This window comes from Centruroides vittatus, unplaced genomic scaffold, assembly GCF_030686945.1.
Source record: "Centruroides vittatus isolate TY-2023 unplaced genomic scaffold, ASM3068694v2 contig_1317, whole genome shotgun sequence".
Taxonomy (NCBI): domain Eukaryota; kingdom Metazoa; phylum Arthropoda; class Arachnida; order Scorpiones; family Buthidae; genus Centruroides; species Centruroides vittatus.
Genome location: NW_027120840.1, coordinates 1 through 63,709, shown reverse-complemented (window position 1 = coordinate 63,709; position 63,709 = coordinate 1). Strand labels below are relative to the sequence as shown.

Below are 63,709 nucleotides of genomic sequence, written 5' to 3'. Positions count from 1 at the left end.
TTCGCGCCTGGTTAAAGGCCTGACCACGAGTTTTTCGGCATCAAACTAATGTTATAGAATTATAAATTATGATAATTTTACCGTCGCAATTGTGTATATATATGTTTTTTTTCAATTCCGGTGGCTTCGAGACTCACGTGTCTAATCTGGTATGGGGTCCCGTTTCGCCCTCTTTCAGGCCTGGCTATAATTAATTACCGTATAGACGCTTTAAATACTTTAAGAAATTACACATTTGATTGTTGGTATATGGCAACGCAAAAGGAACGTTTCGCTGGAAACTGTCCCTTATTTAGATGTTACAAACGTGAAGTAAACCCGGAAAAATCCACGTGCCAAGCCCGTTGGCGAGATACGAACCCACGACCAGTGTGCAGTAGTTAAAGTATTATACACACTACATAGCTTAAAAGTTTAATAAACCGTAAGTGCGACACACGAAGTAAGTCGTTAATTAAATTAAATTTTTAAGAATAAATATTTGCATATCTTATTAAGGAAATAAACCTATTGAAATTATATAAGGACGAAAATAAATTGCTTAGAATTTTAATTATTTTTTTTTCTATTCTTTTATTGTAAAAAGTGTTTGTCTTCGCAATTAACAATGGCATGTCCTCGCTAGAATTTTAGCTTCTAGCATACGAATGTGCAAAGGGAGTAGCTTTTCTTCTACTAAGAACTGGATTACAGCCAAGGACCTTCCGTAAACAACGCACATATATATACATTTTAAAATGATTATTATCGAGATCACATGGCATTTTTATTTATTTTCTCTGTATTGAATTACCAAGGTCGAAACACGACAGATTAGATGACATTCGATATAACGAATATTCGTCACGCAACTGTAGTAACTGTTACTGTTTTTTCTGTCGATTCATTGTAAGCGTGCATTTTTACTTTTGTACAACCGTATAAAAGGTAAAATGGTTTTTTTTTTTCAATAATAGAAACACCCAACGGATGTTCATTTATTTCTTTAAATGTTCTACAGTTTGGTTCAAATGGCTTATGAATTTTTTTAAAATACAATGTATTTTATTCGTGATAACGCGTGTCTAAAATAAATATATTCTATATTACGCATCCATTGGGATTCGGTTTTGGAACTTAATTGTATTTGAGACACTAGAATACTGTAGACTACGTAATGGTTATATTTAAGGACGGGTCTGACACGCAATAGGATCTACTTATACGAGCGAAGAATAGGGAAAAATACCCCAACTCATATTGCCTATAGTATGAGAGCTGACACCATGCAGCCATCTGGCGACGTTGATTTAAATTAAAATGAATTGCTTAGTTTAGGTTTTCAGCCAAATACGTCAACTCTATTTAATTTTTAAAACTATAAGGCTTTTATAACAGAGTTCTTACAAGTAAAAAGGGAATGGTTGTGTTATGAGACACCCACGAAAATTTTTGAGTATCCGATCCAATCTCGAACACGTGTTCTTCAAAAGAAGGCAAACTTTTTTTATAGCAACTCGAACTGGATTAAGAATAGAAGATATACAGCTTGTATATCATAAAAATTATTTATCATTCTAACCTGCTTAATGAGTTGTGAACTGTGAATGATTGGTTATTTAGCCAGAAACATTTAATAGGAATGTTGGCTACCGGTGGCCATGGATGAACCACCGAACACTGGTGATTGGTGGCGGATTCTTCCCTGGCCGCGTGGCTTTTTTCGGGTTCTTTTTACGCTTGTAACACCTAAATAGGTGCCAATTTCCATTAAAAAGTCTTCGCGGGAAGTGTCGCCCTGTGGGCACAAAGTATCTGTTTTTAGTAAGCCAGTTATTGGTTTGATCGAGCCCATAATGGGGCTGCTGAATTTGAGGGACGGTGCCGGAATATCCGGACGGATTACCCAAAAGTCTTGGGGTTTTTTTCGACCCGTCCGAATTCGATTCCGGGTCTCCGGAACGGTAGGCTGCCACTTTGATAGCGCGGCCGTCACATCTGTAGTTAATCCACAATTTCTCAGAACGCGTTTTGAATTCTGCTACACGAGGACGTATGTCTTGGCATCCATTAAGATACTTCTAATTGTAAGCTTTTCATTGGTGACGTACTTCATAAAACCAGTTCACAAACAGCGAACTCGAAAGGCGAGCAGAAATACGTCATACTCACTTGGTTACGTATGCCCTTAAATTAAGCATGATTGGATTAGTTATGAATCATTATAGTTTGCCACTATAATGATTCGACCAATCAACTTAACTGTAACAAGTTGTAAACAAATCAACGTGAATTGAGCGGCTCACTCGACATATTGATTAACTCAACAAAACAAAAAGAATAAAAATTGATAATATAAATTATTTTTTAAAATTCCCTTTAATCTTTAAATTTAAATAAACATTGTAGAATGTATTTTTATATATCGCTATATTAAAGCTATGCTTTAATATAACAGTATATAAAAAATTAGTTACTCGAAAAATTTGAAAATAATGACGATTATATTAAGGATTTACAAATGGAGTTAGTCGATTTGGCCTGTAAACGGCTCAATTATTACAAATAATTGGTTTTAGCCCTTGGTTTAATTAAATTAATTAAATATCTACTAAAGTGGGGGTAGATAATAAGGACTTACCACACCAATGATAATAAGCACAAACACCCAGGTATCAATGTAGTACATTGAATAAAACAAAGGGGGTGTACTGTACATTAAAACTCGATTAGATGAGTAATTAACATGAAATAACCAAAATGCATTTCGGACTATCGGAATAGTCCCTCTTCAGTTGGTATTAATTAATATAAAAAGGTTATAATACTTAAAATTATACAAGACAAACAAACTGCTATAATGGTATGATCAGTGAACATTAAATGAGTGTAGAGGAGACAGGCATAAGGCGGCTTCGTAATGCTATAAGGTAGCTTGACGTAAGGGTTACAGTAGGAAGATGGAGTCTGAAAGTAGTATTAATACATTGTGCAGCGTTATGAAGGAAGTGTGGTACAGGCAACATCTGGTGACTAACTTTTAAGTTGTTCAATGAACTTAACACATCTGATAGACACTATAATAAGATTATTTATTAATGTTCTTAATAATTTATATTATTATTGTTATTATAAATTATATTATATAATTGGTCGAAAAATTCGTTGCCTTTTAAACAGTGTCTTTCGGCTCTTTCTAATGCTTCGATTGCGATCAGAATAACATATCCATCATCCATATTCACTTTCGTGTAGAGATCTCACGTGCTCAACTGAAAGTGAATAGGAACCAAGGTCCTAGAATATAGGTTGGCTCATCCAGTCGGTTTAGCCACCACCTGCTAGATTCCGGATATACGTCATCCGTAGTCGAGCGACTGCTTCACAACAGTTAGCGAGGGAAGAAAGCTCTCTTTATTGAATTCATTGATCGGAGTTTCTTCGAGTTCAGGGTAAGCTAAATTGAGTCTTCTAGCAATATAATGCTCGTGATCAATAGTATCGATGAGAGAAACGAAACTTTCATCAATTTCATTCGAATCGGAATTTATCTCTGAATCAATCTCAAGAGAGGGAAGAAGTTGACCGATATCGCCATCGGAGGGTATAGCTCTGAGATTTCTCTCACTAATTTTTATGTTTCTACAATATATATTATGAGCTTTGAACCACTTAAGTGCGGCTCGCAGCTTATCAGCACAAGCACGAAACTCTGCCATGCCAGCATGCGTTTCTTTCTGAAAAACTATTGTTGTTACTGAAGATTGATGATCAACGTTACCACTGTAGGAATATTGAGCACCTCTGATTCTATATAAAGTAATTACTGGATGAATTTGAGCAATAAGCATCTGTTCAATATAAGTTAGACCCTGTAATTCGGGTGGTACTTCTCGAGGATTTATATTATTTCTAGCAGAGAACTTGAAGGGATCTTTTTCACAGTGATTACATCTTCCTGATCTGTTGACTTTCATATCTGAAGAAGCTCTGTTGCAATTTGAGCACGAGTTAATAGTAATAACTGACAGAATTGCATCAAACTGGGTTTATCATTTCTTTACTGTATTCTGTGAGATAGTTGAAGTCAATGTGATTTCTAAGGTCCTGAACATGCACTGCAATAGGATTGCTCACATTGCGGGGAAGGGCACTTGAAAGTCTCTTGAGCTCCCTTTGACGCTCACGCCTAACCCGATCACTCTGTTTTGACTAGGGTTTCTCATTTCCCGGTCTTTTGCTTGTCTTTTGTTTTTCACCTGTATCCTGAAAGATTTCTAGTTCGTTTTCGAGATTGTAGTACTTCTTTTGTTCTCTAGTATTCTTGATTTGTCTACCTCGACTGCTTTAATTGAAACATCATAGCCCAATAATTCGGCAGTTCGTTTGTCTTTAATAATCAAGTTATGAAGAAAAACTTCATACTTGCAGACTTTGTTAGTATCCTTGCCCAATTTGTACAACTTGGCGTTACGCAGTCATTGAAGCTACTGGGCATGGTTAAAAATTAAGACAACATAAGCACAATTATTACAGATATAACAGGTAAAGAATTTCGAGAGTCCTGCCACAAATAAGCTACGTATTGATTATTGACTATTTGTGACGTGCCATAACGAGCAAAAATTAAAAAAAAACTAATAAGTAGGTTTAAAATTAATAAATACAAATGTATTCTGACAGTTTATGAGTTAATTATACTTTCTATTTGCAAAATTTCCCCAATCTTAACACAAAATAAGAAAAAAGTGAATTTTTAAGAAATTTTCGGGATTTCCCGGGATATCTCCCGGGTTAAAACAACAACCGGGATCCCGTTTGAGAAACCCTAGTTTTGACATACGAGGCATAGCAAAAATGTAAATGGCTTACATTTGCAATACGACAGAACTCCAAAATTTGGCAGTTGGCAATAGAAAACAATCTCAATTGAAAGTCCAGGCACTGAAGAGCACAATCACTGATTCCAGGAAATGTGCGCGTCCGGAGTAACCGCGTTTAGCGTGCAGCGACCACTAGATGACGCTTCTACACACGTGCAGGAATCAGCTGCCAAGCAAGCCGCTTCGAAAGAAAAAAAAAATTGCTTTTGTAGATAAATAAAAAATAGAATGACAAATAAGTTGTGTTATATATGTTGTATATACTTTAATTAATAATCTTTTACGTAATTGAATAATTTCTGATTTTGTATAAATGTAACGTTTTAAAAATAAAACTTTTTTTAACTTATGAAGAATCTTTATAGAATAATATTTGTTCTGTATCTAGTTAGCGATAACATTTACCTTTCAAATTTGCCGTTTTAATACTTGTCATATTTTCCATAGTAGCATTCGACCGAGTCTTCTCGCCGCCATCTTGTAAACAACACACGTCCACTCTGGACAGAAGTCGCTCGCGAGTTAGAAACGCGTACAAAGATTCTTTCTGCCCGCTGTCGCTGGATGCTGCCACGTAGGACGTAGCCTTAGTCAGCTCCTTTTGACCTTTAATGCTGAAGAAAAACGCGACCTTTGTTTTGACTCCTATCTCCAGTTCTACAAAAATGGATCATTTTTGAGAGTTGAAATTTTAATCAGTTCATCCTTGAATGATGAGAGTCGGCCTAGAAAGTTTCGTCAAGATCGGACAACTCATTCTAGAGTTATAATGTTGACAAGGGATGCATCATCTGTTAGTTGTCGCTCGGCTTCACCTCACTTCGACAATTACGAATAACTATATAAATGTGCACTGCAAATGATAGAAAATGAGATTCCGCTTAATTTTTTTAATCAGATTTCAAGGAAGCCATTGCATCTGACCAGTGCAGTAACTAGGGCGATGCCAGCGGTGCCCAGGCACAGGGCGTAGACACTGGGGGGGAGGGCAGAAATGACCTGGACCAAGTTTTCGGGCGTAGTTACAGAAGCTCACACCGGGCGCATAAATGATTAGTTACGGCGCTGCATCTGACAACAATCAGATAAATTTAAAAAATTACTGCAATATTGACTATCTATGAAACACATTTTTCTATGGATTATCAAACTGATAATTTCTATAACTTTGTATATATGATATTTTTCAATTAAAAACCTTTTCTAAAAATTAATATTTTTATTATAATTTCTTAATCTGAAATTACATGACTGAATTACATAAAATTGCCAACACATATATAGTATACAATGGTACCAAATTGCATATAGTATCCTAAACTCCAATTATTTATTATTAGTCACTTGTGATAATTCACTATCCCTCAGCTAGTCAACTACTACAGCCATATGGTCATTCACCGGTAATTTTTAAATTTTAAAAACATCACTTCATTAATATAATCACTTTCAGAAAATGAATTTTTAATTTTCTGTAATGAGTAGTGCCAGTTCTTGGTAACCAGCAATGACCATTACTTATGTTAAATGTGTGTTAAGTAACTATATTCAAATCTCATCAAGGTGCTTAATTGGTCATTTCATGGTGCAACTACTCTATAATTAATACAGACAAGTATCTATGGAACGACTTTTTATTCGAGAAAGTTTTACATAAAGACAATAAAATATTCAATAAATAATTAAAATGTTTTATAGTTGGAACTTATCAAAAATTGGAAAAACGTCATTTTAATTTATAACCACTTTCGCTTATGTCTTTCGAACATTATACATCAATAAAAAAATAAACAATAATATTTCTTCGAAATTTCTAATTGTGAATATTCTAATGTACTTTTAGATCATGGTTTCGAATGAATTTAACTTGACATAATTAACATTCATATTACTTTCGTCTGTTGTGGATCCGAAGGTGTCTAATTAAGTGTGACTTTTGTGCAAATTTCTTTTTACACTCGTCACAACTGTAAGGTTTTTCTCCAGTGTGGATCCTAAGGTGTTTATTTAAGTTTGCCTTATGTGTAAACTTCTGTTTACACTCGTCACAACTGTAAGGCTTTTTTCCAGTGTGGATCTGAAGGTGTGCAATTAAGTTTCCCTTTTGTGTAAATTTCTGTTTACACTCGTCACAACTGTAAGGTTTGTCTCCAGTGTGGATCCTAAGGTGTTTATTTAAGTTTGCCTTATGTGTAAACTTCTGTTTACACTCGTCACAACTGTAAGGCTTTTTTCCAGTGTGGATCTGAAGGTGTTTATTTAAGTTTGACTTTTGTGTAAACTTCTTTTTACACTCGTCACAAGTGTAAGGCTTTTCTCCTGTATGGATTCTTTTATGAGTTTGCAATCTTTGTTTAGTTGTAAAGCTCTGTTCACACTTGTCACAACTGTAAGGCTTTTTTCCAGTGTGGATCCGAAGGTGTGCAATTAAGTTTCCCTTTTGTGTAAATTTCTGTTTACACTCGTCACAAATGTAAGGTTTTTCTCCAGTGTGTATTCGGAGGTGTGTTATTAAGTTTGACTTTTGTGTAAACTTCTGTTTACACTCATCACAAGTGTAAGGCTTTTCTCCTGTATGGATTCTTTCATGAAGTTGCAAACTTTGTTTAGTTTTGAAATTCTTCTTACAGTGTTTACACGAATATTTCCTTTTGTTCCATTTCTCTGCAATTAAAAAAATTGTTTTAAATAATATTTTATCCATGTATAACAAAATGTTTCTTGAATAAAAACAATAATTAAATTAATAATAATATTTAATTAAATAATAATTTTTATATCTAAAAGCAAATTTCTGCATCAAAACACAGTAAATTAATTTTATTGTGATAATGTTCGCGTATAAATATATTATGTTACTAATATGTTCAACAACAGATAATTAGGGACGACATATTAAAATAAACAGTTTCTGTAAAACAAACAATCTTTAGGTGTATTTATAACATCATAATTTTTCTTTTGGTATTCTTGCAGTAGACCTTTTGTTTCTTTTATATTTTTAAACAAAGTGCAGTGATGTAAATAAAGCAGTGAATCTAACATTCAGTTTTATTATAATCTTGGATAATATTTTCTTTAAAACTTTCTGTTTCATCCAAAGAACGTCTGAAAATAATAATAACATACATTATATAAATTGCATAAAATTCAATTTTACATGAGTTTAACATTAGAATGTATTATTCATATTGTTATTTATTCCTATTGTTAAATGTAAACTTGTATAATATATTAGATTCAGATAAAAAGAATATTGTATGTTTAAAACAGTTGTGTTAAGTATACTTCCCTCATAACTCGTTCTGGATAAGAGGGACTCACAACGTAGGCAACGGTAAAATACAAATTTTTAAGAGTGAATCATGGATTTCATTCTTGGAAAATTGAATTTCATTTTTCTCCGTTTTAGTTTCTCTTTTCTGTATTTTCAGGATGAAGATTAGCTAAATAGAAAAATAAAACTAATTATTATGCCTTTGTCCTTTTTAACTCTATTTAAAATTTGTTTTGTATACTAGTACTTTCTATATATTAACAGGACTTATTATACTAGAAATTATGGATGCAGATATTTAGTCTTACAGATAAAAAATAATGTTCTTTATTTAGTTCACCCGAACACATACACTTTAAACATGTGTTTCGGACTTGTTCGTCCCTCCTCAGAAAGCCTTTAAACGACACTTTCTACAATTAACAATAAAAAACATTGCTTGGTACAATTATAACTAAAATTAGTTAGAAACACAAAACATTTCCCGACAATAAATTAAAAATTCTTACAATTTCTGTATTTCCGAACTTCTTTACATTTCCAATTAAATTCACGATCCACAGCAACCATACAATTTGACACATTCCTAATTTTTATACATTAAAATCAGTTTAAAACGATGAATTTAATTTTATCTAAAATATTATTATTTCAATTAACTTACTTCTGTTTGTTTATTCGTTTCTACTTAATTTCTATTCTAATTTGTTTTTATCTCTTCTTTTATACCTCTTCCTCTCCCCTTTTTATAATGCTTAACCATGATTGGTGGATCTCTCTACCATTGTTGTTATTCATTTTATTAGTTTGCCTAATTATATTTAAATGCTCGTACAGTTGTCTTATATAATTGTTCTTTTTTTCCTTTTTTCTGATTTTTTCTGAAATTTTAAAAATATTGACAAAAACAATAGCAACAAAATATCACAAAACTTTACAAATAGAAACCCCCAAGAGTATATTTGAACTGTTCCACAACTGGGGAGAAACTAGATCATATGCGCCCACTAAAGTATATCCTTAGAGTACTATTCAGTCTACAAACACGTAGTATAAACAATATTTTAGTGTTTAATTAAAGAGTTAAAAAGATCGATTGCAAATAAAATAACTTATAAATTATAACTTACATTCAAATACTAACAACTACCGAATCATATCGGACTATTTACGGCTATTACATAAATTATAAACTAATTTGGCACTAGGGTAGAGATTAGGCTCCATCTCATGTTAACTTTAATAATTATAATTTAATTAATTAATTTAAATAATTTAGACATACTGGAAGAAAAAATCGTAGTGACAGCGGGCCAATAGAGAGCAGGGTGCGCGATCCTTGCCATAATGCGGTTTGCGCGCCAGTTTTCGTACGTGCGTTTATTAAGCCGAATAGTTTTGCCGAATATTCGGCCATTCGGCCACGCTCCTGGCCGAATATTCCGTATTCGGCCTGATGCCGAATATACTATTCGTTACATCACTAGTTCCAATAGCATTCAAAGTAGATACGAAAACTCGAAACGACACTTACCACTTAAATCACCGTATGAATGTATAAAGCGATGTACGCTTTCTCAACTTGTAAATCTTCATGCATAAAACTACATAATGAACACTAAAACGGAATTATCCGAGCCATGGAACAGGCCACGTTGCCTTCTACCGTAAACTACTACAAAGATTCGTTGCTACCTCCGACAGCGTCAGAATATAAGAACAGGTCAGAATTCACCCTTAATGCTAACACGTGACTACTTCTTGTGACAACCCACGTGGACGGCCCGCGGACCACAGTTTGACGAACTTTTCTGGAGTTACGCTTCGGTAACACCGCAACGTTCTATAACGGAATTTACCAGTTAAGATTTGACATGGACGTTTTATTTTTCGAGATTAACTTCTTAAAAAGAGATCATAATCAAATGACTTTAAAATTCAGATGAAATGATTATAAATTTACAAACATATGTTTTATATAACTGGTCTCTTTAATTTAAAATTGTAAAGTTATATAATATGTAAGATGTGGAATCAATAGACTACCACATACTTTTCCGTTTGGAAATGTTTTACTTAAAAAAAATAGATGCAACAGGTGTTAGAACAGCGATTATGAAACCTTCCTTACAAATCGTGTCACGTGACCGACGACGTCAAAGCGTGGTACGTCACACGATTTGTAAGCGTCCGCCCTCCGATGTGCTACTCCACGACGTGAACGAGGTTAGGCAATGGTGGCTTCTACCGTGCAGAGTCGGTAAGTAATCCGATGAGTTTTCGCTTATAGATCTTATTATACGCATCGTCCCTATAAATTTCTATCTGTTTAAGACACCTCTGACTCTACTAGTGAGGTGTCTTAAGAAAGCAAAATTAGGAAAAAGCGCGCTATGTACGAAGGATAAACCTTTATCTTCCATTTTTCTTTATTCTCGAGTCTTCCTCAACCAAAAAAAAAAAAAAAAAAAAACAATATTCGATTCGTTCACAGAAGGTGACCTATGACACCTTGACCTATACACTATTTTCTTCGTTTACTTGCGGTTTCTTTTGTTTTCTTCCCACAGGTGATCTAAATCTTTTCCAGAAATAAATTTCTGAACAAGAAAGGAATCCCTCAGCGACGGGAACCCTAATTAAGGAAGTTTCCCTAAATTTAGGGAATAGGGTCCGCTTCTAGGGGATAGGAAAGTATTTTTAAAATTCTATAGTTGAAAGGAAATTTTAAAAAATTGCGTAAATTTAGGAAATTTACGCAAACATTTTCAACTACGGTAAAAGGTGTGATATGTTAATCTACATACAGAGAAGAGCGACTGATTTCGGTTCTGATCAGTGTTGCCACCAGGCTGATTCTCACTCGGGCAAGCCGGTTTCTGTCTAGGGATAAGTTTGGGTGGGGGTGTAAAGTTAAAATCTTTAAGGCCAGGAACACACATGCGTAAAATTGTGCGGCAGAAAACTGAATCAGAAATCAGCTTTCAGTTCGGTTTCTGTTTTACGCTTTTATGCCAGAACACACATACGTAAAAATTCTGGCCGAATAGGAAACACCACAGCCACCAACAGTGCTAATTTTATTAACTATTTCCTCTCATATAGTCTATCTATCCCTTTGTTCCTTCCATTTTTTCTCCACTTCCTCTGCTATAATATAGAAAATTTAAATTAATAGACTTATATTCCGAATTCAAATAAAGAACGTGTGATCTAAATATTAGGCCTATATATCGATTTTACAAGACCTACCTGTTGTTTGAAATTTTGCACTTACAGCCATCCATAAACGTTGTTTAAATACAGTGTCTTTATGCATGACACTGATGTGGTCGAACGGATTCGATAAATCCCTGTATTTCATTTATTTTTTGTTTTTTCGAGACCGTCACAATTGTAGGGTTAACTCTCGTTGCCGCCATTGTTAGAATAAAAAGCACGTGTCTACTTTGACGTCACGGAAAAGACTTCTCTTTATTGGAGGAATTTTGGCGTAAAAAGTAGAGACACGCTCTACTCTATTTTCAGTTCTGTTCAGTTCAGTTCTGTTTCAGCCAAAATTTCAGAAAAATTTTTACGTTTTCTGTTTTATGCTATATTTTATGCTGAATTTTACGCATGTGTGTTCCTGGCCTAACGGTTAAAGTAAAATACTGGCAAATATTTTATAAATTTATTTTGTTTCATCATAATTTCACAATTTCTACGAAAACCGGACAAATTAATAATTAATTTGGGCCACGAATTTAAAATTCTAACTTACAAATATCTCTAGCAAATATTAGGAGCCTGATTCCAGTCATCGTCACTTGTCCCCGAGAGACACTGTCTACGTCACAAGCCGGTCGCCGATTGGTTAGCCCTTTCCATGCTGGCGATCTACAGCAAATAATTGAGTGGAATTCGTCACGCGGCGCATTTTTGCAGTTTTTGGATAATTTTTAAATCGCGATATTTCGCTTCAAAATCGCGCTATGTTTAATCTGTTTTTTGTGTTTGATTAAGAACATATCACAGTTTACGATTGTTTAATTTTTAGTTTAATAGAAATTTAAAATAATATTAAAATTTGAAGTTTACGAACAAAAGAAAAAAATAATTAATTTACAGAGAATCGCTAAACTTTGTACATTTGTTAGTTAGATACATCTGTCTTCTTTTAAATAAGAGAAACCGCAGCTCTCTAGCTAGAGCGGGGGAGAAGTTATTGCCATTATTTACACTATGTCTCTAATTACTTAGCAGGGAGAGGAGCCGATTGCTATCGTAAAGCGACACGTTAAAGTTTATCATCATATATTTCTGCTTAAAATAGTGAATATATGACACTTTTTTATATTTTTTCAATGCTTTATACAATAATACACTAAAATAAGCGATTAGTTAATTTTTTTTGCAATTACGCAATATCCGGAAGTAATGAGTTTTTCGGTAAATTTTTCAGATAAAAGCTTTTGATAAGAAATCTTCTTGACTAAATAAAGTCAAATAACATGAAAACTAGTAGAATTACGGCTCTAAAATGATGAATATAGCTATCTTTTAACGTTTGTTTACATTCTGACTTTAATCACGTGGATTGGTTCTTCGCGGGAAAATCCCGACCAAATGGTTTTAGAAAAAACTCTCATTCGTTGAAGTTGATTCAGTCATAATATAAATTACCAATTATAGCGTAACAGGCGTAGAAACAAAATTTTTAAAGCCAATTAACAGCAAGATCTTCCATAGATTTACTATAGGGAGGTGGAGTTTCCAGGAAATATTTATTGCTAGATAGTTTTAAAAACATATTTACTAGCCGAAATATTGTAGAATTAGCTAATTTAATGTCTAAGTACATTAAATTAGTTAATTAATGCTAAAAAAACGATTTAAAAAGTGGATTTATTGCGATTGTTTACAGTTTACTTGGAAGGTTGGAGACGGGACTTTTCGCGGCAAATTTTCCTTTCACAAGACTGTGATTAGTTAAAGTAATGTCAACAAAGACAGAAGATACCCAATAAAACTGTAGAAGGAGTTTCTTTTTGATTGTTTTCAGTTAACTGTGTAGTTAACTGGGAAGATTTGCTGTAGAATGGTAGGGGGTCCATTTTAGCAAAATATTTATGGCCGAGGGGTGGTCACAAAACACTTTTTGGCTTAAACAAAGTCAATCGACCTACAGAAGAGCGAATAAAAGCTAAAATCGCTGGAAAATCGAATATAACGCAAAATAATCGAATTTTTTGATTAATTACGGCTAAAGGCATATACCGAATCACGAATTAACGGCAAGTCACGTGACATATAACCGCATGGAAAGGGTTAATTAATATTGGATATATTCAGGATTCTAGAGAACTCTCTGAACCAAGAAGAAAAGGGAAGGATGAGAATTATATATATTAAATTATGGAAATACTAGCAGACAAGCCCGGCGTTGCTCGAGAAAAGAGTAACGATAGCGGAAATTAAGATTACTGTATATCTCATGTAATTAGTATATTAGTATATTGCTATTAACATACAGTACTTCGCGTTGAATTTTCATCGATGTTAAGCCTAACAAATTGTTTTTTTTAAAATAATAATAGTCGTTATTGTATCGTTAAAAATAATTTTTTTTATTTTGCACAAAATAAATTCAAAAATAAAGAAAAATAGAAAATTAAGCCTCGTTTAAATACTGGCTTCCCTTTCATTGTCAAGCCAGCTAAAACACGCAAAAATTTAACAAAAATAATATTAAAGTAGCCAAGACATATTGTAGCGCCACATCACTAGCGGACATTTAACCGACACTAACCGACTAGAACGCGGTCGGTTAACCGATGTGACGGTTGATTGGGGTCGGATAATCGATGCTCTACTGTATTACATTATAGCCAATCTTATCTATTTTCACAGAATGCAAGAATTAGGTCCCCCTGTTTCCTGACTAATTAGAGAATTTTTAGATGGTTCTAAAAATATGTTCGATTTCCTGAAAAAAACGTAAAATACCGCATCTGCGCCTGTAAATCTTGCACGTTGCTTTCTCTTAACACTTTCATTGTTAGCACTTCCGTTATTAGCACTTTCATTGTTGGCAGTTTCATTGTTAACACTTCTCCCGCAGGGAAGTGTTAACAATCTCTCCCCCGCGGGGGGAATTTCGAAAAATCCCTTCTTAGTGTACATTCTCGTGATGTACCTTATTAAAACACAATCGAAAACGCAAAAAACCGCATCTAAAATAGTAGAGTAGAAGCTCAGTTCTTTAGGATAAGCCTTAATCTTCTCCCTCACTCCTGTGGGGGAGAATTTAGAAAAATCCCTTCTTAGCGTACGTTCTCGTGACGTACCCTAACTGTGTACCAAATTTCAACTTTTGACCCCTAACCTTTCGACCCCTAACCAGCGCTGATTATTATTATTATTATTATTATCAACCCATCTTGATTATATAGAGAGGTTTCAAGGTCGCATGTCACGCGATAAAACACACGTTTGCTCTGCCCATTCGCCATTTTTGTGGTAGTTTTCGCTCGTTTAGCTTGCACTTGGTCTGTTGGTCGACGTCTTTTTTTAGTTTAAACGTACAGAAATACTGCAGTTCTATTATCATGAATTAAGTTAAAAAAGATTCTTTTCTTGCGGGCTATTCTAGCAGTCTAACAGGAAGAAATGCAGCTCTATACGAAGAGAAAATTTCGTTATGTCAAGGCGATCCATACGAAGCCAGTTGATCAGACTTTGTCGTAGATCAAGAGTTGTGGCCGAAAGTAGAATTTGATGACATTATAAACTATTTGGTTTTTATAACAAATTTCTACACCCTGTCACAAATGAAAGCTTATAAATCTTTAGAGGCCCATAACTATTTAACAAGTGGCTGAGTTTCTCCTGATATAAAAGTAAAAGTAATGAATAACAGCGAAGTAATATTACTTGGAAAGATATGTCTTATTTTGTTTGTTTAAACTCGTGTTTTTACGTATTTCCTAACTAAGAATTTTTGTCTGAAAGTAAAAAAGTCTAATTAAAAACAGCTGTGGCAATTTTTTTAATTCAAATTGTTCAGTACCTTTATTTTCTAGTTGAAATTAGCATATAATAAGCCTACTAAACTAAAGCCTTGCTTTTAGTTTTAACGTGTAACGTTTATAAGTTTGCACTAGCTAAAGCTTGAAATTACATTAGTTATTCATTTATAAATGCACTATACCGAAATAAATTAATATAAGCAAATCAGTAAACTCTTTTAGGTTTTAAAATATAACTTTGTGTTTATTAATGTATATTGAAATGTTTCTGACAAACTCTTGTATTGATATTTACTTTATTCGTATCGAAATTTTTCGGTTAATTCTCGAGAGCCATGCAGTTTGCCTTCCTCGTAAAAGCTCCTCAGTTTCGGATCCTTGATGACAAATAATGCCGGGAATTTTAGAAAAATGATGTTCCTTTGTTCTTGAGTGAACTAGCATTGCACCCAATTACACAGCAAATCACCATAGTGATATTCGCGACGAAAAAAAAACAAAAACTCCAGTTAAAGAGCACGTGAACACACAAAACGTAAACAAGTCACAAAGATGGCGCTAGACAATTTCGCATGCTCATGACGTCACTCGTGATGTCGACATGAAACCTCTCTCTCTATATATATATATATATATATATATATATATAAACAAAGGACAGGTGTAGTAGGCTATCAATCAATCTTCATTCGTATTCTACTTTTGATAGTGTAGAATATTATATGAATTACCAAACTTTGTAGAGCTAATGTGAGTGTCATAAGAAATGTAATTTCTCATGTCAAAAATACAAAACTATTTATCCCAAATACTATTTCTCACTATACTAAATCAAGTAAAATTGTATAGCACACTTTATGTAGTGTTACAGTTAATAAATTATTTAAAAAATAGTTTGTCTTTATCTGAATTAAATTTCTATGGCTATTTAAATGTATCGGAGAATAAGCTATGATTTTCCTAATTATATTGTCATACGTATCTAATAAACCAAAACACTAAAATGCAATTTGCTTATTTTTACCATTACCTATTTATGGAACAGATACATTATGCAAGAACATTATGTACAAAACTTTCATTTACAATATATAGAAATATAAGTTTTAAATATTATAAAAGAGCTTCTTGTCTTGAAAATTGTTGAAATTAATATTTCAAATATTACAGTAGAAATAACAGAAACTTATCACAATGCTAATGTGTTACCATTGTGATTGTAACATTAAAATGATAGAAGATTGCATTCCGATGTTGAAAGTGTCACTTTTACGTTACCAGTAGCACTGTGATAAATCTTGTTATCTCTACTATAGTATTTGAGATATTAGTTTTAGTAGTATTTAACAGACCTCTATTTAAAACCTGGATAAAATAAATCAAAAATAATTTTATTTTCGATTTAACTATCTGTAATTGAATCATCATCTGCAATTTAAATACATCATGTCTTGCTTACTTGTCCTATTATAATTACGTAGCTTAACAGTAGTGTGTGTCCATGAAAGGTTGAGAAATTCTTGAAGGGCTCGACCGTCGAAAAAGCTTGCTGACGACTGAAACCCCAAAATTTTCAAAGAAGTTTTTTTAGCCACAATCGTGATTTTTATCAGGTAAAACATACGTGACTCAGTGAGTTTGCCTACACCGTTTAATAAACAGAACAATGGCACCTATTTTTGTAAGCGTCAGGCTTTTCTGGTGCGTTCATTTGTCCTTTCATTTCTATTTTCTATGTGAACGTCTCTCTATTTTATTGTAGCTTAGTACAGTAAAACCGAAAATGGATAACTCATACAAAGAGTCGCACAACAATAATGAGTAGCTTAGGTATACCAGTGTTCCCACCAAAGAGGAAATTGCTTAGAGCGCCCTCCAGCAGCTTAACTAAATTGCAAAAGTAGATAAAATTGGGGTTTCTATACTTGAAGTTTATTCTTACCCAGATTGTAAGGGTCATGAGGAAATCGAAATGTTTATCTTTATACGAGAATATTAGGTTTTTGCGTGTGTTGACGTTAACATTAATGTACAGTACAGTACAGTACGCGTGCTTACGCGACATGCAAAGGTAAAGCTGGGTGTTGGCCTGACGTAACTCATCTCTCTCCCGGGAAAGGTTTTGAGAGTTTTATTAATAGTCTTTTTGTATTTTTATTTAACGTCCCGTCTTTATACCGCAAAAACTATCCATTTTTTCATTAAATAAAGTTACAGTAGTTCTTACACTCGCTGAAGTAAAGATGTGTTTCTTTTGTGTTATTTTGTTATTTCATATGTAAAACTTTTAACATCAAGGCTATTATATTGAAGTACTTTAATATAATAATAAACCAAATAAAAATTATCATATTTGTATCTGTATTGCATTATTGTATGATAAAAAGTAATTTAATAAAATTTTTTACAATTTTAAAGCTTTTTATATATGAATAATAATTACAGAAGTTCATAGTAATAATGCCTATGAAGATCAAAAGGCTATGCAGATAAACTATAAAAATTTATTACATGAACACAATGGAACTGTTAGAAATAAAAATGTATTTTATTACATCAATAATCAAACTTGTGTTGATGAATATGGCTAATTTTGTAGCTCATTTTGTGTCATTTTAAATACATTTGTTAAGTTTTTTCAAATAAAATTTTCTTATATCAATGTTTTGATTTTCCACATTATAATATTGGTGGAAAATATCTTCCATATCTAAAAACATATCAAAAGGTTTATTACAAAAAACATGGAAGTTTAAAAAAAAATTCAATTAATTTTGAATATTCTAATAGCGGACTTTCTTTGGAACCTACTGATGTAATACATTTGTTACAGGTGTGTAAAATTTTTTTTCTATACTTGTTATTAAATAACCAGATATATTATATAATAAATTAATTTCTGCATTGTTTAGAGGCATATTTTCAGCTTCAAAGTTTTCTGGTATAACAATTTTTATCATATTAATAAATATAAATATATCTTTTGTATGTTCTTTAGATAATGTATCATGATTTATAGAAATGTTTTCGGCTAATTTGGTTTCATCTATAAATATTGAAGATGTTTCAAAATTTGTTGATGGTGTAACAGTAGTATGAGTAGTATGTACTGGAAAAGTAACTTTTGCAGTTTTTACTTGTTTTATAACAGTCCAGGATTTTCCTTTTGGTGGTTTTCTGTGAATAATTTGTTTTGTGAATGAAAGCAAAGTTGGAATGGCATTATGCTTTAATTTCTTCTTCCCATCAACTCTCACTTTTCTCCACATTTGTGGTTCAAAATGAACTTCACACAAACAAGAATTATTTGCAGGTTTCCAATTTTCTCTGCATACTTTTTTAGCCCAATTTTTTCTCCAAACAGGATCCTTTGGAAAACATTTCATGGTATATTCTTTCACAGAAGAATTAGAACAATTAAAAGCTGAACATCCAGGCATTATTTCAGTGATATCTGCAAATAAAATTAAAGGTTATATTCTAAAATTGGATTCAAAATGACTTTTAAGATACGTTTAATGCATTCGGCAGAATAACAATACAAAAGTACTAGTATGTAAAAGAATCATTTGCATAATGAATTTTCATATGCCTTCTAAATTGTATTAGCTTTACAAATTATATTTTAAATAATCACATATTACCAAATAAATGTTGCAAATGCTGCCTTTCAATAAGGTAGTGTGTCTTTGTATTGTTATTGTACAGGATGCATTAAAGAAGTGTTACAAGTAATAGAATTAAATTTGTTTTGAGCAGGATAACAAACTAATTTTTTAGATACTACAGTACATGTAAATGTTTAGTTATATTATAAATAATACCTTTCTATAGCAATATTTTTATATGTTTAAAGTTAATAACTATTTCTCTTTCATCTATATAATTTATTATGTTAGAACCAAACTACAGTACAGCATAATTATTACAGTACTCCAACCAGATAAGCTTCATTTGCTGGAACACTAATTTTTAATTTATTCTAGCAAAAGAAACATGCAAAATATAACAATTTATGCTTAAATAATTAATAATTAATTAATAATTGATTTTAAATTTATGCTTAGTTAAACACAAAAAGTTCTTTAAACATACATATTCTTCGTGGATTTCTAAGAAGCAATAATTTCGGAAAATTAGTAGAAAATAAAATTTTGGTTATATTTTGCTATCTTACACTAATTTTTGTACTTTTTTTGTACAATACAAACAGTTTATACATATTTTTTCGTTCTAATAACATTGCTTAAGCGGACGTTGGGTCTAATGTAAACAGATACCGTAACTATCAATTTTTTTCATTTGTTACCTTAGATTAAAGCTTAAATATAAATGTAAACATAAAAATATAGTGAATTCATGTCTATCCATTGTCAAATGTGTTGAAAAACTTGTAGATTTCTTTATAAATGACTTTAAAGAACACTTACCATTCAAAATACACAGAGCCACGCGAAATTTTCGACAGAACTTGGCGGATTTTCACCACGTGATACAACTAACCAATAGAAAATTTGATAACCCATTGTCGCCACTCTGATAATATAGGTACTCTAGTTTCATCAATATGAATATAGTATATACAGTATTTACCTTCATCTCATCAAACTGAAGAACTGTAAGTTTTTCCTCTTCTGAAAGATCAAAGCCTTTAATTTTCATGATGTTTATAACATCATTTAATATGCCTCGATTAAGATTTATTTTTGAAGCCCGTGGTCGAAGTGTCGAAACTGCAGGTAACAGGATATTCATTTGATTTCTTAAGTATAAATATGATCTTATGCTAAAGTAAATGCCAAATTCATATCTTCTGTCTTCAATTTAATTTTCTTTTTTTTTCTCCAGCAGATTATATATTTGTGTTTCTGTAAAGGTACTGTACCTTTCAATATTGATATAACAAAATCTTTTTTATTTTTTTCATTTATTTTTTTCAATTTTTCATGTTCTTTTTGAATGATGACAGTTTTACTTTTCCAAAATTTCAGATTACTTTGCATCACTTCCATTCTTATCTCAATATGTTTAATCTTCATTTTTAAAATAGAATTTTCATGTTTTAATTTAAAATTAAGATCTTCTAAAGTTTTACAAGAGATTCTTCTGGACTGTCCTGTTTATTTATATCTAAAAGTTTTCCTATCCCTTTTTTTTTCCTATTTCTTTTTAATAAACGATTCTTTCTTTGATTAGACTGCTTAATATTTTCATTTTCTACATTTCCTAAATTCACTGTCGGCAGTGAAGTTTTCTTTTGTTTAGGTCTTACCAATAAACCTAATAATTCGGCTTTTAAATTTCTCTCAAAATCATTTTCTGTGAAATGATCGGAGCAAACGTGACAAGAATCGGGATTAAATTTGTCTTTTCTTTTACAATTATGGATCCATTTTCTTCTTATTATTTTATCTTTAGGAAATCTAAAATAACTAACTTTTCTGTTTAATAACTTTGTTTTACCATAGCTGTTATTACAAATTGAAACAGCGCATGTTGCTCCTGGCATCTAAAAATAATAATAATAAAATTTAGGTATTTTTTTTTTATTTTCCCAAATAAATTAATCAAGATATAATATTCTGAAGTAGAAAAGAGTAGGTTCATTTCTTACATAAAAATTATTATACAAATAAATAACACTACAATCAATTTATACTAAATATATAAAACATTTTTATATTTTGCATTTCTATGCATTTTATGTAAATATGCATATTTTAAAAAGTTATATTAATTAATAATAAAGAATATTTTTTTGGAATCTGTTATACCGACGTGTGATAATTTTATATATCGAAGTCATTTTAGAATAAGTTAATTATTTAGAAGGAGAGAATAACTTTGTGATTGTGATAATAAAATACGTTTAGTCCAACACCATAGGCGCATATACTTTTGGAATCAAACTGATCCAAGATCACTTCGATCGTTCAAATCGTGTATACAAAGGAACTACTGCGATCCGATCAATCTCTATTTACGTATACAAACGCCATCTAGGATCAACTGGATCGCGATCAAACTAATCCGAGCGGAGGGTAGGATCGTTTGGATCGGATAAAAGAGATTAAAGATGGCGGCTTCCATGGTTGAAGTTAAGCAGTAAATAACGAAGAAACACGTTTGATTGTTGACAAAGAAACTTATTTAAAACTTATAAATGGCAAGTAAAAACATCATTATTAAAATATCCGATAAACTGAGATGAAAAAATAAGTATTTAGAGACAATTTTGCTATATTGTACAACAAGAATCTATGACGTGCACTTTCATCTTTTCTGCAGTTTTATTTTTTAATTTTGTGAATTTTTTTTTAAATTTTATTTTGTGGAAAACAATTTTATTCACAGAGTAATACGATTTAAAAATTCGTATGAATGAGCACAAACAATTTTGTCAAATAAACGATAATTCATAACAGCGTATGTCGTTTAGTTCTAACTACAGTTTTAATATCGAGAGATAAAATGAATTATTTTAATTTAATTAATTGATCCTTGTTAGTTAACATATACAGAATTTCAAAGATATTATACGTATAATATTTTTAAAATTCAGTATATGTTAACTAACAAGCAGAGACTATTATTAACTAACAAACGTTTGCGCCATCTTCGATTCTACTCGTATACTTTCCGCCATGACAGAATCTATCTGTATCACGTGACAAGGACTGATCTGATTTTACAGATCGATCCATACAAAACGAAAAGTATATGCACCCCAGCAGTCATCTTGCAAATCGTACGACGGGACAAAAACAATGACGTCACTAGAAGTTAGCACTCGGGACATTCCAATTTTCAACACCAGTGTTGAGTGTTGAAGTCAACAGTTTGACGTCATCAACGACGTTCCAAATTGTAAAGCGCGAGTAGCATCCAGTCGTCCATATTGGATATAAAGAAATCGAGGCAATTCTTTTCTAATAAATAAAAGTAAAGAAAAAAGAAAGACCTTCGGAATGATGGGAGCTAAAATTACACTGAAGGTAAAAGTTTATGTCCTTCGTACGTAGCGCGATTTTTCTAATTTTGCTTTCTTAAGACACTTCACTAATAGACGTGTCCTAAACAGATGCGTGTAATAAGAACTATAAGCGAAAAGTCATCGGATTTCTTACCCACTCTGCACAGTGGAAGACGCCATTGCCTAACCTTGTTTACATCGCGGAGTAGCACATCGGTGTGACGTGACGTACTTCGACCTCGATCGGTCACGTGACACGATTTGAAATTAGCGGTGTTCTAACACCTGTTGCATCTATTGTTTTTTATGCAAAACATTTCCCAACAGAAAAGCCTTTATGTGGGAGCCTAATGATCCCACATCTTACATATTATATAACTGTACATCTTTAAATTGAACGGATTAGTTATACAAAACATATGTTTTTAAATTTATAATCGTTTAATCTGAATTTTGAAGTTATTTAATTAATTACGTTCTCTTTCAAGAAGTTAATCTCGAAAAATAAATCGTCGTTGTCAAATCTTAACTGGTGAATTTCGTTATAGAATGTTACCGTGTTACCGAACCGAAGCGCAACTCGAGCAATGTGCGTCAAACTGTAGTCCGCGGTTCTGTCCACGCGGGTTGCCACAAGAAATAGTCACGTGTTAGCAATAAAGCCCGTTCCTACATTTTGGCGGGAGGAGTGCTTCAGAGATGATAACGGCTCTCTTGGTTAGACTGAAGCAAAAGGTATCCAGGTAAAAAAAGGTCTTAAACTTAATATTAACGAATAGACATAGATATATCTAGATGTAATTTGACATGCTGAATCGATTGGTAGTAAAAAAAATTACTTACGATCAACCGTTGAAAAGTTACGAACGATTTTTTATTTCCGGCTATTTGTTTTTTCCGACTATTTGTATTAAGAAACACGCAGGCACTCATCGATGTTAAAAAAAAACGAATTACTTTAATTTACCATAATACATTCCATCTAAGAGAAAAAGCGTCATTAAAAATGCTAAAATGGTGTCGTTAGCCAGCGAGCACGCGTACCCACGACAAGAGTGTAGAGACAACTGAGGCAGGGAAATTTTCCCCGACCGGTGGGGAACATGTGCGTGACGTTACTTCTATAATTCCCTACACACGAGTGTGCAGTAACAGAAATACTTGACACGAAAATATAATTATTCTATATTATTTAAAACAAAAGTAAAAATTTACTAACAAATTTAGTTTTCCACCTGTTACTTTGTAACCACATTAGCTGTTTGCCTTAACTGTTTATCCCCAGATATCGGTCTAACCCAGTGTTTCTCAAACTTTTTGGACCGCGACCCCCCTTCTGCACTTAAAAATTTCAAAGGACCCCCGAAGAATGAGTATGTGTCGAAAAACATCCCGGAGGGAGAGGGTTAGGCTCGTATTTAAATATTTATATTTTTTTTTATTATTTATATGTGCAATTTATTTAAGTAAAAATTATTTTATTTCTATTATTTCTAAACATGAATCCATAGTAAATTTATAAAATATTTGAAAAAAATTGATCTAGAATCAATTTTTCAGCGACCCCCCAAATATTTTTCACGACCCCCACTTTGAGAATCACTGGTCTAACCGACTCTTTGTAGTAGTAGTTTACGTAGAAGGCAACATGGCAATATTTCCATTTTAGTGTCCATTATGTGGTTTCTTGAATGACAATTTACAAGTTGTGACGATATATATACAGGTACTCCTCACTTTACGACCGAGTTCCGTTCCGACGACTACGTCGTTAAGCGAATTGGTCGATAAGCGAGGAACTTGCGCCGAGAATATAGGATCGTTGTAAAATTATACAAATTATGCAACAAACTTCAAATTTATTCATAAAAAGACTATTATAGTATGTTATTAGCTTATAGTACGCGCAAGCCTAATATACTACGCTTAGTGCGCATGACACCATTCGCCACTGACCGGCACTCATGCTGAGAAAGGGGACTCCCCGAATTGCAGGTCGAAACTCGATTGGTCGTTAAGCAGATAGGTCGTAAAGTGTGGAGTACCTGTATATATGTGGTGATGTAAGTGGTAAGTGTCGTCTCGAGTTATTTTCGTAGCTACTTCGAATGCTATTAAAATCATCCTTTTAAATTTTGTTTCTAAAACGCATATTTTAAAATTATAGATCCCGCCATCGTTTTCTTTCTTAACAGCAGGCAGCGGAGCGACCGCTATTAACGAACCCACCGTAAAGGGTCTTTGTTCTATCCGGTGAGGCAAGGTATGGCTGTCCGGAAATGTGAGCTGAAGTCACGTGACCGATCGACGTCGAAGGGACGTCACGTGACACGATTTGTAGGTGTCCGCTAGTTTATCCTTCATACACCAACGTTTTTCCTCTTAATTATATTTATAATAGAGACAGACATGTCCAAAACACATCGAATATATGAAGGGTAACTCATTTAAAAATGCTATAAACAAAAAATCATAGGACTACTTACCGACTGTGCACTGCCATCGCTTAAGCTCGTTTTGGTCGCGGAGCTGCACATTGGAGGGCAGACGCGCACACAGCGTGTCGCGTGACCTGGATTCGACGTCAGTCGCTCACGTGGCTACAGCTCTGATGCGTTTCCGGACAACTTTTTCTTGTGGCGGAAGAATTCGTTCTGTTTGCACTATACCTCGCAGGCGTCACGTGATAGAGTAAAGACACCCTACGGTGCCCACATTAATAGCGGTGGCTCCGCCGGGCTGCTGTTTGTAGACATTTGCGAACGATGGTAGAAAAAAAGAGACGTCCATAATATCGTGATCTATGATTTTAAAATATGCGTTTTTAGAGAGAAAATTTAAAAGATGGGTTCCGATAGCATCCAAAGTAGCTGCGAAAAAAACTCGAGACGACGCTTATATATATTGACGTGCGTTTTCACAACTTGTAAATTTTCATTCATAAAACTACATAATGGACACAAAAACCCGCGCACCAGTCTGACGAACTTTGCTTAGTTATTGTCGGCATATTTTTATCTACGTTCTAAACTAGACTTATTATGTCAGTCGAATAGGAATTACACGATATTCAGGAAGTCGTCATTTTTATTTCATTTATTTGTATTTTTTTCTTAAACGTTTAACCGTTAACAGTAATATTAAAAATATACACTACTTTTTCTAGAAAAGATTTAAGGGTGCTACAACCACAAGTAAATTATAAGATTTTACTGTTTTTTTAGGATTGATTGTCGCTTAAGTAAAACATTACCAAACAGAAAAGTCTTTATGTAGTAGCCTGTTGATCCACATCTTACATATAAATTATATTATATTAAATTATTGTTATATAACTTAACATTTTTAAATTTAAAGGATTAATTAGGCTATGTAAAACATATATGTTTATAAATTTATAGTTATAAACATTTAATCTGAATTTTAAAGTAATTTGATTGTTCTCTTTTTAACGAGTTAATCTCGAGAAATAAATCGTCGTTGTCAAATCTCAGCTTGTGAATTTCGTTATAGAATGTTACGGTGTTGCAGAAGCGTAACTAAGCAAAGTTCGTCAGACTGGTCTACGCGGGTTTTTGTGTCCATTATATAGTTTTATGAATGAAAATTTACAAGTTGTGAAAATGCACGTCAATATATATAAGGCCTGGTACTAACATGCGGCAACGGACGACGGAAACGGTTGCCGTTCTGTTGTCTTTGCCTGTCGCGTGTACTCACATGCAGAAAATGGTCTACAATTGAAACGCGCGCCATCTGCCAGTTGTAATTATAAACAGCTATCGAGAGTAGACGAAAATGGCGCCGACGAAGACTGTTTCGTTATATCAGTTAAACTTTTTAAGTTTACTGACAATGTTATCTCAGATAAAAAAGCCACAGAAACGAAGATTTTGGGCACGGAAAATATTTCGATGCCGTTCCAAATTTGGAATTTCGAATACTTCATACAGTAAGCACAGTACGTCTATTTGACATTAATATTTAATTCGGATAGTAATACAGTATAGCGAATAAATGAAATATATTTTATCTAAATATAGGTTTCTCCGAATGCCCATCGAGACATTCGCGAAGTTATTGCGATTAATTGAGCCCGACATTACGAAACATTAAGGCAAAATTAATTATTTCATACTATAAGTATGATAGTAATCAATCTCGTTATAATCATCTCGATGTTGTCATCTTCATATTTTAAAGCTGGATTTTAGTTTTGGAAGCGTATTTAAAAACGTATCTTTATTGAGAAAATGCATTATTATTGACATTTAGAAAATGTATAGCGTATTAGAACTTTTTATATATTGGCAAGCGCCAAAACAGACAGAGAGCGCTCAAGATGGCTGCCGAAACAGGTAAGGAACCGACCATGTGTTCGTTCAATGCCTGAGCCGATTCAGTTTCCATCGGTGACGACTACTGCGATGACCAAATGGAGAACAAATCATTGAATTTATAAAGTAAATAATTAATAAAAAGTACGTGGCCGGCGTTATTTACATTTAATAAATATATAAAAATATAAATACGACTATACAAAGATAAAATTTGCTTCTGAAAGACAGAAGCAAAGTTTTATCTTTGTATAGTCGTATTTATATTTTTATATATTTATTAAATACATTGAATTTATGTCAAATTCTAGACTGTATCGGCGACAGGAAACGTTGTCTTGTAGAAGGTGAAGCTGTTTTGGATGCTGGACACATCGTATTTTGTGGATTAAACTCTAACAACAACACTGAAAGTTTATGTTGTTGCTTTAGTGTTGCAATCTCAGATATTGTCGTTTTAATACGTCTCGATTACGGGGAGAATGCACGTGCAAAGCGGGGCTGTCTGGTTTTCGTAAACATGTGATAGCCAAGCATAATACTAAAATGAAAACAAAAAACGTAAATTAACTTATATTTTCAATTAAGAATATTTTTAAAAATTTGACTGGAAAGTTATCTCGACATATGTGTATGAAGATAGAAAATTTACCTGTTTTCTTTCCGATCTGCATACAAAAACAATTTTTCGACAGGCATGTCCATTTACAAAAAAAAAATTAGACATTTTTTTTTTATGTGGACGGCTTCAGATTTTCAAAAGAATAATTTTCAAACTTGAATAGGAATATTACCGCTACGTCATGACTACATAAGAATTATTATTTAAAAATAAAATAAAAGACTATCGTGTGTAGAATTAAAACACTTCTCACCTGTTACACGTTAACAGGTGAGAAGTGTTTAAATATTTTAAGCAGTATACACCATGTTCTAATATAAAAACATAACTATTATGATAAATAAAACTATGTTTAGGGTTGTTGTTAGAGTTTAATCCACAAAATACGATGTGTCCAGCATCCAAAACGGTTTCACCTTTTACAAGACGTTTCCTGTCGGCTCCTTACCTGTTTCAGCAGCCATTTTGAGCGCTATCTGTCGGATTCGGCGCTTGCCAGTTGTAATATTTCATAGGCTATTTAAAAAATCAAAATACGAATTATAATTTATAATAAAATAATAACGTTAACCTATTACCTATAATACAGAACCAAACATTTATTATTTGTTTATATAATTTCTATAACAATAAAAACAGTTGACCAATACTATAACAAAGTAATAATTATTGTTAGTTTGTTATTAACTTGTGTGATTCTCATTTAAATTTTATCGTGTACAACAATATAAATGGTTATTTATTTCTAAATACAACAAGTTAATTGAATGTGACAAAATGGAAATGATAAAATGATGCATTTTAGTGTATACGTTTCATCATATTTAAACTTCACTTAAAATTTTAGGTTTCTTGCTACTGGAGAGACTTTTTGAAGTCTGAGCTATACTTTTTGAGTGGGAAGAACAATGGTAACTTCAGTAGTGAGAGACCTGTGTTGCCACTTGGAAGAAACTGAAAGCAACATGTATGAAAGTACCTCAGACAGAAGAGGAATGGCAAAACATTGCTATGAATTTTTGGAACGTTGGCAACTGCCCAATTGTTGTGGCAGTATTGATGGCAAGCATATTGTTTTGCAGTGTCCTGCAAATACCGGATCGCTAAATTATAATTACAAAGGGAGATTTAGCAAAATATTAATGGCTGTAGCAGATGCCCATTACAATTTCATTTTTGTTGATTTTGGACATTATGGAAGTGAGTGATGGAGGAGTTTTTCAAAACTGTACATTTGGAAAAAAAATAATAAGTCAGACACTTAATCTTCCAAAAGATGCTAATTTGCCAAATTCTAATGTAACTTTCCCTTATTACTTTGTGGCTGATAAAGTATTCCCCTTAAGGAGAAAGTAATGAGACCGTACCCTCGCAAATCTCATTTTTCATCACGCAGAGCATATTTTTAATTATCGTTTGAGTAGAGCTCGGCGTGTTGTCAAAAATGCTTTTGGAATTTTGGCATCACGTTTTAGAATATTTTTACGGGCATTGAATTTTGACGAGAATATAACATTGCCAAAGATTGTTGCTGCTTCCCTTGTGTTGCATAATTTTTTATTAACCGAAAGCAGCACTACATACTGTCCGACAGGTTTTGTCGATACAGAAGATTCGGCTCATTTAGTCAATCTGGGACAATGGTGGGACGAACAAAAAAATTTACATAAATGTGGTAGGCAAGGATCCGACACATATAGCAATGATGCAAAAGTGTTACATGACAAACTTGCCCACTATTTATGTAGCGAAGGTGCTGTCGAGTGGCAAGATAGCTGTGTATATCGAGGCCTTCGTTAAATTTTTATAATGTAAAAATATCTGTAAATATCGTTTTGTATATGTAAAAGTAATGATTTATTTTAAAAGTATATGCTAAATGATTTACTTATCGTGCTGTTTATGTATTTCTTGTTTCAAACAAATAATTCAGTGTTTTTCAATACCTCGTGTCTATATTTGATAATTCTTGTAATCTTATATGAAGGTTATCACAAAATCTGTTCTTTTTCACATGAACTATTATCAGTTCCTTTGATATATTGCCAAATTTTTCTGTATAGTTGAAATTAATTAATATGGTCTGTGTCCAATAATAATGAAATTTTATCAAATCAGAAGTTTAATAAAGCCTATAATTCAGTTATTCTAATTTACAAACTTACTAAATATCAAGCAGATCAGCTACTCAATTCTTATAAAATGCACATGATCTAAATCTAATTAGATTTAGATAATGTGCATTTTATAAGAATGTTTAACTTTTTTGAAAAAGACTGATTTGTTTAAAATGTTACATTAAAAAATGCAAATTCATTCTAGTAAGCATAATTGGGTTGACCAAGTTTCTTATATTTTGGATATGATTTTCTAGAAATGTTCGAGTTTGATGAAAATATGAGCTCTTAATCCAGATCTCATGGATGTAATTGAGTAGTTTATGGCAACTTTGGGTGTGCTTTCTTTTCAGGATAGTTATCCTTTGAAGAAACAAGTGTTTCCTCATGATCATTCTATGATTTAGTTATAATTATACTTTTGTTATTTAATTTGTTTCAAGAATTTTAACTAATACTAATAAGTGTCACATATTTCCCCCATGTAATATGATATTAATCCTTATGCAATACAGTTTATTGACTGATTATTATTATTTTTGCAAGTAAGTTTTAAACAGGAAAATTTTAAAGAAATTTGTAACATATTGTATAGCATTTTAATTTATGTTAAATGTAATATTTAAATGTAAAGCATTCATACTTTATAATTTCACAAAAAGGTTCTTTTATCTGAGATAATTTTTTTATATTTTTCTCACCATATCTGAATTTTTCCTCCTTGTCTATTACATTTGTAAAAATGAAGTAGACACAATACAAATATGTACTAAAATATTGAAAAAGCATCTAACAAATTTCCTGAATGTATTCTGAAGATGCCGTGGAGTGGCTGTTTATATCAAGGGTTATATTCTAAATAGCCTGTTAAGGAAATTTATAGTGTAAAAAATGAAAAATACATGATAACTTTTGTATATATAAAATTTTTTATTCTTTCAAATATTCATCTTTTTCTTCTAATTCCAACATCATAAATTCAATATTCTTCATGGCATAATGCCTGTCTTTTTTATTCAAATCGCAGTCTAACATTTAGACTTTTACAAAAGCAGTCTATTCTCTCTTCTTGTGTTTCAGTTAAAAGTTTAGATGTTTCACTGAACGTTTTTAGAGCAACATTCAACACGTCTTGACTTTTTTTTGTCGTCGTCTGTTTTTTCTTATAGGGGCTTTCGGGTTGAATATTCTCTTCAGATGTCTCATCTCTGTAATAATAACAGCAGTTGTTATTATCTATTACAATTATTTATTATAAATTTAAAATATTGTACAATTTCACTTATGTTTCACAAAAAGGTTCTGTTGTATCAGAAATGTTGATACAATCACTACTCTCAATGTGTGCTGTGATTGCTTCATCATTTCCTACAGTGCTGTTAAAATAAATTGCCATCATTATTTCTTGATAAATGATTAGTACACTAAAATTTTATTTAATGGTTTTTTTTAAGTAATGCATTATTTTAATATTCTAAAGAAATCACTGGTTATTCAATTCTATGTTTGAACTAAGAAATTAAAATACTAATATAGAATCATTGCAAACTACTACTATAATCAGTTTTATTGATATCTTAAGTACATTATATATTAATTGTAACTTATAATCATCATACTGTCTGCCTGTAGTAAAACTGATACGAGAAATTCATCAATATATTTAAATAAACTCCAATTTGTGGAGTGTATTTCTGAAGTACTTGTGCCACTCACATGGCTCTGGCACATTTTTCTCCTCTCCTTTGTGTACCTATCTCAGTGGTTTTTCCACCTTTTCTTGGCATCATCCCCTAATAACATTCAGTAAATTTCATAAAATTAGTAATTACATTAGTAAAATTAAAATATAACAATTAAAAAAAGTTATAGTTTCGAACTAATGTTAAATCACTGTACACCAATTGCAGTCTATATTGTTTTTTTTCAGCGTCGTATCTTTAAAATCTGTACATTTTTTATCATACAGACACAGATATTTTCTTATTGTTTCAATAAAATATTCATTATTGAACATCACACGCTTTCTGTTCATGTTGACTGCCATTATAGTTTGAATGCCCACGTGATCTTTATGACGACATTGCTAAACGGCCTTCCTATTGGTCTAATTTTTGCCGTTCTGCTTTCCGCGACGGCAAAAGTTGACAATTTTCAACTTCGTATTCCGTCGACATTGACGGCAAAAGTGACGTCATTTTGCCGTTTCATCGACCGTTTCCGTCGTCTGTTGCCGCATGTGAGTACCAGGCTTGAGTGTCGTCTCGAGTTTTCTTTGCAGCTACTTTGGATGCTATTGGAACCCATCTTTTAAATTTTCTCTCTAAAAACGCATATTTTAAAATTATAGATCACGATATTACGGACGTCTCTTTTTTTCACCGTCGTTTGCAAATGTCTACAAACAGCAGCCCAGCGGAGCCACCGCTATTAATGTGGGCACCGTAGGGTGTCTTTACTCTATCACGTGACGCCTGCGAGGTATAGTGCAAACAGAACGAATTCTTCTGCCACAAGAAAAAGTTGTCCGGAAACGCATCAGAGCTGTAGCCACGTGAGCGACTGACGTCGAATCCAGGTCACGCGACACGCTGTGTGCGCGTCTGCCCTCGAATGTGCAGCTCCGCGACCAAAACGAGCTTAAGCGATGGCAGTGCACAGTCGGTAAGTAGTCCTATGATTTTTTGTTTATAGCGTTTTTTAAATGAGTTACCCTTCATATATTCAATGTGTTTTGGACATGTCTAGCATGTATGTCTCTATTATAAATATAATTAAGAGGAAAAACATTGGTGTATGAAGGATAAACTAATACCAAATTTTGGCCCATAATTTTATTTGATATTTATATTTTATTCTTACTTAATTGAATTCATTTATTCTTTCATAGTTTGATTAATCAATTTATATTTAACTTTTTTAAGAGCTTTGACAATAAGAAAACACAATTAAATGTTATATTGTTTATTTAAAATTATTGACAACGTTGAAATTAAATGAATTTATTACATAAAAATAAGCTTAAATTCTATAAATAATAGAAGTATGACTGATCGCTTGTTATGAGGAAGTAGACATTGAAGCTAACAGCTTCGTTAGATCGTTACTTCCTATTGGATAATACAACGTCACGTGGTTACGACGGAAACATTTTTTTAAAATATGGTATAGAAGTGACACGATGCGGCTACATTTTTTTAAACTGTTTTTTTTTAATTCAAAATTTAGTTACACCAAAAGATTGAATATTTCAATATGTTGTTGGATTGAACACTGTGCTGGAAAGAAAAGACAATCTGTTTGGCAATGATTGTCCATTGATGGTTTTTCTGTAGTGTTCACCAATTTTCTGATTATTCTTGTGCCAATGCGCTTTTCAGTTTATTTTTGTTAGCCGTGACCTTCAATCTCAACTTCTAATTTTGGATCTTCGATTTTTTTATTTAATTTCTTTTAAAAATATTCGATTACTTTTAGGTTTAAAGTCTGTCTGTGACTGAATCGTTTTTTGGCAAGTGTGCAGCAACCACTTTATAAGATTTGTGTTTTGGATAATTATCATAATGAAAATGGAAGATATTTGAGATATGTAGTTTTTTGGCAGAAGTTTTTACATTTTGCTTTGAAATATATCGACATTCTCCATACATATTTCCATTATTGAACACATGCCTTTCATCTCCATTGGCTGCCCAAACCATAACACTTCCATCTTTAACTACACCCGATGCATTACAATAACACACCTTCCATTGCCATATATCATCAGCCTGGTGATATAAGGCAGCAGTGTCGTAACTAGTCTTTTATGTGCTCGGTGCAAGCTTCTGTAACTACGCCCCAAAACTACAATATAAAACTTGGTCCAAGGCATTTCTATGCTTTCCCAGGGTCTGCGTTCTGTGCCTGGGCACTGCTGGCACCGCCCTAGTTACGGCACTGTAAGGCAGGGGTGGCCAACAAGTCGATCGCGATTGACCGGTCGATTGCAAAGCCAATTTTGGTCGATCGCTTGCGATGTCTTTACTTTATGTGTTACACTTGTAACCGAACTCGACACCGGTACGTAACACGCAAACGCGACAGTATGCATGCAGTTATGAGTCAACTCATAGAAAAACACAACCATTTAGCTTGAATATTTGGTACTGTCATATGGTAGCTTCTTTTCTTTAGTACATGTATTAACAATATTATTACTATTTCTCCCATTATTATTAAGGTAATAAAATAAATTCCAAATCTGTCTTTATCTGTAGCTAATTCAAATTAATAAATATTATTAATAATTACTCATGCTGTTTTAATTCCCCTGGATGTGAGGTTTTTGGCCTGTTAAATAATTATGTTTTTTACGTAGGTAGATATACAGAGTGTTTCGGTACAACGTGCACTCCCGCGATAGATAGATTAACAAAGAATAAATCTAAAAATCTTATATCATTCTTCCATGATGATCTTCAATCAAATTATCAGCCATACTGCACTTTTTCATATTTATGAACAAATAGTACCACAACTTATACATTGCAATTGATAAAAAATTAAATTATATTTTAAGTTACTAAAAACCTATCTTGAAAGATTTCTTTAGATACCGCCTGTACGGAATGAATTGGTAGCTGCAAATATCAAAAGTTGGGTCTGGAAATCTATTTTTTTATGAGCCTTATATCTTGAAAACTCAATAAGTGATTTAAAAAAATATAAAAATAGTTTTGAATATATTTTGCTTATCTACTCATAGCTCGCGTGAGTGCACCTTGTACTGAAATACAGTGTATAAACATAGTATGTATTATGTATTACACACCTCCCCCTCTCCACTTAGAATATGCCTATGATAAGAAGTCGATCGCTACAGACACATTTTTAAGATAAAAAGTAGATCTTGTGTACACAAAAGTTGGCCACTCCTGATGTAAGGCAATGGAAGGTGTGTCTTTCATTCTAACACTTCTTTCTCCATGTTGAAGGAAAAGCTTGTGCCATACTTATTTTGTTTACAGTTTGAGCAACAAAATAGATTTGTGAAAAATTTATTGGTATTTTAGTAAATGTGTACGCTGTTCATCTATAAATATCAAATATTTTAAAAATAGATTGTTTAAAATATATAAATTCTATCGTAAAGAGTGGAAAATTTAATCACTGTATACCTTGAATATGAATTTGTCTGATATTTAAGATCTGATATATAACATTTAATATTTAATTTTTTCCATTTAGCTAATTTTTACCCTGAAAATACAGAAAATATCAACAAAAGGGAGAAGAACGAAATTCAATCTTGCGAGAATGAAATCCATGATTCACTCTTAAGAATTGTTGAAACGTTGTGAGTTGCTTTTATCAACAAGTTATGAGGAAAGTATACTTAACACAAGTCTTTTAAAAATACAATATTCTTTTTATCTTAATCTAACATATTATACAACTTTACATTTAACAATAGAAATGAATAAGAATATGAATAACACATTCTAATATTAAAAAGACATAATAAATTAAATTTTATACCATTTATTTCATGTATGTTGTTATTACTTTCAGTTGTTCTTTGGATGAAACAAAGTGTTGAAGAAAATATTATCCAAGATTATAGAAAAAATTGGATATTAGATACACAGCTTTACTTACTTTTAAAAATATAAAAGAAGCAACAAGTCTACTGCAAGGATATAAAAAGAAACTTCATGAAGATATAAATGCCATTTTAAAATGTTTTACAGAAATTGATTAGTTTAATATGTCGTCCCTGATTAGCTATTGTTAAAAACATTAGTAACATAATATATTTATACTCTAGCATTATCATTTCTAAAATTACTTTTTTGTGTTTTGATACAGAAATTAGCCTTCAGATATAAAAATTATTATTTAATTAAATATTATTATTGATTTAATTATTGTTCTTATTTAGGAAACTTTTTATTATACATCGATCAAATATTATTTAAAACAATTTTTTTAATTGCAGGAAAACGTAACCAAAAGATATATCTTTGTAAATACTGTATGAAAAATTTCAAAAGTAAACAAAGTTTGCAACTTCATGAAAGAATCCATACAGGAGAAAAGCCTTTCAGCTGTGTCCAGTGTAAAAAGAAGTTTTCACAAAAAGGAAACTTAATGACACACCTTCGGATTCACAGTGGAGAAAAGCCTTACAGTTGTGGCAAGTGTAGAAGGAAGTTTACACAAAAGGCGCACTTAATTGCACATGTTCAGATTCACAGTGGAGAAAAGCCTTACAGTTGTGTCCAGTGTAAAAAGAGGTTTAGACAAAAGTGTTACTTAACTAATCATTTTCGGGTCCACACTGGAGATAAGCGTTACAGTTGTGGCAAGTGTAGAAGGAAGTTTATACGAATTGAAAGCTTAATGAAACACCTTCTGCTCCATAGCAAACGAAAGCCGTATTAATGTTAATTATGTCCAGCGAAATTCATTTGAAACCGTGATGTAAAAGAACATTAGTATATTCACACTTAGAAATAATTTTCCTTCAAATCTTACAATTTCTATTTATGTATAACTAGCAAATGAGCGTGGCGTCGCTTGGGCATACGAATTGGATGATTTGGTAAATATTGTACGTTTGGAAATTAAGTTATTACTATCAACGGTAATCTTCGACAACCATAGTGATTGTTACATAACACATATCTCTTATTGCTGAGAATCATTTTACTGCTTCAAACGAACGTTTCCAACCTGATCAATTTTATGGAACGTTTATAGTCATTCTATAATCGAATCAATATGTAATAACAATTTGAATTTAAAACGGTTCGACATTTGGTTAAAAAATCAAAATATATAAAAATATTTATAACAGTGTCTGAAATGTTATCAATTTAATACACGTAAGTACACAATGAACATGAAACGTAGTTGAAAACAAGAAATCGCATCTAAAATAGTACAGTAGAAGCTATTCTTCAGGTTAAGCCTTAATGCTCTCCCTCTCCCCCATGGGGGAATTTCGAAAAATCCCTTCTTAGTGCGCGTTTCCATGACATAACCTAACTGTGTACCAAATTTCATGTCATGGAAATGCACACTAAGAAGGGATTTTTTGAAATTCCTCCACAGGGGGAGAGGGAGAGCATTAAGGCTTAACCTGAAGAATAGCTTCTACTGTACTATTTTAGATGCGATTTTTTTTGTTTTCAACTACGTTTCATGTTCATTGTGTACATACGTGTATTAAAATGATAACATTTCAGACATTGTTATAAATATTTTTATATATTTCGATTTTTTAACCAAATGTTTGCACCGTTTCAAATTTGAATTTGTTATTGCATATTGGTTCGATTATAGAACGATTGTAGACGTTCCATAAAATTGATCAAATTGAAAACAGTTCGTTTGATTCTCATCATTCTCAGCGGTGTGTGTTATATAACAATTACTATGGTTGTTGAAATACCGAATATAAATGGTGTTTTCTTGCAAAATCCGCGTGGGCAAAGTCACAGCTAGTTTTATATATATAGATGAAAGTTTTAGAATTTGCTGAATTTTCTAATTACAGTTATCTGTTTGGATATACAGACAAAGTTTGTTAAAAAAAAAGCCTTTTTGTTTCTTGATGAATTTCATTATCATAACTTATATGAATATCTGAATTATATGAATTTAATTAAACCATGTGATTTAAATATTGTGTAAGCTTTTTAAATTTGAATTTAAAATATTTTTAATGTTAATTTTAGATTATATTAGTATAAAATGAAATTATATTTTAAGGTTATTGAATTAAATGAACGACGTCATTACTTTAATTTCGTTTGTAACATGACATTTGTAGTGCATTCGCTTTTAATAAAAAATAATTGGATTTAGAAAATTTAGTTTGGTCTTTTATTTTATATTTATTTAATTATTTCAGAAGATGATGATAATCGAAGATAAACATTACTCATGAAGTTTGACAGTACGCAGATTTTGTGTCATTAATTTTCATACATTGTATCTGATACAACATATAATATAAATATATCTTTTGTTACTTAATATCATTAATGTTGGTATGTGTTATTATTTACTTTTCTTACTTTTATGTATTATTTTTGCGATTAATATCGACATCGAACTGTTGTTAATTATTTTTGAATATGCCACATGTGATTATTGTGTTACTCTAATAATATATCCTGTGCCGGTACATGTTTATCTTCTAATAAAAAATATATATATATATTTATTTTCTACTTACAATAAAAAATCCTAATTTTTTCTGTTTCTAAGTATACCATCGTAATTTTAAAATGTCCGGGTCAGCAATTTTGAAAGGGTGGCAACACTGTGTAAGTATTCTCGTAACTCCTACGATATCCGAGACTGGCGGCTAATTACAAAACGATTCCGTAGCCGTAGTTCCGGTTTTTACCACGCGTTACCGCTAATCGCGACGTTGAGGCAAGGTCTGTATAAGAAGGTCAGAACACGTGTGACCTACTTCTTGAGCCGCCATTTTGGGGTATTCTGAGTCGCATGTTTTAAGCAAACTTGTACGAGCTGTCAGTTTTATGCGACATTAATTAAACTAAAATTGCATAAAACCAGTGATTTCCAGTCAAAATTATAATAATAATTTCGGATGATTACGCATCCCCAATTTTATGTAACTTTTCGATCAAATAGTTTAAAAGAAACAATCATCCACATCACTCGCTGTCGTGAATGAAACTAATTAAATAGGTGCTAAAACTGATGCAATTACGTATATAAGCACTTGTTAAACTAATGCAATAACATAAGTTATACAAAATTTTATTATAAAGCATTTACCAATACAATATTAATGCATTAAAAAATAAATACTGGACTAACGTTTAATTAATGAACATTTTTGGCTTTACAAAGGCTTAAACGTCATATTTTCCTAATTATATAAAATTTAATCAAAAAGGATAATATTAAACACAATTTGATGATATTTTTAACAGAGCTTATCCGAGACATAACTTCTTTTTCTGTAAACACACAAGATACAAATATAATAAAATACCATTTTCGGAAGTCGGCAGAAGTACGCATAAATGAGTTTTTGCTTCCATACAGTTTTTTTACATTCAAAGTACTGTTCATATCTCTGGCAAAAATATGTAATCTCACTGACAGAAAAGTTGAGATTAACAGTTCTAACTGAGATTCTTCGAAATGAAGTTGAACAACAAATAATTTAATGTGAGCTCACGTATACACTCAAACCTGTTTTTGTGCGTTATATGAAAATTTCAATCAAATTGGAACATAATTGACTCCTGTAAAATTTTTTAAAACTTTATTGGATGTTTTCTATGACATCAGCAGGTTTTTTCATTTTTTATTCAGTAAAATTTTTTTTCATACGTTTTTTTCGGTCCCCTCTCATTTTAATAGCATAAAAATCATAAATATTATGTTATATTTGAACAGATGCTGTAAGTTAGCTCCCCTCCAGCTTTAGACTGCGGGTGTGAAATTTCACGCCTTGTTAAATGAAATAACATTTTCTGCAGCTATGTTTATCAAAATTTATATTTTTCTAAAGAAAGGTCGAATTTGAAAATCGAATGTTCTAATATTGTTCGATTTTCACGACGTGTTCTGATTATATCCTTCGATTTTCATCGAATATCATAAAGAAGAAAGGTCGAGAGAAACCGAACTAATCTGTTTAAATTTGAAAATCAAATATGTTCTAACATATTTCTCTTTTTCTTTTTTCTTTTTTTTTTTTCAAGCGCCCGTAAATCTTGCACGTCGCTTTCTCTCGTTCTCCATTGTTACTTAACACTTTGGTACTTAAATCTGGTACCCTAACTGTGTACCAAATTTCAACTTTAAACTCCTAACCGTTTTAGCGAATATTAAGATTATTACGTTATAGTCAACCTTACCCGTTTTCACAGAATGCAAAAATTGGGTTTTCCCTGTTTCCAGACTAATTACAGAATTTTCATATAAGTCTAAAAATATGTTCGATTTCCCGCAAAAACGAAAAAACTGCATCTGCGTCTTGCACGTCGCTCTCTCTTAACACTTCCATTGTTGACTCTTCCATTCTTAACACTTCCATTGTTGACACTTACATTGTTACTTAACATTTCCATTGTTGATGGAAGTGTTAAGACTTAATCCTGTCCCTCTCCCCCATGGGGAGGAATTTCGAAAAATCCCTTCTTAGTGTGCATTCTCGTGACGAAAGTTGAAATTTGGTACTGTGTACCAAATTTCAACTTTCAACTCCTAACCGTTTGGGCTTTGCGCTGATTATTATTATTATTATTATCAACTAGTCTCGATTATATGTATAGATTAAGTAAATTTTATGGGAAATTTTTTGATTTATTTAAATTACTTAGCGAATCGCAATACAGTAGAGCGTCGATAAGTGGAACGTCGGTAAGTGGAATGGCCGGAAAGTGGAACGATTTTCAGTCGGACTGTGTCGTGCTGAATCGAACGTTTTTGATACTAAATTTACTTCTAAAGTATAATTTTCATGTTTTTTATATTCTTTAATATATTTATTTTGTTTGTACAAAATGCAGAAATAATTTTTAACGATACGATAGCCTCGATGATTATTATAAAAATTTTCGTTAGGTTTAAAATCGACGAAAATTCAACACGAAGCGACACGCAACGGAGAAAAATTTGAACATCGGACAGGTTAATGTATTTTTTCGTACAAAGTCGGAAACTGGAACAAATCATTAACTGGAAGGACCCCAGTCCCCAATTGGTTCCACTTTTCGACGCTCTACTGTATTTATATTCGTGTCCGGACTATATTAACAAGTAACTCTTAGACATAAAACATATTATATTAATGTCGATCTGAACAAAGACGTACTAAAAGAATTATACGATTTAATATCATTAATTTTTACGGTACCATCTACCAGTGGGTCTGTCGAGCGCAGTTTTTCGACCACGAAGCAAATTCGTACATTGGCCACGAACACTCGCTCGGTCAGAGGAAAAATTGTCGTCGCTAGCCTTGCTTTCGATAGAAAAAGAGATTTCAAATACGTTGATGAAATCGACGACCAGCGACTTTTATGATAAAGTAATTAACGACTTTGCGGAAAAAATCGCCGAATGCCACGGAGGTACTCTAACGAAAAAAAGGGTTGGAAACCGTTGCCCCAGACCATCACTGACGCGCGATTAACTGATTGCCCCTGTAAGTCGGCTCTTTACAGAAACACAGCATCCCTATCATCAAATGTCACGTCGTGTTAATTCGTGACGAGATATCAATTTTTCTTTTGCAATTTTCTGCTTATTTGTAGAAATAAATAAATAAACTTTGGTTAAGACATAAAGGAAATAGGCAGCAGTCCATTTATAAGACTAGAATGATCAGTTATTTATCAAATTATCATACATTGTTACATATTAATTTTAATCAATATTTTATTTAAAAAGTTTTGTTTTTAACCATTATAAAATGACAGGCAGCTTAATTTTGAGGGTAGGAATGAGTTTTATTAAAAATTGTAAACAATAATAACGAGAGAAATCTTTATTAGTCCGACCCTACTTGAGATTTATTTATTTAGCGTATGGCTACACATCTAATTCATAAAAAGAACAAATCATAAATGAAAGAACACAAATCAAAAATAAAAGAACACAAATCATAAATGTAAATCTAAGTTAGAAATATAGTTTAAAGCACTTTCAGTCACAATCAGGAAGTCACTCAGTTGTCCCGGAAAAGATCTTACTGGACAATCTTCCAAGATATGGTGTATAGTCTGTCTTTCAGCACCACAGTCACACTGCGGAGATGTAACTTTTCCCCACCTAAAAAGACTGTCCCTGCACAACCCATGTTTTGTCCGAATCCTATTTAACACACTCCAAAGATTTCTGGATAACTCAAATCCAGGTGGCCGCTTTGTGATGCAAGGAAGTTGTCGGCTGTCCACCGGAGAGACATCAGCCCAGAGCCTTTTCCAAGATTCAGTGAGGTTGAAATTATTGGAATGCAGGGATTTAGCTCTTAATAGGAGGGGTTGTCTTGATTTAAGCCGGTTTATGCTGAGGTCATCAATATCCTGATGAATCGGGAGTTGTGGATTACACAATATTTTCCTATATTCCCTGAGCAAAGTGCTATCCCTTCGGAGTGCAGATGGAGGGATATGGCTCAGAATAGGTAACCAATGGATAGGAGTTGATTTGAGAGTACCTGTTATGATACGTCATACTTGAGATAAACACGATCCCCATTATCTCCTCATTTTTTGACCTTTATTTATCAAAATATAATAGCTTGAAAAAAAAATAAACAAACCTACCGCAGAATTTCAAACATTATCGACAAAAAGCACAGGACTTAACAAATAGTACACGGAAGTACTCTCTAAACTTCCGTTTTCGGTGAAAATGAACATCATTTTTCGTTCCTTCTAAACCACGTGACTATGAGTCGACTCATAAAATCACGTGTCTCGACGTAAAGTAACTAAACTCCACGTACCAGGTAGAAACACCTTTATGCTTACAAGCTGACCTTTTAAAATTATTATAAAAATGGTTAGATATAGTTAAAACTACCGTGAATAAAACAAGTTGTTACTAAAATGATTTTAAAATTTTATATTTTGTATTTAGTACTATTTTATTTGCCCTTGTTTGTTTTATTGTTACCTTTTTCCTGTCTAACGTCTCACTTAGAAATAGCTCTCTAGGGACCGGTCACAGTAATGGGAAATTCAGACCACCTAGCAAAACGTTTCCTGAAAATCGAGTGTTTAGCTTTAAGACTGAAAGTTACACCTGTCTACAGCACTATGATAGACGTGACGGTAAATTACCAGACATTGAAGTAATGGAATCTCCAGTGCAATTTTAGGGTTCTTTTTACGTGAAACATAATTATTTTATTATTTTGTCGTATCATTAACATTATTATTTTTATTACTATGGTATACCATTACTATTATTATTCCTTACGTTTAAAGCTTATAGAACTATAGATTTTAATATAGTGACGTCATTTCTTGTTTTGCTAAAAAAAGTATCTTTAGATTTAACCCTTTTATGTGGTAAAATAAAATTTTTATTTCTTAATATTTATTTTCTCATATTTTCGTTGTTTGTTACATATTATGACTCCACATTCGAATAATCTTCACACGTTACTTGCGCTTGGACGAATAACACAAGTCTGACATGAAAATTGAGTAGCATTGTCGCAGCATATTCTTTAATTGTTAATTTTATGAACAATTTCCTCGTGCCCTTCTGTTCGCTAACACGGAGAGGGCCAGAAGTACGGTCCGGCCCTCTTTTTGTTAGCGAATCAGTTTATCAGAAGCGGATGCACGTGTTAAAAACAGTCGATTTTCCCTATATGTAAATTAACATAGCACACTCTCGGCCACATAAATTTTGAGTAAATTTCTTGAATTTCTTCAACTTTTTAATTAAAATTTCTTTACAAATCTAGAATTTTAACAAATTTTTTCTATCTTGTAAAAGCAGATTCTATTCTCTAAATGTAGGGAAACTTCCTTAATTAGGGTTCTCCTCGCTAGGGGGTTCCCTTCTTGTTCAGAAATTTATTCTTGGAAAGGATTTAGACCACGTGTAGAAAGGAAACAAAAGAAACAGGAAGTTGACGAAAACAATAGTCTAGTGTTAAGGCACTCACCCTGTGTAGACGAGGTCTATATTTCTTTCTTTTTTCAGATTGAAGAATACTCGTGAATAAAGAATAATGAAATTTATCTTTTCTAATAAATAAAAGTGAAAAAAAAGGAACTTCAGAATGAAGCCAGCTTCAATTACAGTAAAAAAATCTTCACAAGCAAGGTAAAAAGCAACCCCTTTTGTGAGTAGTAGCGATTTCTTTATAATAAAAATTAGTGATGTAACGAATATTCGGTTACTACCCGGTATTCGGCCTATTCGGCCTATTTTTCGCTATTCGGCCGAATACCGAATACCTAAAAACAGGAGTAAGAAATAACAAAAACACAGTAAATTAATCATTTTGGTAACTTTTATTAATGGTAAACATTAAATTATAATTATTAAAGTTAATAAGAAATAGCATCTAACTCTAGTATTAAATTATTTCGTAAATAAATAATATAGCCCTTATCTAGCCCGATATCTTATGGCATTGAAGGCGTGTAGGTTAGAATGTATCGGGCATTAATGTTATTGTTTAGTTAATTATGTTATATTCGTATTCGCGTATATTTTAATATTTTTTACGATATTTTAAAATGATTTACGAAACGTTTTATTGAAACTTATCGTATTTAATGAAAGAATTATTTATCTATTTCTAGAAGATGAGTAACTAATATATAATTTATTTATATATAAAGCAAAGAATGAGCATTTCTCATTATATACAAAAGATAACATTCGAAATCATATTAATTTTAAAAATATTGACAAAAACAATAGCAACAAAATATGACAAATAGAAACTCCCAATAATATATTTGAACTGTTCCACAGCTGGGGAGAAACTAGACCATATGTCCCCACTAAAGCATATCCTTAGGGTACTATTCAGTCTACAAATACGCAGTTAAAACAAAATTTTAGTGTTTAATTAAAGAGTTAAAAAGGTCGATTGCAAATAAAATAACTTATAAGTTATAACTTACATCTAAATACCAACAACTGCCGAATCATATCGGGCTATTTACGGCTATTACATGAACTATAAACCAATTTTGCACTAGCGATAGACGTTAGGCTCCGTCTCATATTAACTTTAATAATTATAATTTAACTAGTTAAGTAACGCAACATCAGCGTGTAGTCGGAACGAAGCTGCTCGCACCTTTATTTTCTAGATTATGAGGAAAAAAGAAACAAAGAATCATTCGTTCTCAACAATATATATGATTTCTATTGGATCATTTAAAGGTACAAATATAAGGTCAGAGTAAGCCATTAATTGATTGCTATGCCAATGTCTCATGAAATTCTGTCTTTCACTATAGGCCTTGGACTTACAGATTGACTCGTTGCGATCTTTATTGTAACTCTTTAAAAATACTATGTCAGTTATTTTTTCACTGCACTCAATGTAACATAGATAAGACCGATAGCTGCTTCTTTTTTCCCTATATCTATTTTGATTTTTGAAAGAGTTAATCCCTGTGATTTATGTATAGTCATCGAGTATGCTAAGGTAAGGGGAAACTGTCTACGAGATGGCAATATACTGCCATCGTTTGAAGTGCGTGTTATGGGGATTATTGGAAACAAATTATCATAGATGAAAGGTCCCTGATAGCTATCGAATTCCACTAAAATAAACAGAGGAAGAGCTGGAGGCCGAGCATTAGGAACATATATAATGTAGCGTATAGTTCCTAGTGAACCATTGACGAGACCTCCTTGCACCCGTAAGTTGACTCTCAGAATGATTCTGGCATTAACTGAGAGATTCAAAAACTTGGAGGGACCGAGAGACCAAGAGCTCGAGTCATCTTTGGACGAAGGCGGGGCAATATCTGGAGTGTTTTCAGATGATATATAACAGGCATGGGCAAGTGCGGCTCTTTTTGAGTTACATGCGGCTCTTGCTGAAAGTGCTATCCTTTCCGGCCTTACCATACTATCCACCACGATAGTACAGAACTGCGGCTCCCGTGCATTTTGCAAAACCTACAATTCGGCTCCCACTGAACTCTTGCTTGCCCACCCCTGCTACATAAGCAAAAGGGCATCCAGTTGACTGCAAGTAGTCTTCATTGATTTGTTTAACTTGCTCGTTTGTTGGATATAGCTCTACTGCCGTTTGGAACTGATCGAGTTCATCTCTGGTTAAATAGGCTCGACTTCTTGTCGTCAGAATGTTCAGATCTGTATCAGAGAAATCACCCGAAGCTAAATGTAAGACATCCGTGAAGGAACTATCTGCGCTATTTTGTCAATGAGAATTACTAAGTTCAATGAACTTCTCAAAAGAATCAAATGCGAATCTACCTTGTTGGGACATTACATCGTAAAAAACACTCGAGTAGAGAGGAGTATCTTTAACAGGAGGAAGCTGACGAAAATCACCAAACAAATAGATAAAGAAACCACCAAAAGGCTCATCTTACTCGGGGTTTATCTCTCTCAATCTTCTCTCGATCATGTAAAGCAGCGCTGTCCAACTTATCATAGCTCGCGGGCCATATTTTCTTCACCAAACATTTAGGGGGCCAAGAAGGTTGATAAATGAAAAGTCAATTTATGTTAATTAAAAAAATATTTTATTTATACTAAAAAGAAAACTTTAAAATATTCGTAATATATTAATGAGAACATTCTGGCCGTAATTTTCACATAGTAAAATAATTTTAATATTAATAATGGTAATTTAGTAACATAAATTTATTTATAGTAAAATGTACTCGCGGGCCGTAAAAATAATTTGGCGGGCCGCCAGTTGGACAGCCCTGATGTAAAGCATTCTTGCACCAATCATTGACATTTCATCGATGATGATGAATTTGAGCGACTTCATCTCAATCTGGAATCTGTGCAGCTTTTCCATTTAGAGATCGAAATTTCGTACTAACGATAGGAAGACGAAGGAGAGAATGAATCGTAAAGCCATCAATATTGATCGCTGCTGCTCCACGTTTTAAAAAGACTCGTTTAAACTTATTATTCTATAAAGATTCTTTATATTTGTTGTGTGTCCAGTTAGCGACAACATTTACCTTTCAAAATTACCGTTTTAATGCTTGTCATATTTTCCGACCACCAGACTAACACTTGACTTCATGCATTCCTTGTCAACAAAATAACTCTGGAATGAGTTGTCCGATCTTGATGAAATTTTCCACGACGACTCATCATCACTCAAGGACGAACTGATTAAAATTTCAACTCTCAAAAATGATCTATACTGAAGAAAAACACCTATATCCAGTTCTACAAAAACGGATCATTTTTGAAAGTTGAAATTTTAATCAGTTCATCCTTGAGTGATGATGAGTCGTCGTAGAAAATTTCATCAAGATCGGACAACTCATTTCAGAGTTATTCTGCGGACAAGGATTGCACGAAGTCAAGTATTAGTCGTCACTACGTTCCGACAATTAATTAATTTAAATAATTTAGACCTACTGGAAGAAAAAATCGTAGTGACAGCGGGCCAATAGAGAGCAGGGCGCGCGATTCTTGCCATAATGCGGTTTACGCGCAAATTTTCGTACGTTAGTTAATCAAGCCGAATAGTTTGGCCGAATATTCGGCCATTTAGTGATGTAACGTTGACTCATATTTGACGTTGACCGATATTTAAACGTTGACCCACTGTTAGATATTTGTATTTCATTCAGACTTAATGGAATTATTTTCTTTAGTGTTATTTATCAATTTATATTTAAATTTTTACGTCTTTTGAGAAAAGAAAACAAGTAAATTTCATATTATTCAATGTTATTTTCGCATGAACGAAGGTTGTTGTAATTTATATTTAAGGTCTTATCATACACAGCAATCGAGTATACAATTATTTAAAATTGCAATAAATTTTATAATTAGCAAAGTGTAATAAATTGTTCTGAAATACTCGATTGTTGTGTTTGTTAAGTCTTAAAATATAAACCGAAAATACGTTGAATAATAATAATTTAAGGGCAAGAAGCAGAGTTATTGATATCAAATGCCATATTGTTTACTTAAAATTATCGACAACGTTTAAATTAAATGAAATTATTTGAATAAAAATGAGCTTAAATTATGTAAATACTAAAAATTTTCCAGTCAAGCACGACTGATGCTTCTTATGAGAAAGTAACAATTGAAGCTAACGGGTTCGTTAAATCGTGACTTCTTCTTGGATAATACGTTACGTGGTCAGGACAACATTTAAAAAGATTTTTAATTGAAGCGAAAAAATGCAGCTGTGTTTTTTTAAGTTTAAATTTTAAATTTAATAAAGTAACTTTAAAATACGCCATTTGCAAATATATTTAAACGTGCAATAAAGGGAAATTCCGTGGTGAAAGATGAAAGTCACGGTGGGTCACTGCAACACTGCAACGTAAGTACGACGCAGATCCGAAATCGATAAAACGTTTATTACGTAGTTAATATTTCCGCAAAATAATTAGCGTATATTTTCAGCCAGAACATAAACCATATAACCGAAATTTTATGTGCATTGGACAAAACTTGCAGGGGTTAATAAAAAGTTAACGCATACACAAACGAAGGATTTTATAGTAATATCGACTTAAAATCAACCGACGTTTATGAATATGAAAAAATAATAAATTCGTTTACAGAATAATTTATATATTAATTTATAAGTTTTATATGCAGACTTTATTTTTTAGCTCAGATTATTTAGGTCTATACTGTAGTTTTATATACAATGTGTAAAGGTTATCTGGAAAAATAGCTTTTGTTAGTGACGTTCTGCTCTTTGCTTTCAACCGTGTGTATTTTTGACCTTGTTAACTGTTTGGACTCATCGTATAGGAGGATGCACACATGCGGCGCGGCAAGGAAAAGCGGTGACGCAAACGCGTCTTCGCAGCGCGGCAGCACGACCACATAAGCGGCAATCCGTTTACATTTCGGCGCATGCGTTCAGTATTCAAGATGGCGAACGATATCGACACTCCGCTATCTACGTTTTTACAAATTTTGTTTTGTACGGCTCGTTTTATTTAGCTAGAAGATTTCGTCGAAGATTCGAATGAATATTTTGGATTAGAGATATCGTATTGGCAAGAATCTTGCCGAGATATTTTGTTGGATTGATAAAGAACTGATGTACAAAATAGGCTTATTCTTCAATTAAGATCTCTCGGTAAAGAATACTATTTCGAGTAAGATTCGGTTGTTTTGTTCTTTAAATTAAATAATATATGATTACTGTATCTGTGTAGAATTTGTGTTAAATTTATTAATTTTTCCTTTTTATTCTAATGTTAGTTATCTCGGTTAACCAAGTCGAACTTTCCGCCATTAAAACACCACGTGATTGTATTTTCTCACGTGACTGCCAGACGAAATGTTATTGGCTGATAGAAACGCGTCTTGGCGGCGGCCGCCGCGAAAGATAGAATTCGACCAACTTTCGCGGCATGAGAAAAGCGGCACGAAATAGGCCTCTGCGGCGAGAAAAAGTGACGTCATACTGCCGCTTTTCCTTGCCGCGCCGCATGTGTGCATCCGGCTTACGTAGAAGTTGTGTGAGCTATACGGTAGAATAATCCGATGGTGTTTTATTTTTCTGATAATTATTGAAATTAATACCTTTGTCTAGTTTAGAAAATTTATTTTAGTCTAGTATTTATTTTACCTGTTGTTATATATAACGGAGCAAAACTATAGTGATCGGTAAAAAATGAGCCTCAAGATTTTCACTGTTTTGTAGTCGGGACCGTGAATCGTTGAGAAATACAAAACGATTTAGAGATTTGTCTATCTAAGTGTGAAGGGCGCGCGATTTTGTTCACTCTGTTTGAAGCTTAATAACTCTTGTGCTCATTGTCGAAAATTTCAGAAATTTTGCAGGGAGGTTTCTATGTTACGGAGATTAATGCTATTAAATTTTGGTGGTTAATCGAGGTGGAAAGATAAACCTTAATCGTGTGTCATATCTTGAGTAAGGGTCACGAATAATAACTATTTTACTCGTTATTAGCATGTTGAATTTTTTAATTAAACCTAGCCTACCTTTAAAAAAGTTTTTTATGTTATTTATAATAATTAGAAGTAAAAAATTATTTTTAATAAAATATCGTAACAGATGGCGCTACTAAATGTTTCCGAAACTCGTTGCAGGATTTTTTCATGCTCGTGATATTTCAGTTGTTTTTTGAAAGAAAATTAAACTTTTGAAAAAATTATTTTCCAAGTTTGCAAAAAAGAATTAGATGTGTAAACATAATTACTTATTTTAATCGTATTCATTAAAACACGAGTATATAATTGAATGATAATACATAATAATGACTTATATAAGTTATAGAAGAAATTCCCATTTTACAACTATTTAGTAATTGTATTAAGTATAAAACATTTATAAAATATTGTATAACTTATTACATACAAATGTTTCATTCTTAAAACCGAATTATTGTTACGATAAATTTCGATCAGTACCCAAGAGAGGTAATTTAAATAACAAAATGGAAATTTAAATTTCAAAAATCGTTAGTATTAAGCAGTTAGATTATTTTAAACATTGAAATAATTTTTCCGAGAAAGTATACAAGTTTAAAATAAGAATAACAATTTTAGGCAAATTTCTTAGTTTTTAATGTTTAAGATTCTATCATTTCTTTTGATATTTATTTTTTAATTGTCATTTTACATTTTTCTTTTTGTAATTCATTTCGAAAAACGTGCAAATATGCAGTAACTCAAAGTCATTTGGCGAATGAAAAAACAAATGTAATAAGAACTTTCAATTTCTGGATATATATTTATATAATATATAAATCTGTTTTATTATTTCGTGTATAAAAACAACAAGTATTATAACAAATTTATTTTACTTAAGAATTCCATCTTAGAATAGAAAAGTAGAAAAACAAAATTACGTAACAATGGTCATGTACACTGGTAACAATGGTAACAAATTACATTTACTTCAAGTTAAATTTTAGTTATTAAAATATTTAATCTTTTGTTATATCTTGTTTAATTGTCTTTTCTTTTCAATCCAGCTTTCAACCAGTTTTGCATTGATTGCCCATTAATAGGATTTCTGTGGTGTTCACAAATTTTCTGATCATTGTTGTTCCAACGTACTTTTCAGTTTATTTATGGTAGTAATTTTTGAGTCTTCGATCTTTCCATCTAATTTCTTTTATAAATATTCGATTACATTTCTATAAGATAAGCAAAGGGTCAGGAGTTTCCTCGCTGACCACTTACACTGCACGGGTTGGCAAAATCCGATCTCGTTGTCGTTCGGATGGCTAAAAGGGCAAAAAAGTGAGTGGGGAGGTGCGTCGGTAAGTCGACAGGCGTCTTGAATTGACAGGTGACAGGTTGACAAATAAAACATTTATTGAATAACTAGAATAACATACAAGGCGATTACAAACTATTCTACGATACTATGCGGTTATATGCAAGTAGATATAAAGCTCTACAAGTTCTAAACAAACAGGAGACTATGAGCTAAGCCTATTGCCGTTGACGGAGAGAGAGTTTACAAAAGTCCTAACAAAATACCTCTTGAGGTGTGATTGGCCGATATAATTCGATGAATGGCGGTCGTCGACGATGTGGAAAAGTTGCTGTAGGTCTTCTCCGACGGGACTTCGTTCCTGGGCATGGAGACAGACACAAGTACAATAATAACTTCCTATGCGAGCGCCCTAAGTTTCCGGTGGCGCGAGCTTTTATAGTGTTAGTGTGGGAAGCTGTCGGTTGACGAAGACTTACGAATTCTTGACAGCTAAGAGTCAACTTTTTCATCTAACTGTTGATAGTTACTGGAGACCTCTGCTCCGTTTCTCCGCGAGAAGTTTTTTCTATCAGTGATTGTTTACAAAATTCTTGAACAAAAAATTGAAAGTTTTCTTTCATTTACACAAATTTTCCCGCTAAAGTCCGCGGTCTCACATTTCGGTTTATAATTTTTCTGTGACTCGTTATTTTTTGCCAACAGTACAACAGCGACTTTACGAAACCCGTGTTTTGGATGATTATCATGATGAAGATGTAAGATATTCGAGATCCGTAGTTTTCCAGCGGAGGTTTTTACATTTTCTAATGAAATGTATTGACATTTTTCATGCATATTTCCATCATTAGACACATGTCTTCTATCTCTTCTATCTACATAAGTTGACATCCATGCCCATACCATAACACTTCTTTCTACATATTTAAGGAAAAGCTTGTGACAATTGTTATTTTGTTTACAGTTCGACAAACAGAGCCAACGATGTTAAATTTGCAGTCGACTAAAAGTATTACAAACTTGAAGTGACAGTTTTATTCCAATTTAAAGTTATTTTTGCCCACCATTTACATTTTGTGTAGATATTTTCCGTATAGATATCTTTCAAAAACAATTTTCAAAAAATTCACGAATGACGCATCATCACAAGAAAGTTAAAATTTCTAAAATAAATTTCTGAAAAATTTATTGTTATTTTTCTAAATGCGTAAACTGTTCATGTGTAAATGTCGAATAATTTAGAAATTGAATATATATATTTTAAAAAATTTAGCGTAGAGAATAGAAATTACATTCACTGTACAATATACGTTAAAAATTAATTTTTCTGACATTTTAGATCGTTTTATTTTATTTATTTATTTTTTTATTTAGCTGACCTTCACCCTGAAAATATACAAAACAGAAAGTAAAAACGAGAAACACGAAATTCAATTTTCGAAAAATGAAATCAATGATTTACTCTTAAGAATTTGTATTTTACACGTTCCAACATTACGAGTTCTTCTTACGAAAACGACTCATAAGGAAAGTATACGTAACACAAGGTCTTTAAAAATACAATATCCTTATCATCTGAATCTAACATATTACATAAGTTTACATTTAAGAATAAGAATACGAATAATACATTTCAATGTTAAATTCATGTAAAATTACATTTTATGCAATAAATTTCATGTATGTTGTTATTATTTTTAGACGTTCTTTGAATGAAACATTGAATGAAGTTTTGAATAAACTGTTGTTTAAGATTATAACAAAATTGTGTATTAGATACACTGCTTTATTTACATCAGTGCTCTTCGTTTAAAAATATAAAAGAAGCGGGAGATCCATCGCAAAGATATAAAAAGAATTGATGAAGATATAAATACACATGGACAATGTTTTACAGAAAATTGTTTAGTTTAATGTCATCCCTGATTAGCTGTTGTTGAAAATATTAGTAACATAATACATTTATGGTCGAACTTTGTTATCTCTAAAATTACTCTTTTGTGTTTTTATGAAGAAATTCGCCTTTAGATATAAAACTATTATTATTTAATTTACTATTATTATTGATTTTAATTATTGTTATTATTTAAGAAACTTTCTGTTTTATATGGATGAAATATTATTTAAAAACAATTTTTTTTAATTGCAGGAAAAAGGGACGAAAAGAAATTTTAATGTGAACACTGTAAGAAGAATTTCAAAACAAAACAATATTTGCAAAGGCATGAAAGAATCCATACAGGAAAAAAGACTTACAGTTGTGACGAGTGTAAAAAAAGTTTACACATAGGTCAGACTTAACTAAACACCTTCGGGTCCACACTGTAAAAATGCCTTACACTTGTGATGAGTGTAAGAAGAAGTTTACAACTAAACAAACTTTGCAAACTCATGAAAGAATCCATACAGGAGAAAAGGCTTACAGTTGTTACGAGTGTAAAAAAAAGTTTTCACAAAAGTCCAACTTAATAGCACACCTTCGGGTCCACACTGGAGAAAAGCCTTACAGTTGTGACGAGTGTAAAAAGAAGTTTGCAGTAAGGTCAAACTTAATTGCACATTTTCGGGTCCACACTGGAGAAAAGCCTTACACTTGTGACGAGTGTAAAAAAAAGTTTTCACATAGGTCAGACTTAACTAAACACCTTCGTGTCCACACTGGAGAAAAGCCATACACTTGTGACGAGTGTAAAAAGAAGTTTACAACTAAACAAAGTTTGCAAACTCATGAAAGAATCCATACAGGAGAAAAGGCTTACAGTTGTGACGAGTGTAAAAAGAAGTTTTCACAAAAGTTTAATTTAATTAAACACCTTCGGGTCCACACTGGAAAAAAGCCTTACACTTGTGACAAGTGTAAAAAGAAGTTTACAACTAAACAAAGTTTGCAAACTCATGAAAGAATCCATACAGGAGAAAAGCCTTACAGTTGTGACGAGTGTAAAAAGAAGTTTGCAGAAAAGTCAAACTTAATTAGGCACCTTCGGGTCCACACTGGAGAAAAGCCTTACACTTGTGACGAGTGTAAAAAGAAGTTTGCAGAAAAGTCAAACTTAATTAGGCACCTTCGGGTCCACACTGGAGAAAAGCCTTACACTTGTGACGAGTGTAAAAAGAAGTTTACAACTAAACGAAGTTTGCAAACTCATCAAAGAATCCATACAAAAGAAAAGCCTTACAGTGGTGACGAGTGTAAAAAAAGTTTACAGAAAAATCAAACTTAATTAGGCACCTTCAGATTCACGATAGACGAAAGCTATATGAATGTTAATTATATCCAGCTAAATTCATTCTAAATCATGATCTAAAATTACACTTTAAAAGTTTGAACTTGAATTATTATTTTTATTTTATGTATAATAATCGAAATATATAAGCAAAATTGGTTATAAATTAAAATGATGTTCTTTTAATATTCGAAAACTTTCAACTAAAAAACATAACACTATTCAATATATAATTAAAATGTTTTTATGTAAAACTTTCTCGAATAAAAAGTCGTTCCACCGATACTTGCCTGTATTAATTATAGTGTAGTTGCACCAGTAAATGATCAATTAGTCGACTTGATAAGGAGATTTGAATATAATTACTAAACAGACATTTAACATAAGTACAGTAAAATTTTGGTATACGTCTGCTTTAGAATACGTCCAATTCGGAATACGTCCTGTTTGGACGAAACAAATTTTGGTCAGTGTACAACTTAATTCAATTATATGTGCTATTTATAAACGAGTAGCACTATCGGTGTACTAGATAAGATTAGATGTTTGCGGTGCCACGGTTTATAACTTTGTTAAATTTCTTCTGATTTTAATTTGTAAGTAAAATTTTCATTGTTTTCAGTAATCATGAATTACAAAAAAGCAACAGAAAACTAAAAAAATGACTAGAATCACAATGGAACTGAAAAAAAGATTGTTGAGAAATATGAAGATGATATGAATGTCGAGATTTAACTGTTGCATACCGTATTCCGAGAACAACGATATTGACAATCGTAAAAAATAAAGACGTTATTAAATCTGCTAACGTTGCGAAAGGGGTTAAATAAATTTCTAAACAGATCGTTATTGCGCTTACAGAACACTAATAATCACTTGGCACAATTTACTTTTTTATTTTAATATCGTTGACCCTGTACATAATTTTGATTTCGGGTGAAAGGTGCCGTTTCTGTTTTCTCAAATTCTTCTGCTATTTAATTATTATTATTATCGTTATTGCGTTTATAAAACAAATATAAAAAATACGACACCGTTTCAAAAAATGGCAGATTATTAGTATTAAAAAAAGTTTGATTTTATTTGATTTTGATTCAACGATTTATATAATATAATACAATATACTGTAATAAGTTTAAAAATCTATAATAAAATTTATTTTTTTATTAAGGTTCTCAAACAGTGTTTAAATTATTTTACAACCCCATTAATATACCATATCAAGAAAAGATTTTTTTACATGAGAATGAATTAATTATTTTTACATTACTTCCAATCGGAAAAGTTGGTTTGGTATACGTCCTGTTCGATACAAGTCCAAACATCAGGAACGGATTAAGGTCGTATAACGAGGTTCCACTGTAATGGTCATTGCTGGTTACCAAGAACTCGCACTACTCATTCAGAAAATGAATTTTTAATTTCCTGTAAAGTTATTAAATTAATGAAGTGATGTTTTTAAAATTTTAAAATTACCAGTGAATGACCATATGCATCTAGTAGTTGACTAGCTGAAGGCTAGTGAACGATCGCAAGTGACTAGTAATAAATAACTAGAACTTTAGGATACTATATGCAATTTTATACCACTGTATACTATATATGTGTTGGCAATTTTATGTAACTCAGTCAGGTAATTTTAGATTAAGAAATTATAATAGAAATATTAAGTTTTAGAAAACGTTTTTAATTGAAAAATATCATATATACAAAGTTATAGAAACTATCAGTTTGATCCATACAAAAATGTGTTTCATAGATAGTCAATATTGCAGTATTTTTAAAAAAATTTATCTGATTGTTGTCAAATGCAATGGCTTCCTGATAACAAATTAAGTGAAATCTCGGGAGAATAAACGAAAAGCAAAGTAATTTGTTGTACGTTGTTTTTTATATATTTATACAATGTATTTACCGTCGGCCATGCGTTATATTATATTTTTATATTTACTTAAGTGAAATCTCATTTTCTATCATTTGCAGTGCACATTTATATAGGTCTTTATAATTAGTAGATAAATCAGGTTTATTTCTTTACGCTTCGCAGAAATACATCTTGAATAATCCATCCTATTTAGATCAAAAGGAAACAAACCACATATTTCAAACACATGTTGAATTGTTTCTGATTTCAAAACATTCTTGTAAGCTTCAGATAATACAGCTGCAAATGTAAAGGCCAGCCGATGGGAGAGAAAGAAAGTTACGGCGGTCGAGCGGTCAGACTGACTTGTGGGAATGGACTGACATCACTGAGACAGGTTACCATCTAAAACCGTTTAATAAACATAAAAATGGAGCTTACAAAAACTCTTTTACTTCGGCGTAACACCAATCCAACGGGCGGATCAGTCCGTGTAACAGTTCAATAGTCCCGTCGATCGTTTCAACTTCCGATGAAGGTGAGGAGGATGGTGTCGGCCCCGGGGCACACTGCACGACTTGTCCTGACGCTTTCGGCGGCGGCGATGTACTTGGGCGCCTCTCGTCGGGAGCGGAGGTCGGAGACCAGGTCGAAGCGACGATCCAGATTTCGTTGTTAAACTTTATCCGGAACCCAGTAGCGGAGCAACCTGCACCAAAGACCAAGAACTCCGAATGTCCTTGAAACGACGATTTTATAATCTTTCTCCCCCAAATCGCCTCTCCATTGGTCTCTCATTGTCACCTGGTGCCAATTCGAAACCCGATGGAGGGCGCGGGAGAGGTCATCGTCGCGACAGAACTTGATTCCTCTCTCGTCGCGTGTTTCTCGAATTCGTTCTTTTCCTTTGTTTTAAATACACAGAAAAAAACTTCTATTAAACAATGGAAAGCTCCAATTTCGTCCCTTTTTAGTCGAACCCCGTTCGGGTCCTCACAGAGCACCCCCCTTTCGTTTAAAATGTCGCCACCGAATGCGGCATTTTAACAATTGGCTTCGCGAACGGGTTCCCGTTGAAATGCCCCAGTAGTCGATCGACACGGAACTGGAAGCTCTCGCGTGTCTATCGAGTTGTAGGAGGTGTCGCGTAACATTGAATAAAAGTTCGGTTTCCTATTGAAACAGCATTTTTTTTTCTAACCGGAACTCCCGATTTTTTTTTTAATTGTTTTTAAACATTTCTGTTTTTCTCTGTAGATTGAGCGATTTATATAAATCTTAAAATCCGATTCTAAATCTCCTAAAAAGCCAAAAAGAGGCAAATACCGACTGCATTCGTGTTCCTGTCCAATTCTGCCGTTTAGGACCACGAACAGTGATTCAATAGATGATTTGTCTCATCTGTCACAACAAGAAGCTGAGCGCAAAAGCTGTTACCTGTGCTTCCGGTATGCTTTCGTACCGGCGTACTTGCAAACCATGTTCGGAAGTCACAAACATCTCTCTGCAGCTACGTCTCTAGCTCCCTTTTTTTTTTGTCCGTCTTCTGATTTCGGCGACATTGTCCTGTCATCGACTTTTTTTCGATGCAGAACATCACAATTCCAAATCACCGTCAGAGACAATTGTATTTTTCGTTGTTTCTGTCTAAAGGAGCTTCTGTAGATAACTATGAAGCAATGACGACAATTTCGGTTTTCCTCCTATTAATCGTTCATCATCTCCCCTCGTTGTTTTCTGTGCGTCAGAATTTTTTTTCTGTGGCAGATGTGATCATCAAGCACATGCATTTTGGGGGAAATTTTTTTTTTCTTTAAATTGGATTATATGAACCACTCAATCTTTGACAAATTCATCAGTGTTCCGTTCGTGACAAATTTTTTTTTTTTTTTTTTTTTTGACAATTCTTGGTTTTCCGACAATTTGGAATTTGAAAAACGCGTTTCGTCATTGAACTTTCAGGATCTACAATGAGTATTTTACACAGATGTAAATTCGTTCGCGACAATTCTGTTCACCCGGGCGATTGTTTTTCACATTTTTTTTTTTTTTGTTTTTGGTATGGTGGCCTCTTCCCTACGGAGAGCTCACCATTTACATCGCGTAAATAGGCCGATAGGCGTAGGCGGCGGCAGGCGCTCGCGACCCTGAATTTGTGACGTTGACGCGCCCCCTTCTCCTTCGCTTCTGCGGAGAGGTTCCACCGTTTGCCCGTGCCTATGGGTTCGTGGCAACACCCAAGGATACTCGTCCGCGGGTCCTTGACTCCGCAAAGCGTATCGGTGTGTCGGTTGTGCCACGGTGGTTGGCTGACTACTCTCTATCGCTGCCGCGGGCTCTGCCTGATCTGGCTGTATTGACGTTAGGATAAATTCATCCCAGGGGTCTACTGTTTCGGAAGCTTGTGGTTCCGAAGCCGAAGTCTCGCCTTGAATCGTTTCTGACCTTTGTTCGCTGGTGCATAAAGACGCAAATTCCATTCTCGCGATAGCAGGTTTCAGACGATTTGCGTGAACGTGTAACTTCTTACCCGTTTGGATATGTTGGACAACAAAGTCCACAGGACTAGTCTCCGCTATAATCCTATACGGTCCCTGCCATCTAGGTGCCAGTTTCTTTTTCAACCCAGTAGGGACTACTACTTCCGTCACAAAGACTCGGTCTCCAACTAAAAACTTATGGGGTTTATTTTTGCGCTGCTGGTATTCCTTCCTGTCCAGCGCGGCCTTTTCCGCGTGCTCTTGAGCTAATTGGTGAGCCAAAGCCAACCTCAACCTTAGCTCGCTCGCATAGTTCTCACTAACATCATAGCTTGGTCTGCTAGGTTCAGTGACCACGTCGAACGGATAAACCGGATCTCTCCCATATACTAAATAGAATGGGGTTTCATTCGTGCTGGAATGCACGGCGGTGTTGTATGCGAAAAGCGCAAACGGGACCATCTCGTCCCAGTTGCGTTGGTCTGTATCGGTGTAGTGTGTCAATATATCTACTAACGTTTTATTCAAACGCTCTACCATTCCATTGCATTGGGGGTGGTAGGCGGTAGTAAGCAATCTTTCTATTCGCAAAAGCTCACAAACCTCGCGCATCATTCTCGAGGTGAAATTTGCGCCTCTATCGGTTAGTAGCTGTTTCGGAACCGAATGTCTTAGGATTATGTGCGTAACAAACGCCTTAGCGACTGTCCTGGCTGTGACGTCGGGCAACGGCACTGCCTCGGCCCAACGTGAGAAATGATCCACGAAAACCAGTAGATATCTATTGCCGTTATGGGTAGTGGGAAAGGGACCTTGAATATCAAGAGCCGTCCTCTCGAATACCTTAGTAATACGGGGAAAAATTTGCAAGGGTGCCTGATGCCCGTGCTGCGGTCTCTTTCGCATACTACATTCCTGACATGATTGACAATAGTGAGCTATGTCCTTGTTCATGTCGGTCCAGTAGAATTGAGTGTGCAATTTTTTCTTTAGTTTCTTCGCCCCCAGGTGTCCTGAACTAGGGATGTCGTGGAACATCTTCAAGACATATTCGACCATGTTCCTGGGTATAACCAATCTGTCCCATATTTCATTTCTGTCAGGGTTAGACTTCCTATGATACAACGTCTGTTCCGTATCTAAGTAGAACTCACTACTCTCGGGACTCGGACTCTGTTCTGGTGACGTGGAAAGGTCGGTTAATTTCCGTCTAATCTCTATGCAAAAGGGATCTTTTTGCTGTTGTTCTCTGATCTGGGCCTTGCTGAATATTGGGAGTAACTCGTCAATGGAGGAAATCGGCACCCTACTCAATGCATCGGCATTGGTGTGCGCCTTTCCTGGACGATGAACTATTTCAAACTGGTACTCCTGCAGAGCCAGATTCCATCTGCTCAACCTTGAGCTCTCATCCTTCACGTTGATAAGCCATTTTAGAGGCCGGTGATCGGTTATAATTTTAAACTTCCGACCATACAAATATGGCCTAAAATACTTTATGGCCCAGATGACGGCTAGACATTCCTTCTCCGTCGTGCTGTAGTTTCGCTCGGCTTTCTTGAGCAAGCGGCTCGCGTAAGCCACTGGTAGGTCGCCGCTTTCGTCCTCCTGCGACAACACAGCGCCTATTGCTACATTGGATGCGTCTGTTGCTATAATGAAGGGTCGACTAAAGTCAGGCGATCGCAGAAGCGGAGCAGAGGTCAACGCTTTCTTCAATCTCTCAAAAGCTGACTCCTGTTCCTCTTGCCATTGGAATTTCGTTTCTTTCTTCAAAAGCTCGGAGAGAGGCCTTGACATTTTCGCGTATTGGGCTATATGTCTTCGATAGTATCCAGTCAATCCCAAAAATGCCCGGACATCTCGCTCATTTCTCGGCCGTGGGAAGTCTCGAACAGATTCTATTTTTCCCGAATCCGGTCGGATTCCCGCTTCGGAGACCTCATGTCCCAAAAATTTTATCTGTCTCTTTAAAAAGTGACATTTCCTAGGCTTAAGTTTTAATCCCGCTACGGCTAATCTTTGGAAGACTAGTTCTAACCTCTCTAGATGAGAGTGGAAGTCGGGACTAAACACAAGGATGTCATCCATATATACTAAGCATATTTTGTTCTTCAGCCCACTTAATATCAAATCGGCGCACCTTTGGAATGTGGCCGCTGCGTTGCATAAACCCATCGCGAGGCGATTAAAGTGGTAATGCCCCGATGGAGTACTGAACCCCGTTTTCTCTTTTGAATCCGGGCTCAGCGGCAGTTGCCAATAGCCACTCAACGTGTCCATAGTAGAATAATATTTGGTCTTGCCCAATAAGCTCAATGATTCCTGAATCAATGGCAAGGGGTATGGATCTACCTTCGTCACTTTATTTAATTGCCTATAATCTACCACAAATCGATAGCTCGAATCAGCTTTCTTGACTAATAAAGCTGGCGATGACCATGGGGAGCTGGAGGGTTCAACTACCCCACTCTCCATCATGTCTTCAATTAATTTGTCCATAACTTCTCGCTGCGCATAGGGAATGCGATATGGAGCCCGATAGAGTGGAGGACTATCGCCCGTATCTATCTTATGCTCGGCAAAATTGCAATAGCCCAAGTCAAAATCATCCCTCGCAAATACCTGTCTGTATTTATACAATAGGTCCAGCAGAGGGGTCAGTTTGTCCTTCCCTATTTCGCTTAAATCGAATAAATTTGCTACTTGAGCTCTAGTTAACTCCTTTCCCTTAGGACGTAATGCATTATTTCGTTCGCCCATTTCCTTTGTTTCTTCCTCCGCCTTAAAAAAGGTGCCTACTTTACTTCCTCTATTTAATTTAATAGGTTGAGTTGCAACATTCATAATTCTAATCGGTATTTTACCGCGGTGTTGTGTTTTCACTAAGATCCCTGCTATAAACGTTTCTTCTCGGTCTAAGGTGCAAGGTTCTACTACTCCTACCTGGTTAACGACTTCTCCTCTCACATTTCCTTCCACAATGACTTCCGATCGCGGAGGAATTACGCAATCGTTTAACAACACGACGTCTTTCGGAGCGTCATCTTCCCTTTTGTTTTTTCTAACCGCTGAACTTTGGTTTAGAGTTTCTAAATTGTTTCTCTGTTTGCTTATCCGCACGCGGCTACCTTTTCTTTGTCTTTTATATTTGTTACATTTATTAAACTTGTTCCTAACTTCGCCAACATAGTCTAATCGTGTCACATTTTCCTCGACCCTAACATGTGGCTTCTTCTCTTTCTGTCTATTATCCCTTGTTTCTAATCTTCGCGGATTACTAACTTTGTTGTGAAAACTCGCTAATCCCCAAAAGGTTATCTCATCTCCCGTTGGGAATATTAGCTTCGCATTTTTAATGGATATGGTTATATCATATTTCTCAATTATATCCCTTCCTAAAATTCCCTCATTTGGCTCGGTTATTTTAGGGTCTACCACGTAACAGTCGTGCGAAAACGCTAGGTTGCCAATTTTAAATTTTATGTTATATTTTCCCATTGTTTCTATTTCATGCCCTGTTACGCTTATTAACTCTACCGCGCTCGTTTCCGCTTTCTGCACTTTGCTCAAATCAGGAAAGAGAGTTTTAGATACTAATGTAACGGCTGCGCCCGTATCTATCGTTAGTCGCGTTCTTTTACTTTCTATTTCGCAGACCAAGGTACACGGCGGTAATTCCAGCGGAGAATCCTCACTCTTTGATCTCCCGACTCCCGCTAATGGGATTGTATTGCGCGCTTCCTCCTGTAAACGTTCCCAGTCGCGTGGTTGATCTCTAACTTTAACCGTGATAACTCTATCGCCGCGATTCCCTTTTGAACTATCTCGCCTTCCTTCCCTCTGATAATCGGCTTGTTCGCCGCTTCCTTCTGAACTTGGCAAGGCTAGGCATTTGCTGGCGGTCGCCCCAAACGGTGTTCGCGGCGTCGCGTAACTCCCTTCCGGCCAATCCTGATCGTACCGCGCCGGAAAATAAGGCGTTTGTTCCCAATTTTGCCCTTCATTTTGCCCAAACTGCCTATAATGGGCCTGATAAAAAGGAGCACGACCCGTATATTGTAAATACAATGGGTTTGGAAAGGGTGCTATCGGGGTTTGTTTCCTAGACACCGACTGATCGCACTGGTTAAATTCCGGCCATACCTGATATGAATGGACAAAAGGCAAGGGTTTTTCCCGGTCTACTTGTCCCGTTAGTGGAAAAGGGTTCGGTCCGCGGTATTGCCACAACGGCCTTGGATAGAAATTCGCGGGAGAGGGCCTAAATGATCGCCCACCCGGGGGTCTAGAAAAGTTCGGAGGCCGTGGTTGGCGTTGCCCGCTCGAATAATTCTGCGCTTTTCCCCTTCCAAAATTGGGTGTAGTAGCGGATTGGGGTGTTTGCCTAAATTGCGTGTACGCCTCCTTACGAGGATTATTTATTGGTTCTTTTGAAATGCGCTTCTCAAATTTTTTTCCTAAATCTTCGAGTTGCCTCGAAATTTGCTCGATTTTCGCATCCAGCGCGGGTTCTTGGTTTACGTTTTTGTTCTCCCTTTCTAGTGCGTGATCGTCCTGCGTTTCCTCTACGCCCGCAACCAAATTCCTATTTTTCCCCGTTAGCTGTTCGATCGTTTCCTCCCTAATCGCTATCCTTAATGCTTCTGCGAATGTGGGAGGGTCTTGTGCCATAACATTTCTTTTATGCTTCTCGTTTAGTCCGTACAAAAATTGGACGCGAAGCTTTTCATCTAGCTCCCGCTGCAGACATTGTCTTATGGTGGCGCGCTCCTGCTCTGTCGTTCCCGTGTGTTGGATGGTCGTCGCGCTGGCTAGAGTTTGCAACCTAACCGCAAATTCTTGCACCTTTTCTTCCCGTCTCTGGACGCAAGCGTGAAATTTTTGCACGCGAATCGAATACGGTTCTTGGTCAAACCTCTGCACCATTAATCGTCGAAACTCGTCGTACGCGATAACGCTTTTCATCTGCATGTCCCTCCATGCAAAATCTCTGGCTACGCCCGCTAGTTTGCATTTCGCGATACCTAATTTCTGTCTCGCGGTCCATCCCGCTAAGCTGGCTACCTCGTCCAACGTATCAAAAAAGTCGGAGATGCGCCCGCTTTCCCCGGAAAAGGTTGGGATCATCCCACCAAACGCCGCGATTGAGCCTCCGCCTACTTCCCGCGTTTGCGATGGGGCAGATGGAACACCTGTCTCAGTAGCCATGTTCTGACCCACGTTTCTCTCTCACCCCGTAAATTTTGTGTCGGCTTCCTCGGGATTCTGGCGGACGGTACTGCTACCTTTCCCCACCAGCGTGACTTGGGCCGAAAGATCCCACTTTACTGACACCAGTGTAAAGGCCAGCCGATGGGAGAGAAAGAAAGTTACGGCGGTCGAGCGGTCAGACTGACTTGTGGGAATGGACTGACATCACTGAGACAGGTTACCATCTAAAACCGTTTAATAAACATAAAAATGGAGCTTACAAAAATGCTTTTAATTCGGCGTAACACCAATCCAACGGGCGGATCAGTCCGTGTAACAGTTCAATAGTCCCGTCGATCGTTTAAACTTCCGATGAAGGTGAGGAGGGTGGTGTCGGCCCGGGGGCACACTGCACGACTTGTTGTGACGCTTTCGGCGGCGGGATGTACCTGGTCGCAACTCGTCGGGAGCGGAGGTCGGAGACCAGGTCGAAGCGACGATCCAGACTTCGTTGTTAAACTTTATCCGGAACCCAGTAGCGGAGCACCCTGCACCGAAGACCAAGAACTCCGAATGTCCTTGAAACGACGATTTTATAATCTTTCTCCCCCAAATCGCCTCTTCATTGGTCTCTCATTGTCACCTGGTGCCAATTCGAAACCCGATGGAGGGCGCGGGAGAGGTCATCGTCGCGACAGAACTTGATTCCTCTCTCGTCGCGTGTTTCTCGAATTCGTTCTTTTCCTTTGTTTTAAATACACAGAAAAAAACTTCCATAAAACAATGGAAAGCTCCAATTTCGTCCCTTTTTAGTCGAACCCCGTTCG

General features: G+C 34.1%; 2 protein-coding genes and 2 long non-coding RNA genes across 5 annotated transcripts; 2 read left to right on the top strand and 2 right to left on the bottom strand.

Moving 5' to 3' along the window:
* Positions 1-6,653: 6,653 nt before the first annotated feature.
* LOC136990543 (gastrula zinc finger protein XlCGF57.1-like) lies at positions 6,654-7,670 on the bottom strand. Its single transcript, XM_067288948.1, has one exon. The coding sequence runs from the start codon at positions 7,564-7,566 to the stop codon at positions 6,751-6,753; it is 816 nt and encodes a 271-aa protein (XP_067145049.1). The 5' UTR covers positions 7,567-7,670; the 3' UTR covers positions 6,654-6,750.
* Positions 7,671-17,065: 9,395 nt separating this feature from the next.
* LOC136990579 (uncharacterized) lies at positions 17,066-22,326 on the bottom strand. Of its 2 annotated transcripts, none has more exons than XR_010883081.1 (3): positions 22,277-22,326; positions 19,743-20,658; positions 17,066-18,603 (listed from the first exon to the last, which is right to left on the bottom strand). It is a non-coding gene; the product is annotated as an uncharacterized lncRNA (long non-coding RNA). The 2 variants fall into 2 exon arrangements; XR_010883080.1 differs by lacking the exon at positions 17,066-18,603 and adding an exon at positions 19,587-19,647.
* LOC136990590 (uncharacterized) lies at positions 21,881-31,633 on the top strand. The gene is made up of 3 exons (XR_010883083.1): positions 21,881-22,144; positions 22,671-22,865; positions 31,549-31,633. It is a non-coding gene; the product is annotated as an uncharacterized lncRNA (long non-coding RNA).
* A 20,762-nt stretch (positions 31,634-52,395) lies between these two features.
* Positions 52,396-53,389, top strand: LOC136990485 (zinc finger protein 271-like). The gene is given in 2 exon segments (XM_067288874.1): positions 52,396-53,319; positions 53,322-53,389. Coding segments are annotated over 2 exon segments (939 nt in total). The 5' UTR covers positions 52,396-52,448.
* Positions 53,390-63,709: the final 10,320 nt, after the last annotated feature.

Excerpts from the sequence above, each read along its gene's own strand:
- LOC136990543 (XM_067288948.1), bottom strand. The coding sequence starts at position 7,566 with ATGGATAAAATATTATTTAAAACAATTTTTTTAATTGCAGAGAAATGG.